The sequence below is a fragment of the Chenopodium album genome, chromosome 22 (assembly GCF_948465745.1).
Source record: "Chenopodium album chromosome 22, dcCheAlbu1.1, whole genome shotgun sequence".
Lineage (NCBI taxonomy): Eukaryota > Viridiplantae > Streptophyta > Magnoliopsida > Caryophyllales > Amaranthaceae > Chenopodium > Chenopodium album.
In genome coordinates this window covers 33816408-33888496 of record NC_137855.1, presented here as the reverse complement: position 1 = coordinate 33888496, position 72089 = coordinate 33816408, and the positions used below count along the sequence as shown (strand labels likewise).

Here is a 72089-nt window from a genome sequence, read left to right as displayed (position 1 = left end):
ATTTGTTATGCCTGAATTGATTGATAAGTTTACTTCACACGGCACAATTGGTATGACTATGAATGCATGACCCACGACTTTGATCTTATGATTGGAATTTTGGCCTGGGTCATCTCGCCTTGTATGATACTTTGAAGTTTACAATGTGCGATAATTTCCTCTTATATTTACAACTAGGGTATCCTACGCGCGCGATGCGCGCGGAGGGTTTAGCTCTTGCGGAGAATTTGCATTGGCATGTATTTATACCGTTGCTTTGGGTGTTAGACATGGTAATTTTAGTACGTACACTATCTGGTTTATGTGTATATGTGGTGAATTTGTAGAATAGCATAAGAAAGCCACCAAAATCTTTTAAGACAATTATTTTTTTAAAACCCTAAACAGTTTAATAGTGTTATTTCAAAATTATTATTAAATAATAATTAATTGATTTGCATCCCTTCATATTTTAAGCGCCGAGTGTTAGTTTAGAATTCTTAATTGATGTGCATGTTTCAATAATACTTAATGTAATATTTTTAGCGTATTTTTCTTCAAATGATTTTTTTGTGAGCTGTGGACCTGTGGTCATATGCATGGACTATGGAGTAATAATATGTAAAATGTTGTAGCTAAAAACTCAATAATGTATATCTTTTCCTCTTAAATACTCTCAATAATTTATACCAGCTAATTTTTTCCTACCATCGATTGATTTCCCTTATTTTAGGATTTTTAAGTTTTTTATACCTCTTGATAACATACGTCTGCTCAAATATCACTGTACTATTTAATATGAATCTCATTCAAATTCTATAACGTTTTTTATATGTACATATCAAAAGCTAATAAACCTTAACGATAGATGTAATTAAAGGACTAAAAGATAGTAAATAAGAAGAGCAATTACAAAAGAGTATAAATAAACAGTATCTTGGTTATAAATCGTCTCTTTGTATATACAATTTTTTTTGCTTTTTAAATAATAATAATATCATATGAAGTGTTAAACACAAGAATTTTTTTATTTAAAAAAAAAAAAAAAAACATTACATGTTTTTTGTTTAAAAAAACTGAATTAATTGATAATTTATGAATAAAGAAAAAATGCATTAAATATATTAATGATAGTAAACATATTAATGAGGGAAAAAAGTAAATACACATTTTGCACACAATTTGGTACACATTTTTGATGGTATAATAATTGGTAGCACACTATTCCTAAGAGTTATTTTCTACTTTTTATAAGGTAGGGATATACTTGGAAATTATCGCCTTGTAAACTTCCAAGTATATTGTAAACTTCCAAGTATGTTGTATGTTATAGAGAGGAAATCTTCGACATCTTATGATTGGAATTTTGGCCTGGGTCCTCTCTATAACATGTAAAAATTATCACATATTGTTAACTTGGTAGGATGAAGAATAACATATACTTGTAAGATCGATGGATAGGACTCTTGTTTTAAGCTTCATAAAATGATCACAAGTTCACTTTGTTGTTTCTTGCTTCATCCAGTGTGCTTTAATTACTCTCATATCATATAAATATGTACGTCTGAATCTAAATTAAGTCCAGCTTTATGGCCTTAATAATCTGCAAAAGTCTATGAAATCACCAAGTTAAGGTCCTATGGTTGTTTACAGACAAATTAAATTAAACGACATATGTAATGCATATGGAATCCAGAGTGCCAATTCCTACAATAGATACAATACAATCACGTCCAAAGAAATGAAGTTGAACTTAGGTTTTTTTTTCCATCAAATCTGTGAGGCTGGCATACAATGTACAGCCATGAGAGCAAATTGGGATTCTTGAGAACAGACTGTTACAGTAATATTCAAGCCATATTCAGTGAATTAGAGTGCAGCGCACTCGGTGAATAAATTTAGAGTACTGCCTTCGACTAATTTTTAATGAAAATTCTAACTAGGTCACACCGTTTGCAGATATAATTCTGTACTGAATTGGAAAAAAAAAAAAAAAAAAAAAAAAAAACTCAGTGTACAAACTGCAATTAATCACACAAGGTCCGGCCTTCAGTAGCCAAGATTGGACAAAAATATCTAAAAGACATTAAAAGGAAATAGGGCGAAATATTATTGAATTAAAACACAATTCCACTATCTGTTTTACAAGATTGCACCAGTAGAGCTTTTGTTTCTGCCAAATTCATATCGCTACCATGCAATTCAGAGAGCTTTCATAACTTCTAGTCTAGACACTAAAGTTAAAGTTACAACATCAGGTAACAACAAGAGAACAAAATCATCAGCAGTTCAAAATGAAGGGAGTGTTGGTAAGACAGGCAAACAGCTAATGACCTTCATCATTCAACATGAAAAGAAAACGAAAAATTTAAAGAGACCATTCAAAGATTTAACCTGTTTCTGTGTATCATCAAATTCTGTTCATGACTTGCCTGCTTAATTCAATATCAGCAAAAGGAACCCAAACTCCAGCGGCACTATGGATATTTGAATTAACGTTTCAGTTGCCTTCTAGCTAATGCGGGGGCTTTCTTTGGAATATAGACCTTGTAGCTTACCTACAAAGATACACGCAAAATACTCAAAGGATCAGATACAATACTCTTACATATAATGACAACATGCAATACAATCGATGTATAATAAGAATAAAACCTACCTGCACCATTTCACCACCCCGCATGACAGACATTGTCTTCTGCTGAAACTGTGCATCCTCATCGGCTTTATTGGTACTATCATTTGTGCATTGTTCATCAGAAACTGAAGCTAAAGCTGAAGCCGAAGCCTCAGAAAGAGCAAAAGCATCAACTTTTACAGTACTATCTTTGGAATCAAATTGATGAGACGCAAAGTCCCTAGTAGAATCCTTACTAATAGTTTCTTGCGGTACAGAAAGTTTAGACGGAGAATTATCTAGTGACATCAGCTTCTCATTAGAATTCCTCACTATAGTTTCTTTAGAGATTGACAAGTTTTTCTGTGAAGATTCATGTGGGATCAACTGTCGCTTCCAGGTATTCTTTGCTCCAAGAAAATCTTTCCTAGACATGGATAAGTCAACATTAGGTCTGCTATATACAAAATCACCGGAGGCCTTACTCTTTTCTTCTGTATGGGCAGTTCCAACCTTTGCCCTCAATAGATCAGCATTATTATCTTTAGACAGACCAGTATCTTCCGAAGGACCAGGTAAATTAGTAGTATTACTAAAATATCTAACATCATTAACATTCTTCCCTACTTTTGGCACAAGTTTAATATTTCCCTCATCACAAGGTGAAGGTTGATCAAAAGGTTGTGCCTTCACAATTGAAGACCTTTTCACTTCAACACCATGGTCATCTTTCTTATCAAAAGTAGTTTTAGTTGATAATTTTCCTTGGCGCTTGAGTAGATTCTCCAAGGCCTTCTGTCTTAAAACTGCTTCAAGATCCACATGATTTGAACCTGCATTCGAAGTTAAATCCGCACTCTTAATTTCCATCAAGGGAACATTGTCCCTGGACCTGACATAACTTGGACTTGATCCACCACTTCCCTCAACAACCTGCCTTTGGATTCCAGGAATATCTGAAGTCCTGACACCAGAAGCAACAGATTCCTGACTTGGCTCATCCAAGGACCTTTTCTTAGAACTAACATCATGCATACATGAAACAGCTTCTCTTCCACTAACACCATCAATACTATCATTGCTCTTGCTAGGATAGTCATCATATTCAAACACAATTTCATCTTCATGCCTATCATCCGTATTCAACTCTTGTTCTTCGGGGACCTCCTCTCTATCTTTTATAACGACTATAACAGATTTCAGTCTCTTAGAATTTCTCTTCTCGAACACCCTCTCCTCGCTATAATGACTACTACTCTCACTATGCACGCTACATGGAGAGCAGCTTCTTGACCTACGCCTACTCCTCTTACTCCCACTCTTTTTCCTATCCTTTTCTCTCCCCTTTCGTTCCTTTGCTTCCACCTTGTCTTCAATCTTCCCAAATTCTCTCTCACTATCACCACTTGGTTCACCCACAGAGCAACTCCTAGACCGGCTACTTGAAGAACTAACACTACGATCCCTCTTTCGTCTCTTCACATGCCGCTTCTTCCTAGAATCAGAACCTCGCTTCCTCTTCGACTTCTTCGATTTCTTAACACAAGGAGAATCATCTCCACTGCTCTCACTCAACAAACTGCTTTTCTTACTCCTCTTCTTATCTTTCCTACGCCTTCTGTCCCTAGACCTACCTCTCTTCTTACTCCTAGAATCATCCCCTGAACTCGAACACGATAGGGACTTATCCGTGATCGAATCCTCATCAGAAAACGAAACCGAATCATCCCGTTGTTTTAATTTCTTGGGTTTCTCCCTACTGCTCTTAGTTCTCTTCTTGCTATGTTTCTGCTCAGATTGCAATCGTTGCACATACATATATAAGCATCAAAATTGAACCACCAACTCAAAACAATATCAGCTAGATTGCAATAAACCAATAAATACCCAATAATCGAATATTAAAATTACCAATCAACAATCAGCCATATATACAGAATATTAATTTATTAATTAATTCAATATATATAACAAGAAAACCTAAATCAAACAAATAAACAGCAGAAATTATAAATTCTGAAAATTAATGTCATAAATCTACAAAATCAATCCAAAAAACGTCAAAATAATCAATAAGATTGAGAACCTGAGATCGCTTCGTCTTGCGTTTGGATGAACGCGAGCTACTTTTCATGGCGAAAAAATTCAGAGAAACAAACAAATTAGAAGAAAAAATACACACACATAAACAAGCAAAAAAACAGCAATAAATTAGGGTTAGTAAATTGGAATTACAATTAAATAGGTTAGATTTAGAGGCGAAGATTGATAAAATTAATTTGCAAAATCAGGGAAAATTTAGGGGAAAATTGTGATTGAGAAGTTGGAATCAAAGTAGGGGAAAATGAGAGCATCGAGTTTGGCTTGCCGTTGGTTAATCCATGATCTAAAATGTTTTTATCCTTTTAAATACTCCATAAAATCTTCGGGTTATTCACTATAGATTTTGTGATAAATCCTTTTTTTTTTTTTTTTTTAATGTGTTTAATTTACTTCATTTTTGCTAATAATCTAAAAAATTTAAGATACAGCAGCCAGTACCTTGCTAGGTACAAACAAAAAAAAAATGCGGAAAGAACATGTAGCTGTTTAATAAAGAACATACAGTTTTTTTTTTTGTAAAGAACATATCGCAGTTTTGTAAAGAACATTCAATTTTATGTTTTTTTTTTATATCTAAAGAACATATGTAATATTAATAAAGAACATGATATTACTATTTAATGAACATTACTTGTATATACCCATCATAATTTTAAGACAAAATTTAAAGAACAATTCACAATAAGTAATGAATAATATATCACAAATAAAAATACATTATACTGATAATTAAAGAACATGGGCATATGTTCTTTTCACTGTTTTTTTGGTGCAAATATGTTCTTTTTATCTTAGGTATATGTTCAGTACATTTTAATACTACCTCCGTTTATTATTAAGTGCAACTTTGAAGCACTTTACGGATACCTAGGCAAAATTTAAAGGGCAAAGATTAAGGAAGTAAGTGGGTAAGTAATTAAAGGGGGAGGAGAGAGAAAGTTGGTCCCCCCCCCCCCCCCCCAACTTGCATTTTGGGTGGGAAATCAGAAAAAGTAAGAGGGAAGTTTTTTCCCTCCTACTTTTTCATCCCAAATTTTTTGAATGAAAATTTTGGGTGATTTTGAATTTCCCTCCAACTGAAATTTTAAAAAAAAACACACAAAAGCATTCAAATTCCAAGCATTTAATTCCATCAGCCATCATTTATGAGGGCTATAAATACCAGCCCTCATTTAAACCCTTACAATCAATGTTCCCAAAAGTTTTCAATGTTTACAACTTAAACATGAAGACATTCAAACCATAACAATTGTTTTTTAAAATCCCAAAAGTTAGCGCTAAGTACAATTAATCCAAAAAAATACCCCTAACTACAATTAGTGCTAATTATCTACCATCTTCATCATCCTTCATCTTCTTTGCTTGGCGTTTATGTACACAAAAACAGCATAGGGCAGCTTCATCTTCTCAAAAACCATCATCAGCCTATCCTATAATCTGTCAACACCAATCTGGAAAAAAAAAAAAAAAAAAAAAAAGACCATGGCAGAGTTTGATGCACATCAGTTTTATGGCATAGAGGCATTACTGACAGAGGAAGAACTAGCTGAACTGTATTTTGAAGAGGAAGAAGCAAGACAAGATGAAGAGGAGTATGAATCAGAGAATGAAACACAGGCAAGAAGAGGATGAAGATGACAGTGACACACATGCAGAAAATGAAGAGCAAGACATTCCTCACCATGGCAATGCAATCATCAACAGAAAACAGCTCACACTTCAACAAAAAAGGGAGATTGTAGATGATATGCTACTGAAAATGCAAGATGGCAATTTACCTAGGGGTTTTAGAATCTAATTATCACATCAATTCAATGTGCACAAGTCTACAATTACAAGAGTGTTCAATGACATAAAAAAACAGATGGCTACTAGGAATTTGATTGATGTCAGGACAAAGAAGATAGGCAGAGTTGGTCCAAAGCCAAGGGTATTCACAGATGAATTCCTACAGTCAGTCCCCTTACATCTAAGGCAAACAGAGAGAAGCTATGCTGCTGCACTCAACATATCACATGTTGCACTGCATAATTTGAAGAAAAAGGGCAGACTCAGGACACATACAGCAAGCAACAAGCCAGCACTCAGCTCAGACAATAAAGCGGCAAGGTTGAAATGGGTTCTATCCCATATCAACCCAGTAGCAGGGAATGAAGACCCTACTTTTACTGACATGCACCAACACATACACATAGATGAGAAGTGGTTCTATTTGAACCCTGATAAGAGAAGGTTTTATCTCCTCCCTAATGAAGAAGACCCAATCAAGGAGGTTCAAGCTAAAAGCAATGTTCATGGCAGTAATTGGGAAGCCACTTTATGACAGCAATTGGGGACTCATTCATGATGGAAAGTATGGAGCTTTTCCTTTCACATACAAGGAAAGAGCTAAGAAGAGCAGCAAGAACAGAGTAGCAGGGACATTGGAAACAAAAGCACATCAGAATGTGAACAGAGAAGTCATCATAGATATGCTACTGAACAAGGTCATACCAGCAATCATAGCAAAGTGGCCAGAATGTCTGCCAAAGAATGTCACCATACAGTGGGACAATGCAAGGCCTCATCAAATTCCTACAGATGAGGAGTTTATTGCTGCCACAACAGCTAATGGGTTCAACATTCAATTTGTATTCCAACCACCACAATCACCAGATCTAAATGTGTTGGATTTAGGGTTGTTTAGGTCAATTCAATCATTACAATACCAGTCATTTCCCAAGAATTTGGATGAGCTTGTTGCAAAAGTCATTGAGTCATTTGACACATTCAAACCAGAGGTTAACAAATGCATCTGGGTTACTTTGCAAAGATGTATGATTAAGATTTTGAGGGATCAAGGAGGGAACAAGTACAAAATACCACACATGAACAAGAAAAAGTTGGAAAACTTAGGCATTCTGCCAAATCAAGTGAAGGTGCATAGAGCAGTTGTTTTAGGGGCTGTGGACTACCTGGACACTATGTTTAGGCCAGCAACTCAGGGCTATCATGAAGCTGCAGAGGAAGGCATGGAAGTAGATGCAGACTAGAACAGAAGCAAGGGTAAAAAGAACAACAACATTGACTGCCACACATAACCAGTATGTCATTATGTATAAGTTGATTTTGGTTAGGTGTATTTTGATTAATAGCATAGGTAAAGCCATTATGGCAATCAAATGTATTTTGAGTAACTTGTTGTTCATTTTGATTGTTTTGGAATGAAATGAAAACAAATTTAATGACTAATATGCTATGTAAATCCATCAGAACAGAACAAGTGTGTTGAATACAACACCTCAACACAAGGTTACCTCAACAACTAGTCCTATGTAGGAATAGTTGGAGCAAAACTCAAGTGTGTAGTGTAATTCAAAGGAGTCCCTTCATCACATGGATTGGGCTAAATTATTCATTTTGGGGACTCGATTAAAGGGAGGACAACATGGAATCATGTAGGGGACTCATTAACTTAGATGTATAGGGGATGACATTGTTCTCTACTAAATTGATCATTGAGAACAACAAATAATGTGGTATATGCAAATCAAAGCCAAGGTCTCATCATTCATCAATCAAATCCCATACTACTGCCATCAACTACCCAATAAGGACAAGGCATCAACAACAAGCAACAAGGCAGAGGCAACAACAATAACCAACAAGGCATCAACATTAACCCATGAAGCAGAGGCAACACCAATAACCAACAACCCACCAACAATATCCAACAACATTAACCAACAACAATAACTAACAACCCGGCAACAATATCCAACAACATTAACCAACAACAATAACCAACAACCCAGCAACAATATCCAACAACATTAACCAACACATCCAGCAACACCATCAAATCCAACAGCAACAACAGATCCAACAACAATTAAGGCAACAATATAGCCAAATACAACAACATAAACAACAAACCCAGCAACACAGCCAACAATAACAACATAACCAGCAACAAATCAGCCAATATCATCAATTAAGCCACCATGAACAAAAATCAAGGGACTAATATCAAATTAAAAAAGATTAGGGTTAGAAAGTGTTACGCAAGCAGTCACTCAGAGGGTGGAACCCCAGGGTTCCTCCGCCTCACATAGTGTTTGATAGAAGAGGATTCAGCCACCGCAGCAGGAGGAGGAGGTGGTGAAACCCCCCTCTCAACCTCGTCATCGGAGGACAGAAGAATGAGCTCCTCATCAGCCAAACCCCTAATTCGACGCAACGCAACCCTAGCAGCCTTCCTTGTGGCCCGGATCTTGACCGGTGGTCTCTCCCTCTTAGATCTTGGCTGCTTGGGTTGCACAGAGCTTCCCTCACCAGTAGAAGGGACTCCTTCAATAGTCAAATCCTTGAAATCAAGGGTTTTCTTTCCCCCTGACTCCCCACACCCCTCACCCCTCGCAGATCGCTCCTCCTCTGCCAGATTTTCAAGCACCTGTCCTAACGCCTTGTAGGTGGTGGAGGTACAGTAGTTGGTAGCCTCTTCAGATTCATAAAAATCTCGTGGAAAAGGGGACTTGGTCTCAATTGCTTGAATGAGAGAGAGGATCAAGTTTTGCTCTCCTGCTTCCTCAGCCAACATGAAAGCATCTTCCAGAGGTTTCAAGCAAACCATATCGAACATTAGGGACTAGATCTGAGAAAGGAAGAGAGAAGATGAACAAGTCTGGAGAGAGAAGATGAAGAAATCTGGGTTTAAAGAGGAGAGAGAATGAAAAACACGAAGAACTAGGGTTCTTCTGGAGAATTCTCCAGAAGAAATAGAGAAGCCCAACCATCTCAATTAATGTTGGGTGGTTGGGATTTTAGGTAAAGGGGAGTAATTGGGGGGAAATGGGATAAAAATGGAGGGAGTAATTAGGTTTAGGTTAGTGTAATTAGATTAGTTTAGGTTAATGTTAGATCTTAGGATAATAAGGGCAAAATTAAAAAAAAAAATCAGATTTCATAAGTAAGGGTAAAATCGTAAAATCATTACATTTTTGATACTAAAAATAGAAATAAAATAGAAAGTTGCACATAATAGCAAACGGACAAAAATAGTAAAAGTTGCACATAATAATAAACGGAGGTAGTAGTATATTCTTTTCACTACAACTATATGTTCTCTACATTTATATAATATATTCTTTCCTTGAAACGTATGTACCATGTAAGGTACCCACGCCTGTAAGAACCACACACTGCTAATAATCTAATACTGAGTATAAATTTATTTTTTTCCTAATATGATACGGAGTATAAACTCTTTATTCTTAAATAGATGGAGTAAAGATCAAATACAATCCCTCAACTCTTATATTTGGTGCACTTTTATCCCCAACTTTTGTTTGTGCACTTTTAGTCCCCCAGCCACCATGCTTGGAGTTTGTCAACCAAAAGTTGAGAGACCTATCCTAGTCAGCAATAGTTTAAGGACCATGACTCATTACCTTTTTTTTTTTTTTTTTTTTTTTTTTTGTCAGAATTTATTTAAAAAAAAGTACCTTGTATTATTTTTTCAATTTTCTTTTTCATTAGCATTAATTAGAAATCTAAAGTTTTTTTTTTTAAATAAACAAGTAATTAAAAATAATAGTTTTCTTCAAAAATAAACTCAATAAAAAACATCAGTTCTTTTAATTGAAAAAAAAAAAAACTATAGTAACCCCCTTCCAATTTTCTCTCTCCTCCCTTCTCCCATAGTCCATCATCAGTTCATCACTCCTATGGCATGATGGCATACAACTTTCAAGCTCCGACAATGGCTCCCTCTTCTCTCACAACCACCACACCACCACCACAACTCAAAAATTAGACCAAGATCAAATCAAATCAAGATTAATTTTGACTAAGAAAACTCACCCCACTATCAAATCCAAGCAAATGAAAAGAGTATATCTTTTTCTTCCAACTTTCCTTCTTGGTTAAAGAATTCTTGTGTTCTTGCCATCAATTGAATTCTCAAAGTGCATGTGCGTTATTTTTCTCCTCTCCTTTTTCGATTGGATTGGCAAGTAATTTAAAGGTTTTACGGGTGGGTCGACGGTGGTTTCAATGGGTAACAGGTAGGGTCGGGGTTTGTGACTGTGGTTTCGGTGGGGCTAGGGGATTGTGGATGGGTAGCACTGGTGTTCGTCGGTGGGGGAGTGGGGTTGGGTTGTGGTGGGGTTGTGAGGTTGCGGTGGTTGCTTCGTTGCTGGGTTTAGGGGTGGTTTTTTTTTTTTTTTGAAAGTTAATTTATAAAATCATACAATATATAGCTATAATTATTATCTTTTTTCGTTGGGTTTTTTTTTATTAAATAAGAAATTAGTATTGTTTTGTAATTACTTTTGTTTTTTAAATTAATGTTGATGAGAAAATCAATGTGTCAAAAAAAAGTAATATGACAAATAATATATCAAGGTTCCTAAACTATTGCTGAATGGGAAAAGTCTCTAAACTATTTGGTCAGAAACACCACTCAAGGTGGTTGAGGGACTAAAAGTGCACATACAAAAGTTGGGGGACTAAAAGTGCACCAAATACAAGAGTTGAGGGACTGTATTTGGTCTTTATGAAGGAATTATGTCTTCGATAAGTGCAATTACTAGATATATCAAGGATCACTATTATGGAGATAATAAGTTCATTCTATAGGGTCGTCAATATCTGGTGCTAGATATGATAATTGATCTTTGGGTTAGTTAAATAGCCCAAAGCCTTATAGAATGGATCCTATGAGGTCACACAACAAGGGTATTGGGTTAAGCAAGTAAAAGGCCCATTAATGGGCCTCATGAGCAATTAACTAATCATGAATTGGAATGGGCTAGCATAGTTAGATTGGAATTAGGTTTTGGGCTTTTGACATGGGCTCTTATTTAGAGATGAGATCTATAAATAAGATCCATACCTAGGGTTGGAGGTATGCAGTCATAATTCACACACTGTGAATTTTGACATCAAGGCAACCAATCCCAAAACCCCAATCCTCTCTCTAACTCACGGCTATCTCTCTCCTCCCCTCGTCCGTACGGCCGGCCACCCTAGGTGGCGCGTGTGGTGTTCGTGGTGGTTCATGGTGGTTCGTTGCTCGCTCTTCTCCATAGAAGGTCAATTAAAGGTTTCAATTGCAACTAACTAGCATTAGTGGAGGTCTTAACTTGTGCCCGTGGACCAAGTAGAGGAATCACGCTTGGGGTTCTTTATCTCCCTTTGTTCTTGCTCGATCGCACGTGGAATCACGCTTCAAAGGTACAATTATTTGTTCTTTATGTGTTATGCATTAGATCCTTGGATTAGGTACTGTATGAATATGATTCATGTTTATTTCCGCTGCGTAGTACCTATAAACTCCTACACTTTTACTCTAAATAGATGTGGTTCACGTTAATTAATCACAGTACAAACTCTTGAATATACTTGGTTCACCCCCGCCTTTGTGGCTCTTTAAACACCAAAAAATAAATAGAGATACTAGAGTCGTTTTATTAATAAAAATAAGGTCACTATGTTGAAATAAAAGTCATTGTGCTATTATAAACGTCATAAGAGGTTAAATATTTATAATGAAATTTTTACAATACCGGTCATAATAAATATCAATATAAATAATAAAAGTTATTATATGTTAAAATTAGAATCGCTATGTATTATATAACGTCATACTTCAGGTTTACAATAATATTAAATTGAAAAGATTGGCAATGAGAATTTACCGTGGAAACCCGAGAATTGGGAGAAAAATCCTCCAATTGACTATAGAGTAATACTTTGATGAAGAACAATGTATTTACAAGCTTTCAAAGCATCATGAAAGCTCTCACCCTAAATATACCCCTTCCCACACTCAAAACCTAAATGTAAGGGTTTTTTATATTTGAAGATCTTTTTTTGACAAAAAAAAAGTTCTTCCTCTCTCTAAATCTTCCGCTTCATCTTATTCTCTCTCTCTTTTTTAAATACAATGACTTAACATAAGTATGTATAGTGTAAGGCATAATAAACAATTTTACGTTTAATAAACCACGTGGCAAGAAGGAGAAACAAGTCGCTCAAAACAGAGCCATCATGGTTTGGCGGAACCTATGTCAGGTTCGGAAGAACCATGGCAGGTTCAGGCGAACTCCGTTGAGGTTCGGCTAAACTTCAAGTCATTGACTTCGACAGATTGACATCTCTTTGTAAGACGGTCATAACTTCCTTGATTCATGGACAAATCGAGCTTATGACTGGTCTTTAAAAAACTCTTGAGATGAGGTATCACCTCCTACTTGAATCATCTCAATATCATTTCTAGATCTTGAGATATGCTTATTTGAATTCAGCCATTGCCTTTCATTCACTACTAGAAAACAGGCAAATAGCGACGGAATGGTTCCGACGGACACTAAAATCCGTCGGAAAACACATATATTCCGACGGATTTTAGTTTCGTCGGAAATCCGTCAGAATATATGTGTTTTCCGACGGATTTTTCCGTCGTAATTATCCATTTCCGACGGATTTTTCCGTCGGAATATATTTAAAAAAAATATATATTTTTGTTAAACCCTAAAGCTTCCTCCGCCTCCTTTTATTCATTCTCCTTCTCTCTCCTCTTCTTCTTCTCCTTCAATCAGCCCCTCTTCTCCTTTTCTCTCCTCTTCTCCTTCTCCTTCTCTCTCTTTATTTCTGCTCCTCTTCTCTTTCTTCATCTCTCTCTTTCCTCTTCTTTCCCCCTTTTCGACAATCACCAACAACACCACAATCACCAACAACACGGTACCACCACAATCACTAACAACACCACCACAATCGCCCTTTCTCTCTCTTCTCATGATGAGTAAAGAAAATTAAAGGTTTTGAGGCCAAATTCGTCCATTTAAAGCCTAGATCTAGACTTTAAATGGCCGAATTTGACCTTGTTAAACCGTTTCCATGGTGAAATTCAAAGCATATTTTAATTTAAGGTATGTTTTATATTTTAAATTTTCGATTTTGTTTCTGTTTTTTTTTTTATTGTTATTAGTTTTTGGATTTCGATGGTGGTGGTGGGTGTGGCTTATGTGCATGCGTGTGGTGGTTGGAAATGGATTTTTGGATTTCGTTGGGGCTTTTTTGGTGCCGCGGTGGGTGGTTTAGGTGGGCGGTGGTGGGTGGTTTAGGTGGACTGTGGTGGGTGGGTCGGGTTTAGGTAGACCATGGTTGGTGGGTTTAGATCTAGGTTTAGGTGGGGCGTTGTTCGGGTTTAGATCTGGGTTTGGTGGGTTGGTGGTGTGTGGTGGGTTGGTGGTGTGTGGTGGGTGGCGCTGGCCGGGTTAGGTTTGTGGGGGGGTGGTTTGGGCTTAGGTGGGTTTAGCCGTTTAGGTGTGTTTAGGGTTTAGGGTGGGTGTGTGGTGGCCGCTGGGTTAGGTGTGTGGTGGGTGAAATGCGATTGGAGGTGGTGATACGCCGTGCCGGTGGTGGCGCGGCGTATTTTTTTTAAATTTCAGAAAAGCAATTTCCGACGAAATTTCCGTCGGAAATTTTCGACGGAATTGAATCCGTCGGAATTTTCCGACGGATTGTTGCAATACCTGAAATTATTTTTTCAGCGGAAAATTCCGTCGGAATAGTGTTTCCGACGGAATTTTCGTCGGAAAAGTTCATTTTTCCTACAACTTCTTTTCCGACAACCTCTTCCGACGGAATTCCGTTGGAAACCCTATTTCCGACAGATTTCATGGTGTTTCTGACGGAATTTTCCGTCAGAATTTAGCCTATTTCTAGTAGTGATTGTTGCTTTGCACCAAGCAATCAATCCATAGCTTAAGTCCAAAGATATGCACCTTTATGCCTTCTTGAACCATTCTTTACACTTCTCAAACCCAACATAAAAAGTCACACATAATTTAATAAAGGTTACTATGTTAAAATTAGGGTCATCACATTCAATAAAAATCATATATTGAAAATAGACATTTATTTAGAAAACAAATTAAACCTCAAAAAAAATTTAACTAACAAGGCTAACGGGAAGGTCAAGTTCACGTTGGAAAGAAGAAGGTAGATCTTGCAAAGGTCGTATCTCATATCATATAACACCGAATTGGGTGATTCTTGAGCCTAATTTTAAGGATTTTTTGAGAGGAACAGTTTTGTCCCAATCAATAGAAGTCTGAAAATGAACAAAAGTGAGTGGTAAATGACTTGAAACATAAAAAAGGGTTGAAATATTACGAAAAAGAGAAGAGAAAGAAGACTTCCGGCAAGGCTATTGTGGCAATGGTGCATCAAGTGCGATAAAGGTGGTCGTGTTGGTGGTGCTCATAGCTAAGGAAAGGGGAAGCAAGAAAATGGAGATTGGAACCAATGGAGGAAGAAAAGACTTTCGAGCTTTTAAGCTTGGATATGGATGAAGTCTTATGTGTTATTTATAGACGTTGAAAACTCCATTAACATCATGTATGAGGAGTTTTGATTTATAGTATCATATAATATGTTGTTAGATTGGTTACAATGTATATTTTCATAAAAAATCAAAGATATTAATGATTAAAATTATTATTCGTTTAAAATGACTCTTACTTTCTCCGTTTCTTTATAGTTACAACACATACTTTATCACGGTATTTAAGAAAAGTGATCTCACATGGTATAATACACTTAAAATGGTGTTAAAAGGTTGTTAGGAACATAATCAAGTGGGCCATGTGCTTTAAATAAAGACAGTAGTACAATTTTCAATATAAAACCTTCCTTTTATAGTGTGTTGTAACTATTATGACATTTCCATTTTTGAAAAGTGTTGTAACTATAAAGAAACGGAGGAAGTATATCATACTCCATAAGAAAAAGAAAATTCCCAATAAGGGTCTGTTCTCATACGTTGAAATTCAGTTCAGTTCAGCTCAATTCAGTTCAGCTCCTAATTTCCTTCTCTTATAAAATATTCATTTCAGTTCAGCTCACTTCAGTTCAGTTCAGTCAATGAGAACATGCCCTAAATCTTCAAAAAAAAAACTAAAAGTTCAATTATAAAAAAAAAATAATGAAATTTGAGTATGTCTAATTCACACCTCTTGTTGTCAAAAAAAAATTCACACCTCTTGCAATTATATAAAAAAATGATGTCTCAATCACAATAATAACAGCTAACCGTACAAAACTCTGCTGAGCTGCTGTCTCATGATTCCTGCAACCTCTTTCTCTCTCATCATACATTCTATATCTTTCTTTCTATCTATCCTTTAGGGTTTTTATCCTTACTAATTCCTGATTAATTTACTTCACTTCAATTTTATAATTATATATTTCTTCACCAATTACATTAAATTAAACAAATCATCAAATAAATGGGAAGAATATTCGTGATTGAGCTTGAAGGCAGAACTTACAAATGCAAATTCTGTAAAACCCATCTTGCTCTTGCCGATGACCTTGTTTCCCGGGTAATTTTTTTCTTCGAGTATTTTTCTCAATTCATCTTTTTATTTTATGTATTTTTAATTTTGATTTTTCATCTCCCCTGTTTTTAATCTTTGTTTGTTTCCTTAGTGATTTAATTTTTCTGGGTTTTAACAATTAGATCAATATTTGAATTTGGGGTGTTTTATTTTTACATTTTCTTTTCTGGGTATGAATCAGTTTTTCCAAATGTTATGTTATTATTGGGTTCTGTGATCCTTCAAATATAATATATAATTGTATATATTTCTGTTCTTGTAGTAGTAATCTGAATCAGGGTAAAACTTGGGGTTGGAGATTTTGTATGTTTCGATATATTATGGACTTTGTTCGGTTTGAACTAGTGATCACTTTGATAGTGTTATTTGAACTAATCCGATGTTGTATGTTACAATTTTTGTTGTGCTACAAGCCTACAACAAAAGGTGTCATGGTACAACCAATGCTATTTTTTTTCGAGTTTGCTCGATTAAATGAAAATAAAGAAATTGAATTTGGTCGTGTCATTCGGTTGTACCATGGACATTCTGGTGAGTATGTTTTAATATGTAAACAACAACTAAATAAGGCAGCTATTCATGCAAATGTGTATATTATTTACTTATTTCTCCATTCAAATTCAATTGCAATGGTGTTATGTTCAATTTCCAGTAAAATAAGAAGTATTGTTTAGTTTTTGACAAGTTATTTATGCACAACTTTATGCATCATCTGTCTCTAAATGTTGTTCTAGCTTTGACGGTGATTGTGTCACAAAAAAAAAAGGTTTAAACCGTCAAAGTAGAACAACAATTAGTGTCAGAGGGAGTAACTGACAAGGAACAAGAGTAGTAATTTATGTTGCTAGTGGTGACTATTCTAACTTACCTTACTCTCATGACTTCTCTAGACTTTTCACTGTCGCAGAGGGAAAGCATATTTGTTCAAAAATACGTGAGTTTCTTTCCTTATCTCACTCATCATGAACTCCCAATTTCAATTTATCTTAATTTGTAGTTGAGAATTCATTTTATTGTTCAATATTTATATGCATAATGGTCGCTCATTCTCTCCAAATTTTGGATATTTTTTTTTTTGTACATTTTGTTTTTGGACTAAAGAGTGTATTGTTGGACAACAATCTTCATCCTTACACAGACACACAGTTACACCTCAATACCATACTACCATGCACCCTAGACTCCTCATGGTACACCCGGAAAGTATTGTGGACATTAGCGAATTTGCACTTGAGTCTTTATGAGGAGCAATATCTTTAGATTGCATTCCAAGTCTAGTTTAAAGCTTATGACTCAGTGTTTTATTGCCATCACTTTCCTAGCCTTGGATATTATCACAGGGAATCAGCTAGGTTTATTATACTTTGATCCAATAAGACATCTTCCACCTATTGTTTTGAAGTTGATGTCTTACCAAATTACATGCTTTATTTTTATTCTTGTTTATATTATCTTAATCAAATTCTGGTCTCTTAAAAACCTTTACCACAGACACGAGCTTTGAATTTGTAGCACTACACTTGCTTGTTAAAATGTCAAATTATTTGTACTAGGAACCAATGATTTGGACTAAAAAGTTGTCTTTTCTTGTTTTATGTAAAAGGAAGAAATGGTAATAATTTTGAAAGATTACAAAATTTTCTTTAGCTATTATAGTCCTCTATTGGCTTAGAGATACAAATGTTAAATATTTTGAGCCATGTAGATTGCTGTTTTAATCCTCATTATTGATATTTTGAACCTTGAAATTTCAATGAGAGGAAAACTAAGGTTTAATTGAAGTTCATTGTGGAAATGTTCAACATTGACATCTGCTATCACTATCAGCGTTTTTATAGTCAAAGAACTGGTAAAGTTTTAATCTTAAAGTTGATGCATGTGCTTATTGGAATTATTTATTATGGAAAGTTGGAAGGGTTATGTCTATTATCAATGAAAGTGACTTTAAGAGTTTCAAATATATTTAGCCAACAATAAGTGAACCATTTGATTCTTTATTGTTTTGAAATGCTCAATGTATGTAATTGTTGTTTATCCTTCTGACCTTGGTTGTGTTGTCTCGATCACTAACATTATGTCTGATTGATTAATGAATACGATCTCATTGAAATTAAAATCAATTGACTTTTATTTCAGGGTAAATATAATCCTAGGAGCTTCAGAGGAAAGGCTGATGCTTTCTGGGATGCATACTGTTGCAGATATATTTTGCTGCTGCTGTGGACAGATCGTTGGATGGAAATATGTACTGTTCTATCCTTTGCTATCCTCTCCCTCTCTTCTACGCTGCTTAAAATTACTGACACTGAAACACTTAGAGCTAGGAAGTTGTCAGGGAAGCATTGTTTAAGCCAGACTAGCCACTATCAAAGATACATGTCTGGTCACCAACAGCCGATATGTTTGTTTACTTTGCTGCCTACCATTGAAACACTACGAACTTGATTATGTCTATGGACTTTAACCTTCCTCTCGTCACATATTCATTAAAGCTAATTATGTGGCTTCAATGATTTTATCTGGGTCTCTGGGAGCATAACACTGATAGTCACCTTTGTTGTTTTCCATTGTCGATGTAGCTCTCAGTTGTCACTGAAAACTTGCAATCTGTTTTCTGTGAAGTTACTGCTGGCTTAGATGGTAAAGTCGTATGGTGTGTACCGGGGATAAGGTTCAAAGCTTGTGTGCATCTATCAGCCTTTTGCTACCTTTTCATCTCTGCAGAAAAAGCAGATAGAACAATAACCTGGTCTGTTGGCTATTGTAAATTGTGTCTTGATGTCGACCTGTTGGCTTGACTTCTTTTTGTCAATGGAATTGAAATTTATTGAAGTTAACACTTTTTGTTGCCATCTTTATACGGTGTCATTTTTTATTTTTTTTTTTCAGTTTATAATATTTTATGACAATTATTTAATGATTAAGGTTATTGGGATTGATTGGTTTTGATCTGTAGCTGTTAATCCGATTGTGACCAGCGACACCTATTTTTTACTTGGTCATACATAAAAAAAAAAAAATAATAATAAAAAAAAAAAACTCTACTATGTACCCGTAGCTAATTTGCTGTATTTGGGTAGTCCAAAGTTGGTTTCTACGTTATTGACCTCGTTGATTCACCTATTTTGACAATTGTGTGCTCTTAATCCAGGAAGCAGCTCGTGAGAAAAGCCAGAAATACAAAGAAGGAAAATTTGTCCTTGAAAGGTAAAGTCATCTCCTTATTCTTTAGATAGAGTACAGAGATATGGGCTCTTTTTGGCCCTCTCAATTACACCAATTTTTTATATTATATTCTACATTAGTCAAGTAAAATGTTCAGCCTACAATGTCAATCATATTTGTAAACAGAGGCAGGATTATTGATGGATTCGACTCTGAGTTCTACATTGATGCTCGTATGATGAGTGATGCTGAGGATGTTTAGATATGTCGCCATATCCCACGTGTAAGATGTGCTCTATGTTGTGACTCACAACTTGTGAGTGGAAAACATGTTTTAGCATCTATGTTTGTATGAATAGATTCGGTAAACCATACCTGTATATATGAGCATGACAATTCCTGCTGGGTGTAATCACTGAGTTCTGTGATTGGCATGAATTTTAATACCCATGTTTTCTGATTGATTTATTTTTTTATTTTAATATAGTCTATACATGAATAATTATAGGAATTGGATCTATTAGAGATGGTGAATTAAATATACTTCGTATTCATTGCACATACAAGTTATTGTAGCCTAGACTTGTGAATAAGATCTTGTAGCTTAAAATTTTCTTAACTAACCAGATTACAGGCAAGTCTTGAAATGCAGATGAAAACACCTAAAATCATATACAAAAATTGGAAAATGGAAATGCACTTGTCTTTTGTATGTACACACATTTTATACGGAGTAGTAAAATTATAGCTCTATTATTTGTCCTTATACTCTTAAAACCGAAAAATATGCCTTGAATGTGGATGGGGAAAGGAGAGGCAGCTGCCAAGAACACAGCTGGTGGAGTGATGGTGGAGTGTTGGGAAAGAGGATTGGCTATTCGACCATCTGGAGGCTGCCTGCTGCTTGCTGCTTGCTGCTAGGTGCGTCAAGGCGAATTTCGAGACTAAAGAAGTTGGCTTGAGTGTGGGTATAACAGTGGCAGTGGGATGGTGTCTTGTGCTACTGTCCAAATCCGTGAGCAGTAGGCCAAGGCGGTTTATTGAGGTTGAAGATGGCAGTGGAGCTGGACTTGCTCAGCTAGTGGTTAAGACTTAAAGAGTGGTTGTCTTGTTGTTACTTGAAGCTTCCTTATACATTGGCCTTTGCCATATGAACACTTCTAGTCTTATCTTGCTTAGTCCTTTCTTCTTCTTTGCACACAATGAAATGTGAACTTAATAAGAGCACATTTCTCTGACTATTATTATAGCCTATGTTATAATTAGCAAGTCATTATATAACTCTGACTTTAGGGCCTTAAGTTTTGAAGTTAGATAAGATATTGTTCAATTACGTAGTTGACCGAGACATCGTGGGCCTAGCCCAAGTGAACATAATTAATCCTAAAACAGGACTGGAAATGGCATTACCGCATTATACTCACGGTAAAAAAGTTAAAAACAATCTGGGTTCCTGAAATTCCGTTTTTCCTCAAAAATAATCTTCTTTATTTAACGAGATCAATACTAATCTTAATTGATACTCCGTAGTTCTTACCAGTTACCACATAATCAATATGGAGTACAACTAAGGGCTAAGTTAACATTTTCCTCTCAAAAGTTGTGCCATTGTGTAACAGAATAGTAGAGATGGCAATAGATCGGATTCGGATCGGGTGGAACTTCACCCGTATTCATCCATCATTCCAATCGCTTTATTCACATTCATCCATCATCCGCTTCACCCGTCATCCATATCCATCCATCCATCATCCGCGGATGAAATTCGTGGATCGGATGAATAATAAATGAACATTTTATGAAAAAAAAAATCATATATATTTAATTTATGGTTATTTCTACCATCTATATCTATCTATATCAATCAATATATATATATATATATATATATATATATATATATATATATATATATATATATACACACACACACTAAAGTAATCTCCAGCCTTATCCCCAAAGTACACGTGTCGCGTTTTTATTAAAAAATTTCCCGCCAAAACCTTTTTATTTATTTATTTTTTTTCTCTTTTTTGTTCATAAAAATTAATAGGTAAATTCTCATTAGTGCTCTTGAGGTTTTTCTTTTTCTCAATGGTAAACAGCAACAAAAAAAAATTATCCTTGGTAATCATGAAATTATTACATAAAGTTATTTTTAACATTAAAGATAGTTTTGTATTAAAAGTTAACTATGGTTAGGTTTATTTTAATTTTTCAATTAAATAAAAAAAAATAAAAAGTCAGTCACCACTAATTGCCAACCTTCCTCACTGCCATGGTGCCACCCTCGCCACCACTGACGCCACATCTGCCGACACCCAGACCTTGACTCCACCCTCGCCGGCGCGCCGGCCTTCCTAGCAGTCGTCCTTCCCCTAAACCACCGCCTCATCCCCCAAACCCCCCCCCCTCTCTCTCACCGAAACCTCATTGAAACCCTTCCCACAATTCATAACCCCAACCGCTCCAACCCGCCGCCTCCACCTATGCCTAGACGGCCAGCCCCGATATAAAACTAACCCTAGTTAAAGATTATATCCTAAAATATATCATTAATGTTATTGTTAATACATATTAAGAATTTATGATTACCAAAGATAACTGAAAATTCTAGTGTTTACGATTAAGAAAAATAAAAAGTTGATGAGCACCATTGAGGATTTCCCAAATTAATGACATGGCTGGTAAAATATAAGTGTGTGTGTGTGTGTGTGTGTGTGTGTGTGTGTGTGTGTGTGTGTGTATAACAACTTAGATAAATAATGTTTTTTTTATATATATTCTCTTGAATCTTTAATATATAATATGTATTGTTTGTTTTAACTCAAGTTTAAATTTATAAGACGTCAGGAAACATAAATTAGAGATATAAGTACTCGACATTATCGTATGCAATATAGCAATTTGATAACATAAATAGATACTTCTCAAACTTATAGTAATTTATAAAAATAATTTTTTCCTTGCAAAGAACTAGTACAATACTAAAGTAATCCCCATAAAAAATCATAGATTACACATGTCAACACCACATAAAAAATTTTCCGCCCAAAACAATGTTTTTTTGTCATTTTTTTCATTAAAAAAGTAAATAAATTCAAGTTAATTTCAAAGTTTGAAATTTAAAAGTAAATAAGTAAAAGTTAATTTTAGCATGGTAAAAGATAAGATAGAAAATTTTAATCTTAACATACATCCTATGCAAAGTTCGTTATATATTGATAATTCCAGTTATTGATCAACTAAGTAAATCAACATACAAAATTAATTTTTTGTATTATGCATAAAAATAAACTAACTATGTAATAATTAAAAAAAAAAACCCGAGCATAGCTCGGGCATTAACTAGTAAGTTACAAGGTTAGTTCCGTGCGATTCACGGTTTTGTCAAAGTATATAACGATGAATATGAATATATCATCTTTAGCTATATTGAGGACAATCAATTTTTTTTTGTTTATTTAGGAAACAAAAAAAAATGCTTGATTTCCTATGATTAGTAGATTTGTACAATTATACAATAGTCTGTAGAAGCATCTACTCCGTGTTGATTTTTTTTTTTTTTTATAAATAGTTGTAGTCATTATTTATAATCCAATTTTCAAAGAAATTTAAGGAAAGTAGCTTAGCTTTAAAATAAAAAAAATAAAATATGATGATGTCATCATTGCATTTAGGCGGGAAAAAATTTTATAAAAAAGTGACATGTATACAGATTTGGAGAAGGATGATGTAAGCAGTTTCTATTTTAGTTATAGTAGACAGATTATAATTTTTTAAATAAAATGGAAGCAATAACTACATATTCTTTGAAAAAAAAATTAATTTGCAACAAGTAAAGTCTTTTTATTGTATATTTTTTAAAAAAAAATTAATTAAAATTTTTAGATTAAAAATCTTTATACATGTTAAACGGGTGGGTGTATGATTAGCGGGTGAAAAAAATCATCATCCACATCCGATCTAATCTATCATCCACTTCATCTGTCATCCGCTCTTCCTCCTTTTATTTCGGGTTTTCGTCTATTTATTTTAAGCGGGTGAATGAAGTTAGCAGATATCCATCTAATATTATCATCCATACAGAATAGAGTTGATAGTCTTGAAACTCTTGATACTGATTGGCATAAAATAAAAATAGATAAAGTACTTACTGGAAGAATCAAAACAAGTAAATAATAAATTTTAAAATGCTTTTTTTTTTGGCACCTCTATTTATAATTTTGTCATGTTATGCAATTACAAACACCCTCGTTGTCCTTCATTTTTTTTTTCATTTGACTTTTTACAATCTCTAAAATATGCTTTAAATCATAAACATCTCCACATTCATACGCGTAATCTCCTTAAATAAGATGTCGTAATAATTCCAACTAGCAGATCTCTCTTGCGTATATTATTTTAAATAGAATATTGATGATTTTGTTTTTTTTTTAAATGGTGATGATTTTGTTTCTTGTACAACACTTATTTTATTTATCAAAATTACCTTGACAACCCCAAAATAAAAATTTTTTAAAAAAAAAAAAAAAAAAAACTTAAAAACTTAAAAACTTTTTAGATTAATCCTATTTACTTCTACCATTTTCTAAGAGTATTTTGTTTTAATCAAAGTAGTTAAAAATTAACCCTAAAGAATATAAAATAGAAACAGAGAGAGTACATTACAACCATGCATTACCGCGTATGCAAATCATATACATCACTAAACTAAAGATACTTAGATACCTCTAAAATATGCACAATACCGACATGATACAATAGAAGATTCGATGAAACTCACAGCAAAGAAAACGGTGAACCAATGATAATAGTCAAAAGAAGAGGGACCCCCTCGCAATTATACAAGGATTGTATGAGGTGAGTATGTCCCCCAACTCCAATGCCGTGGCGTCGCTAGAAGAATACTAGCTCCGTATATCGTAGTCGTCGTAAAGAGTCGAGTGAGTGAACACTAGTGTAGTAATATGGAGTGTGTCATGCGTTCCTTTCAAACTGGACGCGGCGCAAACTGACTCTTACCCTACGCATCACGTGAACCTTTTACACGCGTCTATTTCTTCTTGCGTTAATGTCAATTTCTTCTATTAATCGTCGTATTCTTTATTTACTTTTTGCTTTTATTTTATTTTGTGCTATTTTTGGAGTTTAGTTGGAGTGGTATATAGTTTAATTTTTATTACCTTGGACTTAGATCCACATAATGGGAATTGTTAGACAGTAGACACGCAAGGGCTTAATTGGGTGGAGCCCAGTATGTAATAGAACCGGCCGCCACATCTTTATCTTACTTCCTCACTCTGCCCCCATTTTCCATCCTACCTTTTCACACGTGCTCCCTTCTTTTTTGTCTCCATCCCCTCCCTTTTTTTTTTGTAAGTCTAATTTTCATCATACAAGTATTTTGATTGTATTATCTAGATGTAATCCTTTTATTACTTCCTCTGTCCTCAAATGATAGTCTCTTACTATTCTTATTTGTGCTTTTTAATTACCGTAAAAAATGCACATAAGGGACTATCAAAAGGGGATCGAGGGAGTATTATGTTAAACAGGTCTAAGGGCCTGTTCTGATTGACTGAACTGAACTAAATTGAATTGAACTGATTGGAGTTAAAGTGAATTGAATTGAACTGAATATTTTAAGAGAGAAGAAAATTAAGAATTGAACTTAACTTATCTTATTGGAACTGAATTAAATTGAACCGAAATAAGCTGAAGTCGCACCTAATATTAAAAGAGAAAATCCACTTCATAAGTTTAAGGAGCTATCAATCAAAACATATAGCAATATATTGTTTGCAAATGTTATACTTCAACAACTTATTAGAAATTTAGAAAGATAGTCCTTTGTACTATATTAAATAAGACAACATGATTGAATATTTATTAAGGGGTAAAATTAAAGAATATGAGGCATAATTCTTTTTGTTTTGAATGAGGGTTAATTGCATAAAAATGAAATAATTAAATGGTAGTAATAAATTGAATTGAAATAAGCTAAATTAAACAAAACTAAATTGGATAGAATTAAACTGAGCTAAATTAAAATATAATCAATTGAACTAAATATAACAAAACCATATTCAATGAAATTAAACTAACTACACCAAACTAAACTAAATTGAATAGAAGTAAATGGAATAGAATTAATATAAACCAAGGGCCTGTTCTCTTACGTTGAAATTCAGTTCAGTTCAGTTCAGCTCAATTCAGTTCAGTTCAGTTCAGTTCAGCTCCTAATTTCCTTCTCTTATAAAATATTCATTTCAGTTCAGTTCAGTTTAGTTCAGTTCAGCTGAGTTCAGTTCAGTTCAGTTCAGTTCAGCTGAGTTCAGTTCAGTTCAGTTCAGCTGAGTTCAGTCAATGAGAACAGGCCCCAATTTAAATAGAATTGAACTACTACCTCCGTTTCATACTATTTGTAACGATTATTGTTCTCTACTTTATGTCAAATTGTTGCAAATAATATGAAACAGAGGTAGTATACTAAACCAAATTAAATTACAGTAAACTAAATTAAATTGTATAGTAATAGTAGGGAATTCATCAAAATTGAAAATAAGATTAAAAAAAGGGTTAATGAATAAATGATAAAGTTTAAATAAATTGTACAAATTACAGTACGTAGATTATTTAATTAAAATGGTTAATGAATAAATGATAAAGTTTAAATAAATTGTACAAATTATAGTACGTAGATTATTTAATTAAAATGGTTTATGAATTGTTTGGATCGGGTTTTTATTCTAATTAATCTGATTTGGTCGACTAATTTTGTACATATAATAGTTTTGAGGTCAATTTAATTCAACAATAATCAGCCGATGCCGATATTAGTTTGTACGTCGATTCAATAAGGTCAAATCATGTTCCATAATAGATAATAAATGAAGAAAAAATGTTTTAACTATTTCTGGTTAAGGTTAGTTGTTTCTTGTTAGTTCCCTAATTGGGTACGGCAAAAGGAAAATAGGAAATTCTATTGAGCGGTGTTTATTAAATTTTAAAAAATACTCGTAGAGAATAAATATTTTTGGGACCCAATATTATTTTATTTTTTTTAAAAAAAAAAAACTGAAAAACTGACATAATTCCTTCCTAAGCCGGTCATAGTACGATCAGGAAATGGTGCGCAGCACGACCCAATGAGACCACCGCAGGCATTCGCTATTAAGTTACCCCACCTTTTTTAAATTCAAAATTAAAATATTTTATTATTAAAATAAAAAAAATAATAAGAAGAGTTGAGTTTGAAAATGTTGATTAAATTGGACGGTGAAGAGAACATGTGACAACAAAGTGTTAAATCTAGGCACTATACACACGTCACTGCTTCTATATATGTCAATTTTTGCGCCTCTCTATTTATGTTTCCCTCATTTTTACCGTTTCACCTATCACGATCTTCTCTTCTTCTTAGTCTTTGCATAATTGCATAACAAATTTGTGATATAGGGAGCAATACCTTCGTTTTATATTACTTCCTCCGTTACGAATTACTCGCAATAAAGGGGTATTATTTGTGAGACATAAAATATTCCTTTGTTGCGAGTAATATGTAACGGAGGGAGTATATCCTGTCACGTTTATGGAAAAATGGTTGTTGTAGATTATTTCTCTACCATATTATGCTTAAGAATCATTACAAGTTCATTTGTTGCACATAGTATACAGCGGATGTAATAATTGTAATTTAATTACACTCAACGTCCTACCTTTTTTTTTTTTTAAAACACTCAACGACCTAATTATTTTATGCTCTATCATCATCTTTTTAATGTTCACTTTATTTCACTTTTTTTGAAAATTAATTTTAGATGAATTCATATAAGGGTGCGCTCAATTCACCTGATTTTTACTTATCTGAACTTATTTGAACTTATCTGATCGTGTCTGAACTTATCTGATTTTATCTGAACTTATATGAACTTATTAGCCCTTATTAGAACTTATTTTTGGTATAAATTGAATTTGGGTAGCCCTAATTAACCTTTATCACAGCTTATCTAAGCTTATTTTTCCTAAACTTATCTTATCTGAACTTATTAACCCTGATCTGAACTTATTTTTCCTGAAGTGAAAATAAAGTGAACAGAACATGGCCTAAGAAGTTGTAATAGTAAGTTTTGATAAAGATTGATAAGCTTAATTTATTATTACATTAAGTTCTATGGAGTTCTAATAAGTTCAAATGAGATTAGAGAATTTCAAATGAGTACAACTTGGTGAATTGAATATAACCTAAATTATGTTTTTGCCTCTTTATTCAATAATTTCAATAATTTTATGTACGGGTTAATGGGTTTATATTCAATTTCAGGTAATATTAGTTCATACCATTATTTTGTGTAAGGTTTTGATATGAATAACAAGGGGTTTTCACTTTTATATTAGTCAAAGTTGATTACATGAATGGTACAAAAAATTAAAATGCTACCCTTAAAAAAATAACGAGAGAGTATGGTTTAAAAAAAAGTCTAAATGTTGCCCTTAAAAAATTTACCATAGAATATTGGTAGAATCACAGAGGTTGTGCTTTTAGGAGCAAGGCGGCCAAGGCCACATAACATCACTTTTGACTTTTGTGTTTTGTCTTATGTTATTAAACTAAGACTAATGAACCAAAATTACGCACCACACAAATTCACGCTACTAGTATAAATTTAATTTGCCCCTACTAGTATTGACTACCGAGTACAACTGAAATACACTCTAGAAGACTAGAAGTACCAAATGGCTTGTTTAGCAAAATTTAATGGTGTTTGGTATGACTATGAGCTTGGTTTTTGAACTTTAATAAAACTTGGCGTCTCATCTTTTTGTGGACGTAATTAACTCATCATAAGTGAACTATTGTGTTCTCATTTAATAATTTATTTTATTTTTTGTTATTTTTCTTGTGTCTTTCACAATATGATACAAAGATGTTTGATGTTAACCATACCGACCTCTGATTTGGAATACTAAAGCCCTTACATCATATTGTGGATTTGAAGCATGAATTTTGAATTGAAATATTTCTTTAAACATATACCAAGTAAAAGCATTAAGCCATTTTAAGAGAACTTAGTAAGTTCTTGTTTGTGTAATTCAATTGTGCCCTTTAGAATGATTAATGCTATCCATTCAACCGTATTCAAAATTACGTGATATTTTGAATGCAAAAGAAACTAGTACTTCCTCCGTTTTCTTATACTTGTAACACACCTTTTAGGCACGCAGTTTTAGGAGATGATTAGTGAGGGTAAACGAGCGATTTTATCAATATAATTTTTACACGAAGATTAGAATATGGTTAAGTAGAATTTGTAAAAATTATAATGAATAATTTATCCGTTTACATTACATAAACCCGACCTCAAAACACGTGCCACAAGGCTGTGTTGCAAGTAAAAAGAAACGGAGGAAGTAATATTTTACAATAATATTATCATAATATTGTATGGGAAATATGAAGCCAAAAAGAGGTAAAGATTACTGCTCTGTTCATAATTTAGGGATCATGAAATATAAAATAAGTTCAGTTTAGTGCTGATAAGTACTGTAAAAAAAACATGTTAATAGTATAAAGGATAATCAAACCATTATTAGGGCCTGTTCTCTTACGTTGAAATTCAGTTCAGTTCAGTTCATTTCAGCTGAGTTCAGTTCAGTTCAGTTCAGCTCAGTTCAGTTCAGTTCAGCTCCTAATTTCCTTCTCTTATAAAATATTCATTTCAGTTCAGTTCAGTTCAGTTCAGCTGAGTTCAGTTCAGTTCAGCTGAGTTCAGTCAATGAGAACAGACCCTTAGTTATTATGTTAAATTAATTGTGATCCCTAAATTTACTCATTTAGTTGATAGTCAAAAATATCCCAAATTGTTAGCTAATGTATCTAGACAAATGTATTTAGTCACAATTTATTACTTACTCATTCACTATATATACTTTTGTTATTCAAGCTTTTCAAAATTCACTTTGACATACCTCTATCAAATATAAGACCTTGTTACAAAATAAATATAATTAAAAATCAGTAAAAATAATTTCAGTTTAGAAATCAAAACACCCTTAATTAATGTAACGTATGTTCGGGTCTGACCATATATTCAAATTATCCTTAGAACAATACACTACACCGTAATTTAATTAACTTTTGTAACTTTATCTCAATAGCTTTTTGCAAATTTTTTACCTCAAAGGTTAAATGGTCGTACTTCATCATGATTCATGACCGTCAATCACTACTATTTTTCCCAACAGTGTGACTATTTGGGTATTGTTTTGACTACTCCACGTAATTTGAAAGTCAAAGAAATTTAATTTACTCGTACCATTTAATTTTTTACGAGTAACTTTTTCTTTTCTGAAATAATTTATTTTTATATTTCATCGTTCATTTGATAGTTCATCAGTTCATTCATAACAAATCAAAAAGTAAGAAATATTCCATCTTTCAAAGATAATCAAAAGCATTAAACCAAATGTGATCAAGTTTTGCTGGGTTCATCTTATCTCCAATAGAAAATTAAAATTGTTAAAATTGACATAAAAAAAAAAAAAGATCGAATAAGCTTTATTTCTCCGATCAAAATTTAATGTGCAACTAAAATAAATTTAGATTAAATAAATTCAAAACAATGAATAAAATAAAATAAAATAAAATTGATGACAAGTATTATCTCAATATGTTATTTAACTACCCCATTTTACCAAACTTATCACTTAATTTATTCAAGTAACGTGCCAATAGGATTAATTAACAAACCTTATTTATAATTCTTCAACCAACAAGATCCTTTTTTTTTTAATTTTTTAACAACAAACAAGATCCTTATATGCTTGTTCAAGAATATTTATAATATTATTAAGGGTCTGTTCATATTTACTGAATTGAGCTGAACTGAACTGAACTGATTGAAGCTGAACTGAACTGAGCTGAAATGAATATATTATGTGAGAGGGTAATTAAGAGCTGAACTGAACTAAACTGAACTGATTAGAACTGAACTGAACTGATTGGAGCTGAACTGAACTGAACTGAAATTAAGTAAATGTGAACAGACCCTAAATGCTAATAATAATAAAAAAGAGATTAATAATTTACTAATTAAATAAAAAGGATGTTTGTTACTACTGTATTTACAAAAAAAACCCTCTGACAAGATAAGAGCTGCGCCTTTATCTTCAAAATACAAAATTAAGGCTCGCAATTCAACTCTCTCTCTCTTCCCTAATTCTTCCTGTCTTCTATTCATTTTCTTTTTCTCTTTCTTTTTTTCACCATCATAATCTTAAGATAATTAACCACCAAAAAAAAAAAAAAAAAAAAACACTAATTTAAAGTGGGGCCCATTTCAAAGTACTACTAACTCCGTTTCACATTCTTTGTGACGATTTAACTTAAAATGATGTGAGATAAGTTGTAAATAATCTTACACGGGTAGTACAATGAGATCATCATCACTATACAACTTCTTGAGGTGGGGCCAAATTAAGATCAAGATCAAGAACCATTCTCTGCCGTCCATCACCAGAATCAACGGCTGATATTTCACTCTGATTCTGCGTTCCATCATTACCACCCAACACGCGCCCACACCTGAACGCCTCTCGTATGTCACTCACTCTCTTCGCCAACATTCCGTACATCAAGTACGGCCCACCACTGTCGGCGCCGGAGGAGAGAGAAATCCCGAGTTGCGGCGTCGGCGCGTCGACACACGCGCCGCCGGAGTCGACGGTGGTGAGACTGTTATTATCACCACTGGCGCTGAGACACTGCTGATCAAAGTAAGTAAAATTAGTCCTAGCCTTAGCACCGCGGAACTCTCGGGCGGCGTTGTCGTAAGCACGCGCCGCTTCCTCCGCGGTGTTGAAGGTGCCTAGCCACACGCGCGTCTTCTTCAAGGGGTCGCGGATCTCGGCCGCGTATCGGCCCCATGGCCGCTTCCGGACCCCTCGGTATTTAATCTCAGTTTGTGGTGTTACGGCTACTGCAGAATAGGCGGCGGAGGAGGGAGTAGGATTGTTAAGAGCATTGTTATTGTTAGTGATTTGTTTAGGAGCCATATTTTCAGAGAGAGAAAGTAGGGAGTTTTAGAGAGAGAAAGTAGGGAGTTTTGTTGTGGGATAAAAGAGAGGCAAGGGTAAGAAGGGATATAAATAGCGAAGAAGTGGGGAGGTGTGGTTTTGTCTGGCGGAATGAATACTTGACGCTCCAAAGAGTGAGCGTGAGAGAGCGTGGGTTGTTTGGATTGAGTTGTCTAGTCAAATCTCTTTGTACGGCCATTTAATGGTACAACCCAAATTTTCATTAGAATATCAATGAATGAAATGAATATATCTTTATCCTTTCATTTTTTTTGAAGGGTTCATTCTAAATGCTTAGCTAATGTAATGTGATTAAGTGTTTTTAACCCTCTTATTTTTACCAAGATTAGAATATTGGGTAGAGTGTTGACTTAATACTTCTTATATTCAATGGCTTAAGAAAAAAGTTCATATTTTGGTTAATGTGTTATGCTGGCGTATGTCAGTTATCGCTCTTTAGAGTTTATTATGGATATTGTGGCTGATAATTTAGTTGTTGTTATAGCAGTTAAAAGTGTTTTTAGTTTATTTTGGATAATTGCCATATTTATTGCTGATAGTGTTCTGCATTTTACCGAGTTGCTCTGACTAACGTGTTACGTGGTAATTTGACAATTGATTTGGCTGCTTACATCGCATATAGGTTAGTTTTGTAATATTGATGTACAGTAAATGCTTCTGATATGTACTCTCTCCTGAAAGAGAGTTACGTTTGCCCTTTTTGGCATTCCCCTCTATAATGTCACGCTTCTTTCTTTTTTTTTTTTTACACATTTCTCTTATACATACATATTTTTCATGTCAATTATCCCTAATCATCAAGATATTTACATATTCCCAATGCAACTATTCATATTTACTACTCCCTCCGTCCCCTTTTGATAGTCCCTAATGGATATTTGTCACGGAAATTAATAAACACAGATAAGATTAGTAAAAGTACATTGAAAAAGTAAATTGACATTAGGTATGCAAAAAAGTAGAGAGAGAAAGTAATAAAAGTATATGGGAAAACAAAATTTACATAGGAAATTTAAATTTGCACAAGTACTGTTGCAAATTGAAGGGAATTTTGATAAAAAATTAATATTAATGATTGTTGGAAAAAACAAATGGGGTGAACATTTTGGGACTAAAATTTGCCCATAAATGACTATAAAAAAAGGACGTAGGAAGTAAAATATTCACATACTCCCAATGTAAATATTCCTTTTTTTCAAAATTAATTTAATGTCTTAATATTTGATATAGGTGATATCTACTCATTGTTTTCTATGGACTACTATCTTATTATCCTTATTAATTGTGTAAACCCACCAAACGCAATAATTTTTCGGGAATGGAGGGAGTGACCTGGTTAGATTCATCATTGTGCTTTGCCACAAAACGTACTGCTCTTTAAATCCCTTCTTTGGGATGATAATATGCTAATAGTTAATGAAGTTAAATTGTTTTTAGATATTTTTAGATATCAATCACCTTGGTCATCGGTCATATAAATTACCTTTTACTCCAATCAAATTGTTACAAGTATAACCATGTCATGTTAAGATTGTTAACCTAGCAAATGAATAGGTTGCTAACCAGGCCATTAGCATCTTATTAGTAATGTAGTGTCAATAAGGTTACTAATTAGGGCTTTTAACTAGTCATGTAATGTCCATAGATATTGCTTCTACCTTTGGTTTTGGTCGTCACTATTATATATGATTATAGGGAAAGGGGAGGTTGTGGTGTCCACTTAAAACACCCCTCTTCCTTTAAACATATACCAAGTACTTCGTATATATAAGAAAAACTGAAACATCAATCAATCAACAAATAATGCATAAATAAAATAATAATCAATAATTACTTAAATTACGTTAAATTATAAACAAATTACAAATTTTATTTTTATGTCCATCAATACAATTAATTAACTAATACTCCCTCCGTCTCTTTATTTATGTCCACTTTCTCTCTATTATTATATGAGTAATACATGATAGAAAGTGGACATTAATAAAGAGACGGAGGGAGTACACAAAATACACTATACAAATATTACGATCAATCAAACTCATTCTATCTATGCTCTTCGTTTGACATTTAAAAAATAAATTGAAATCGGATCACTTGCTAGTTGCTACGCTACCTTTGTTAGTGGAGGTACCAAGCTTTACTACTTATCTTCACACTTATAGATCCGCAGATTAATATACGGTTAAATACACAAGCAATGCGTGCATAAACTGCTTAGCGGCTATTCAAGATGGAGAGCACCTAGGGGGTGAATGCGTGCACATTCTCAGTAGTTGTCGTTCTTTAATACAAGTACATTCTTTTGGTTGTAATTTTGACTTTGTGTTTTGTTTTAGGGAGAGTAATAAGGTGGCATAATTGTTTTAGTGTTGTTTATTTCGATACTCCTCCGATCAAAATAAAGAAACAGTTTAAAGGATGCTATGGGAGTTACTACTCTCCGTTTAGTTGTGTAATTTTTTGTTTCCGGGCTTGGCCCTTGTATGCACCAAAAAAACATAAAAATAAAGTGCTAGTTTAACTAATAAATGTAATGTCCATAGATATTACTTCTAAATTTGGTTATAGGAATGACTAGTGGGTATAATTTTGCAGATTCCACGTTGCATCCGTCCCTAATTAGATCGAGTATGGGTTTGACTTAGGTAAGTAATGGGCAGTTATGGATATCAAAATCATATCTACCATGGATAGTGAGTTTTTTAAAATCATATTTGCTACTCCCTCCGTCCTTTTATTACATGTCTATTTCTCATTTTATACGGGAATTAAGAAAGTTAAAGATTCCTTAAAACTAAAAATTAGGAGTACAAATATGTATGTGGGGTTAGAGAGAGATAGAGAGAAAGAAAAAGTGGTTGAGAATTAGGAGAGAGAAAGTATTGGGAATTGAGGTAAAGTACAAAAAAGAAAAAGGAAATTGATGACAAATCATCAAAACAAGAATAATATTGGCAAAAAATACAACCTATAAATAGAAATAGGCACTTAATTTTGGTCACCCCAAAAAGGAATACAGGCATGTAATAAAGGGACGGAGGGAGTATTGTACAACATTAGTCAAAATGGAATATGTAAATAGTGCAAAAAGTCAAAATATTTCGCTTACAAATATACGGAAGGAAGTATAAATTGAAACTCATTTTTATGATTACAGAGTATTTGTCTAATAACAAGTGTAGTGTCAATATTATTCTTGCCAACATGCCAAAATTTCACTGCACAACATTTGAATAGCAAGTCTAATTTTAGGTATAACTGTATAAGGGCCTGTTACCACACTCAAGGCTGATTTCTGCAGAGGTAAAAACATCTTTCAAAATGCAGTCGCTTAAAAATCATATGCAGAACTCATAGGATTCAGATGTTGGGAGAAAATCGTAATCGTAAATAGTTCGTTGGCTACAAAATAACACTTGTAACATAACCAAAAAATAATATTGAGCTACAACATTACATCAAGTGATTCTGAGAGGTCATAATGTCATATAACTCGAATACTAATTACAATTGAAAGGAAGACTAAACAGTAGTTGGTGCTGGGGCAGGTGTGTACCATCCATGGTGGATCTCCACAACCTTTTTGTTCCTAGCCAGTCGAGATTTGCGGCGTGCAGCAGTGTTCCGATGTAGGGTACCCTTTACCACTGCCTTGTCAATGGCAGAATAAGCTTCAGCAATCAGGTTGTCTATTGGTACAAGATCTTCAGGTGCTGCACCGGTCTTCTTCCTCAGTGAATCTAATGCTTCAAAAACCTGAAGTTAACAAACAGGAAAAAGTGGTTATTCACTAAATTTCAGCTAAAAAACCTGTTACTGGTGCATGGAGTTTTATGATTCAGTTTATAAGTCCCAGGAAAACTGTGCACTTAAATATAACTTTGACAAAGATGACAGCGAGATAAATAGCTGCTAACAGATGATTATAAGGCTTCATCTTAGTATATAATTTCAAGGTCACATTCACAGTCACAACCGGCAACAAACTCGAGCACAAAGCATAAACTGAAATCATAGGAAAAGTCCTGTAACACCTAGCCAGTATTTCCACAGACCACAGCCCACAGCCCATTGAGTAAGGTTGTCTTATCTTCCTGACACTTTCATAGTATCTTAAGAAAGGTGACAAAATAAGATGTACAGCTGTGAGGCAACCCCTACTAACTTTTAGTAACAACAATCTTATTATTGAGAAAAAGGAAACTTGATTAGACTTTTATTTTGTTAATTAAGTGAATAACAGGACATAGAGATGGTTGCAATGAATTAGAGTTATTAGACAAATTAATTGTATTTGGAAATAGGAATAAGGAGAGGCCACATGAGATGCCTAGTGGTTGCTGATAACACTCATATCGTGCGACTCATGGATGCTTTTTGGTTCATAAGTTGCTAAGGTAGAGTGTCGATCTACACCAGTGAAGAAAAATCACGATGATTTGATGAGCCAAATCAAAATGCTAATTGAACTGTTGACCACTTCCTATTTACAGTGAAGAAACCCGAATGCTCAGTTTGTTTTCAAAAGAGTTCAAGACAGGCGAATTTGAATCTTCCATTCAAGGGAAAAAATTTAATGAACAAAAAAGCAGGGTAAAATCTGCACTGACATACCAAATTTACTATCTTACAGAAGAATCATGGTCGTTGCATACTTGCATTATTGGATCAGTGGTCTAGCGAAAACAACCTCAGCATGATTACAGGCCTAAGACTACATCCATGCAGCTCACTTGGGAAAATGTAGATGTTGATGTCATGCAATAGCAGTGTGTATATTTTAATTACTTCACATTTAAGTCTATTAGGGATTGGAATGAGGGAGGCAGTATTCTATTCCATGTCCGTACCAATCTCATCTCCCCTCAAGTCACACTCTCCCGTGACATGATAAAGTAAAAGCAATATGATCGCTTACGAATAGGGTATTCAAGCAAAAGTCACTCGGTGATCAAGATTATTGGACAAACAGAGAACTATATCTAGAAGGTAAGGCCATAGTCTTCTGATAAAGCAACAGACTTCTAAGACTGAACGATTCCTTAAAATCTACATCCACATGTCTAAGCTATTAGCCTATTAGAATCCACCTTAAGAAAGTACACTATGGTTGCTCAATACACTTCTCATATGAATGATTAAATGGGACATATAATATTGTTACAGAAAGGAATAGGAATTTTTTCATGCTTGCCATTCAACAAGCCCATAGAGCCACAGAGGTGATATTCTTTTTATGCACAGAATCGTGGTAAACCAGAAACTGCCAAATGTTAAGAAAATCAAACTCAAGTACTTAACAGCCAAATTACTACTGCAGTACTGCTCTATCTTTAAGGTAACACAACAACTGCTCAAGAGAACACAATTCACAACACCAATTGCAGACCACAGTAAACCAAAGGTTCTGAAAATAGATTCAGAGCAATATTCCAAAACTTTATATTAGGTTAATAGGTTCACACCCTAAATATAGACACTAAGCAACAAGACAATTACCTTCCTCATGCGAGTCTTAACCTCAGATTTGCGAGCTTTGTTTCTGAGGCGTCGAGTCTCTGCTTGGCGTGTTCTTTTAGCTGCAGAATCAGCCTTCTTTTCAGTGGCAGCCTCACAGACTACTGAGAAGCCACGTCTCTGGATTGAGCCAAGAGAAGAGCATCCTAGAATACAAAAGCCATAGGAAACCACACAAATTACTCAAATTATGTCACTGAGAGACTTATATCAGGTGTATCTCATGTTGAAAGACAAAGGCAGGTCGAATTTGTAGCTACCAGCTACATTACATAGGCTATGCTACAAGACCTAAAAGTATCTCACTCATTATTAATAAAATTACAACTTCTTCGAAGCTTTTCATTGCAAATCATATATCAAGAATCGCGCTTTTAACCAGCCAAAGTTTCACACCGGGCAATCAAGCAAGAAAAAACAATCTCTCAAAAGAATGCACACACAATTGACTAAAACACCAACAATAAAACCCAAATCAACTGATCCAACTAAACCAGTCTGCCATTAAGTATTCATTAAAATTACCAAACCTTCATTTATGCAATTAAACAGGCCCTAATTATGCAACCCTCCTTCGCCATTATGAACCTCAATCCAATATTTGCAGAACCAAAACTAATAGTTCAATGAAATCATATACAGCTCAATTACAAATTATAAAGAATACACACTACCATTATTTTCTTTTCAATGATTTGGGAAAGCTTAAGCATTACTACCATTAACACATAAAAGAAAAAAATATGTCATTTCATCAATTTCCATTTTTTTGTCTTCAAAATTGATACAGACCAATAAACTAGTTAAACATTAATAACAACGAAATTGGGTAGAAAATCATTCTGCTCAAATTCAAAGAATTGTAACTTCATTAAAAAAACAGAACCAAGTATTATCAATACTCAAAAAGCTAAAATTACAATAAAACTGTAACCCACAAAATCAAAACACCCAAAAACAAAAGCAAGTAATTTGAAACTATAATACCAAAAAATGAAAGAAACATAAAAAAAAAAAAGTAGTAAATGAGGCAAAATCTTACCCTGAGAAAAAAGGGAGTGAGACAAATTAGCGGAGAAAGAGAGAGATTTGAGGGAAGAATTGGGTAATTGGGTTGAAGAAAGAGAGAGATTCTGAAGCTTAGAAGAAAGGGATAAGCATTGTGAAGAAACACAGGCCATGCTTATAGCAGCCATTATCTCTTATTTTTGCACTATCTTTTGGCACTTTTTTTTTTTGGGATTTCAATTGACACAGTTTGAGTTTTGAGTAGGAGGAGTTGGGAGGTTTTCTTATCCGCAACAGATTTTAGTTCCTATTTTACCCTTGTATGCCCACTCCACTGCAACTACTCTAACTAGGGGTGCTAATTGAGTTGAGCAGCTCGCGAGCAACTCGTACTCGACTCGCTCAACGCTCGATCAAAACTCGACTCGAATTAGCTCGACTCGACTCGAGATGTTAACGAGCACGAGTTGAGCAAGCTCTAACTCGACTCGATAAGCTCGTGAGCAACTCGATAATATATTATTAATATAGAATTTAAAAACAAAGTTACTATGTTTAAACAAATTTGACACTTATTAAGTCTTAATTTATATCATAAAAAAAAGAAAGAGTAAATCTTTAGTAATATCTATATATAATAAGGAAAACAATATAAATTGATCAAAAAATAAATAAAGGCATATAATAATAGAAAGACCAAAATTTTAACAAGCAGATCGTGAGCTACTCGACTCGACTCGAAACTTTAACGAGCAAGAGTCGAGCAGGTTTTATTTGCTCGAAACTTTAACGAGCACGAGTTGAGCACATGTAAAAGTTTTCGAGTTGAGTCGAGCACCCCTCAGCTCATGATCGACTCGCTCGATAAGCACCCCTAACTCTAACCATGACATTAGACATTAACTAGACATCAATCAATCAATCAATCAATAACTATATACTAAAAGACATACCAGTAATGACACGTGTCATTTTCCGGTGTGTCCTTAAGTTTTTTTTTTTTTTTTTTTTTTTTTTGAATAAAATTCAATTAAAGAACAAATCTAACTTACAAAAATTCTTTAACCTTATACAATATAACTACTTAAAAAAAAAAAAAAAAGAAAGAAAGAAAGAAAGGTTTGACATATCTTTAACACAATTATTTATATAGCTTAAAAAAAAAAAAAAAACTTAACATAATTTTGCTCATTACTACCTATATCTATGGTATCTTTCGTAATTCTTTATTTTGCTCAAAATTTGTCAACTTTATTTTTAGAATTTTTTTTGTCAATAAAAACTACTTGTAATGATAGTTTAATAATGATTATTGAAGATTACCGTGCATGACACGGTAACTAACCTAGTTTAGACTAAGATAAAGATGTCTTATCTAAATGAACTAAAGTTTAAAGCTATGGCAAAACTTTGCAAAAATCAAAACCAATCTCCGGAAAAAAAAATGGTTTTGTGTTTTTTGGTTTTATGTTTTTCAAAATAATATGATATACTTTCTCGCAAGTTTTATCTACCACTATAATAAGAGATTAAGGGTGTATTCTATTGAATAATTTAGAGTATTGTAGACTATTTCATGTTGTTTAATTAATTAATCAGGACATGGTGTTGTATATTAATTTAAACAAAGAATTTTGAAGCAATTAACACAGCTAATGAAGTGCAAACTCGGTAAAGAGGAGTTAAACTTAACTTAGTAAAAATGGCAGCACTCGGTATAGAGGAAGAAAATGTTATTCGTATTCGCCCGGTCTGCTTCCCAGTTTGGGTTGTGGTGGCCCGACCGGGCGCGAGGGTGGTTTTGGGATTCAGCTCTGTTTTTTGCCCGATATGGCCATCTCCGTCCCATAGGGCGCGAGAGGATGACTGAAATTGACACCCAGAACCGCTCGATCGGGCGCGAGCTCTTCAGTTTTGGGATTGACGGTTTCTTCGTCAGTTATTTGCACGATTTCGATATATATATATATATATATATATATATATATATATATATATATATATATATATATATATGGGGAGGCTCTCGTAAGAATTTATCTTATGTGAGAATTATTCTTATGTGAGAACACTCTTTATGTTCTAAATTTTAAATGTGATGTTCTAAACTTTTCCTTAGGTGTTCTAAATTAAATCAAATGTTCTAATTTAGTACTCACATGTTCTAAACCATAAATTAGTTAAGTTTGATATTATAAATTTTAAAAAACTTGTTCCAAAATTTTAACTTGTATGTTCTAAATTTTAAAACGTGTGTTCTAAGATTTTTAATTATATGGTTCAGATTTTAAAGCGTATGTTCTATTTTTTACTCGTATATTCTAAATTTTTTACTCACATGTTCTATATTCTATATCAATTTATTCTAAATTTTTATTCACATGTTCATAATCTTAAATTAGATGATCTAAATTTTACTCATGTTTAAAATTTCATAAAGCAAATTTACTAAATATTTAGTCACTTGTTCTAATTCTTAAATAAGATGTTATAAACATATTACTCACAGTGATGTTCTAAATTATTACTCATATGTTCTAAATTTTAATTTGAGTCACATGTTCTAAATTTTTACTCTTATGTTCTAAATTTTAATTTGAGTCACATGTTCTAAATTTTTACTCTTATGTTCTCATATATATATGATATTTTCATATGATGAAAGGCATGTTTAAGAAAATAACTAGTACTTTTATTTCTCCTGAAAAGCAATTGCACAGTTTTACTTATCATCATCATAGGAACGAAAAGAAACAATTTACAATTCCACGCTATAATTCGTTGATATATACTTACTTTAATTCAAAAAAAAAAATCACATATTGTGCATGATTGATAGCTTAATTCAAAGAAAAATACAAAAGCCCTATGTTAATCAACCAAAATCATTAACCATTAACCCTAAAATTGGAAAACCCTTGAATTTAAAAACCATAAAGAAGAATTTATTAGAGGTGAATCACATGTTCTCCCAGAGCAGTTGTAGGATAAATGGGAAGAATTAGTGTGAATTTGGAGCAAAAAACTTGGAGGGTGTTTAAAAATGATGAAAGAGGAAGATTAATTAGGTAGAGTAACCATGGTTTAAGAGTTTTTTTTTTTTTTTTTTTTTTTTTTTTTTTTTTTTTTTTCCAGTCGTTTAAATATTTAACCAAAGGTTAAACGTGATTAAAGAGGTAATGTGATGTCATATATGGTTTTAAATTGAGTCTGGTAGTAAAATCAAATTTTTTAAAATTTTTAGGGTATTAATCTACAATTTTTTTAATTCGTGATTGTAATTTTCAAAATGACATTAATACATGGTAGTAATTGGTAAATTTTCCAAGCTTGAATGTAGTGAGTTGATACTTTAAAATTGCTAAATGGGATCCCATATTAATATATATTTCACTCCATATCTACCTTATCCAGTTGAACTCACCCTAAGAATACAAAAATTATATAAACAAAAAGTTGTAAAACAATTTGCAAATTGAGATGTTGATAATCATACTCATGATGGGATCAACTACCGATCGCCGATACTCATCCAAGAAAGGAGCGACCAAGTCTAGGGAATGTCAGGTTGTGGAACACACTTTGACATTGTAATGGAACCGCATACAGATTTCACTAACGGCTTTGAGATATGAAAACGCTCAAATAGCCATCACTTTACACTTTTTTTTTTTTTAATGTATAAGTCATTATGAAAATGTATATATTTTTTTAGTGATAAATCAGTTCGTAAATATGTGAAAAGTTTTATAAAATAATTTATATTTAAATTATTTATCAATTAACAAATTATATGAAATTACATGTATATTATATTACAATAGTTGACACGTATAATTATGTGTATTGCTAAATTTATCTAAATATCATAATATTCAGTTTTTAGAGAACGTAAATTACAAAAATTATTTCTAACAATGAACCTGACAAATTGTGTTAATTTCTTCTAACTTTATCACGGAAGAGCAATAAAGTCAATAGTATACAGAATTGGAATGCAAGAAAGATTCAAACGATTCACTACATTATCAAAAGTTAGAATTTGTTAATGTTTTTGGTTCTAACAAAAAAAACTAGTGATGGTCTGACTGTAATTTTGAGAATTTCTCTGCAGTCGCACCCATTGACAGCCATTCAAGAATTTCGGTCAAACTCTACAGCTCATAGCAAAGAGCATTTGAACCAGAGCATTCATTAAGTCCTATCGCCTGCACCAAAGTGTCAAAACCATCCTATCCCCATCCTCAACCTCAAAATCATCAATATCTTGGTCAAATTTTTTTAACAAATTAATCTCATAATTCAGGGCAACCTACAATAACAATTATGGAAAACATAATAGATTATTATTAAACAATGTATTTATAAGAATTAATGAAAGCATAATAGATAAAGACAAACACACACATACTCTAGCAACATTACAATAAAATTATAACCAAAGTCTGCATAATAGGACTATTAGTCATCTTTTGTGTTTTGACCAATGTTGGCAATAGAGGGAATAAAGAAATTCTTTTAGATATCCAATTGATTAGCCATCTACAATTTTGTATCAAACAGATTTTATTAAAAAATATCAATGAGATTGGTTATGGAGGGCTTTTTCATCTGTAATTCATGAATTTATTAACTAAATTATTGAAAAGTTTTTTGTTACACAATTTTTTTGTATGCGGTCTGCTGTACCGTGTGGCAAGGGTTATCGAGTTACTTGGTCATGGGTTATTAATCTCCCTCTACGGAAATACTAGTATAATACGTATAATTATATAGTAGAGATAGACTTAGGCATAGTACCGCCGCGTGATTACGTAAGACTACTCAAAAATACTTAACTCAATAACAAAACTTGTAGCGGAAACTCAGATTTTTGCCAGCCTCACTCAAAGCAAAAGGTAGATTTTTTTTAAAATGCGTCTTATATTTTTAAATTACATTTTAATGCATCTTAGATTTTTAAATTTAATTTTTTTATATTAACTGTTAGAGCGCACACAGCGACCCAACTAGTATCAATTAATTTTTCTTCGGAAAAAAAAAATAGTATCAATTATATAAATCATTTTTACTAATTATTTTTTATTTATTTATTAGTAACAATTATATAAACTGCTGCTGCTGCTGAACAATGTTCTAGTTGATTGTATATAGGAGAAATAAGATGACCAAATATATCATACAAGATTTTGGCAAAACGATCTTCATGATAGGCTAATGCCCAGCAGTCCAGGTCAAAACCGGCCAGAACCCTTGCCGGATGCTATAATATTGCAAGTTATGGAGTAGGAAGCATTTTACAATCTAATGCTTAAAAAGGTAAAGAATTTGATACGAGCAGGATACAACCACTGCGAAATCAAAATTTCTATGCAGCTTCTCCGCATCAAAGAGAATATAACAGCACATACTAACCTATCTCCAAATATAGAGCAAAATTTCACAAGTTTCGAAAACATTAATTCGCTATTTTTATTACAAACCCTCTCCTAAGACTTCATTTTGTTGCTGCGTAAATGAAGTCATAACAAGCACCTCCAATGTGGTGACAGAAATCTAAAATCTTTGATCAGTAGTAACAGTTGGTTGTGCATCACGGTTCTTTTCTGCCAGGAAAGGACCCCGTTTAACAGCTTCCTGCAACTGGTAAAAAAAAAACGAAAGCAATGCCGGAGTCCACAGGCATGAGTAATTAGTCCAGAATCCAGACATTACCCATTTACATAAAAAAATAATAATAAAAACCTTCGTATATATTTAACTATAATTTACAAGAATTACAGGGGTAAGATTTTCATGCAACTTTATTCTTAACTAAATAGCACAGCCACTGTAGAACTCTGTTCTAAGAGAAGTCCATTTACGAAGTATTAGTTTGGTGTTGGTAGCATTAAGCCAACTTTATAGATTGGCAAATATAAGAGCTACGGAGACAGTAACTGCATTTTTCTAGAGCTGATTTGTAAACCATGAAACATGCAAATGGACAACGGTATAGGTTGACACCCAGCATGATTTTGATGCAGTATCTGTAAGGGGCCATTTAGCTCAACAGGTAAAAAGGAATTAGGAAAGAAGGTAGATGTTAGCCCTGTTAGGTTGTCCTAATAGCCTAATAGTGTTAGGAGACAAAAATTTGGAAAAGAAATAGTTTCATCTAGTTGCATATTACTCTGTACATGATGATACAATATAATTGAAACTATTTATTGATGAGGGTGGTTATGCAAGTGGGAAGATAAAAGATCCTTGAGACACAGAGGGAAGTTCGATTGGAAAGATATGGACACCTTAAAGTGGAGGGTGGAAAATCAGTACATGCATACAAATTAACAAGGTGTCAAATATAATACCTTCCCAGATATCGCAGCAAGTGCAGAATCACTCCTAGGGTTTGTATTAGCAAGAGCCTTCTGAATTGCGAAGCAGCAGTTATATTTAGCCTCCATGCCTGCAAAAAAAAGAGAATAATATGATGTCTAGATGATGACGGTGCTAGTAATGACGATAAATAAGGTGATAATATTGATGGTGAGCTGAATGACGACAATCCCATGGCTGTTAAGCAACAAGGAATCATAAAGGCTTTGTGGTGAGTGTACTGCAAAAGCTTGATGTACTAAGATGCTTCTTAAGAGCATTTCTTGACAACCAATCAGGCAAGGCAAAGGCACAATGCACTGCTTGAAAACCAACCAGGCAAGGCAAAGGCACAATGCACTGATCACTCCACAATACAAAGAGTTTGGATGCATATAATTTCTGGCTTAATGGAACATAGGTGGCATGTGATTTACTCAATTCTGAAATCAAGTATGGGTTAGTAATCAATATATAATACCCTAAAATGCATACCCCAACCCTCCTTAATTCTGTCCTGCTCCCACTCAGAATTCAAACCACATACCTCAAACCTGGGGGAGGTCGGTTTGAGCAAAACCTTACCTATAGAACCAAGATTTAAAATTCACATGCACAGGCCACAACTCTCAATGCCTTCTCTAACCACCACAACTACACTCACCACCACCACCACCACCAGGTTCATCAAACCTTGAATCAGGTATGACTGCAGTGAACATGTATATGACTTTTCATATCCACCAAACACTGGAATCAGGTATGGGCATCCCATAAACTTGATACCCAACCTCAACCCCAGATACCGGGGATTAGCCAAACTGGGTTTTAGAGATTTTCTTATACTAATGTACAACTTCCCATCAATTGATCTCAGTGATTAGGGCTACTCTAAAGAATATACATTAGCTAATTGGAGGCTAACCACCTTCTTAAGTGAAGCATTCCTTTAAAATCACAGGTTCTACTAAGGTGTATTGTTAAGCACCATCATGTCAATGTAGGCACAACCGAGGAGGAAATTATGAAATAAATCATCCAACCATAAAGATAAGAAAAACCATGATAACAGCCCCTGAAGTTGAATTAAGAGCTAGGATGACAAGGGGGATATTACATGAGAGCTCTTTCAGGATAACCAGAGATTTGAGACCCAATTAAACTACAATTAGAGCCAGATCGAATAAGACCAGATGCTTATCTTATTGCAGATCTTGTAGGAGCACAAAAGATGAAAACTTTAATAGGGAGAGAAAAAAAAAAAAAAAAGAAAAGGCTGAATATACTATGAGCTGAACAAACCTATTTTAGTGGTTTCCATGTAAGCATCAGTAACTATACTTATGATCTCTTGCCTTGAGCAAACTTCCATCAAGCACCATTGACGACCCACCAAACTGGATATCAACCTATAACCCTGAAAAGAAGGCAAAACAATCAAATCAAGGGTAAACAGAATCAAAGCAAAATAGGAGTATATTACCACGATATGCAGAAGTTGAGCAGATAAACCATGAAATGAAATTAATTATAGTAATGAGAATGGTCTCCAACCAAAGTGATTACCTTGTAAACTTGAATTCCCCCTTTCCCATTTTAATATCCAACCTTCCTTCAGCACTAGTTATAAGGTCTTTGTCTTTTAAAATAAAAGTGAGCTAAGAAAAAGAGAATGAACGAACTGATTTCCAATAAAATAGTATATTATTTATTCCCTGTTGTAACTAAGTAAGAAAAACAGCAACTTCAAACTATTGTATATCAGGAAGGTGTGTCCTTTTGGTGTCGCTTTAAATTTAAAAGTCATTCATTCATCAGATCAAATAGCACATATTCTCTAAGAGTAAAAGTGCAAATGAATCCCCTTTAACAGGCCTGGTTATTCACAATTTTTTCCTGGTTCTCAACAAGTGGATTCAGTTCTAGCTTTAATTCTAAAATACAAACGATAAACCATCTTCAATGACTAAACAAAACAGGACAAATATAGTAAATCAGAATTTAATGTTAACTAAAATACAAGTGTAGCTGAGGTATTGCATGTGTAGGTTCAGAAGGAATATAATTGTAAAGAACCTAAAAGAAGATTTTTCCACTTACCGCCAAACGCATTTCTGAATCTTGCTGGAGAACTGACAAGAACAACCCCTGCAAGGAGCAAGGAAAAAGAAAATCCTTCAATTAGACAACCATATAAGAACAAGGACACAACTGAATATGGGCATAGAATATTTAGAGCAGAATCGAAATTTTTTCCCATACAACTTTGTTTCATTACCAGCATGGAAGGACCTAGCAGAATATTCTTTTATATAGAAAAGCTCAAGAGATAACTTACTGATGGTGTCAATTTTGAAGTCTTGGACGCGATTTCATAAATCAAGCGACGAAGGATCTCTTCAGCTTCCCCTTTTAGCAATATTCTGTTTTCAGATCTGCTAGCACCAACAATGTCCCCAAAAGCATGAAGTGCAGCCTGTGTTGGACAATATAAAACTATAACTAATAACTCTTACAAAAAGAACTGACAGATCACTCAACAATAAGAGTCTCAAGGCTGAGAGCATCCAAGAAGAAATTAATTAAATGATGAACAATGGTCCAGCACTCCAGCCAATAAGCAAGTAGTGGAATACATTTAGTTTATATCTTTTGACGAATGCTGAAGAGTGATATTTTGACAAGTCAAGCAAGCACCACCCCATATTAATGACAAGAGTCATGAAACTACAGTAAGTAAATAAAGTGTACTCATTTACCAAAAAAAAGAACCTCTCTTATGCTTTTCCATTTTCCTAAACCCACTTTCCTAAATCTCTTTAACTAAATTTTACTTGCCGCACAAATGTAGATTTAAGCATAAAACAAGGGAAAAAGATTCCACTTCAATTTAATCTCTGATGAACTATCCAAAATGAAGAAAAAAAACTTCTAGTAACAAAGCAAAACTCTTGAGGTTTGGAAGTGCTCACCAGCTGCCTACCACCTTTATGCCTGTCAAAAGCAGCTTCACCAAGAAATCTTGCAGCTTCAAGAGATCTTAAGAGTAAAAACTCCGCTCCTGATTTAGCTGAAAACATAAGCCATAAGATGAGGTTAATATCTTAATTTGGTGTAGGGGCCATATCAAACCTTCCAGTTGTGTCATATGAACAGAATATGTGCGTGTATGTGTGTGTGTGTGTGTGAAGGGTTTAGTAATGGGGATCCTTCAAGCTCGGATGGATACCACAGAAAGAACAACAATCAATCATAATATTTTTTCACAGTTTGCTAATCCAGAAAATATATTTCAATGCAATAATTTCAAAGATTAATATTAATAGAAGAGACTATTAGGTTCAACACAGATCCCGCAATTCCACATAATGGCTGTGGCTATTTAAACCAGTTTTGTCACTGATACGCTCTTCAATGGTCTAATCTTAATACGTACATAAACCCAGCTCAGTTCAACAATCCTATTTATTTTGATCAACAATTTTCAGAGCTGTTCATCAAATAAAAATAACAAAGTCAGCATGGAAAGGAATATATCAAGCACAGTATAAAACAGGCCAGGCAATAATTAATTGATTAGTCTGTTTCAAATAAGCCTACAAGTCAATCACGCGCAGCAGAAATATTTATCTGAATGTCTCACCATTCTTTCGAAACCAAAGCACAGTTAAATCCAAATAACTGCTGAATTGCCAAGAATGCGAGCCACATAAAATTGATAAGTTACTTACATGAGCCGATTAGACCAATTGTTTCAATCGCTGATTCACATTCATTGTCATCTATGGTTTCAGGTGAAGTGAGCCTCCCAATAATATCTGACAAATTTGCAAGAGCACCTGAACAAGCAAAAACAAAATCAGTAAGAAGAAGATGCTTGAAGAAAACCAGCCTGCATCTCTCTCCCATCCTCTTTTTACTTCTGGTAGTTATGAATCACGATGCTGGAATTTAAATCACATGGGTTATGTCCTACCAACATATGCCTGAAAGAGTTCTAGACATGTACACAACATGTTGCACTTCTCAACATGCACAGTAAGTAGTCACCAATTAAATAAGCATCACAATTCACAACTGAATAAAAACGCATGAAGGAACAGGAAGAAGCCTTACTGGTTTCATCAATGAACGTAAATATGTTTTCTCTGGAAAGCATTCTTCCACTGATCACCATTGCTCTTGATCTTAACATTGACTCCAAAGAAGCATTTCTGTAAAGTTACACAAGCAAAAAATATATATATAATAAAATTAATACAACTTCAAAAAACAATTATATAAAAAAAGATAAAGCTCTCTCACTGATTACCTTATAATACTGCCAAGAAGTTGAAGAAGACTGGTTTTGGGCAAGAATTCTGATGCATGTTCACTTTCTGCCATCTTCAAACATCAAATTCAAAAAGAACAAATCAATAAAAGAGGGAACCTTTCACTAAGAATTTAAAATAAGTAACAAATGAGAGAGGAAAATTAGAAGCTCCAAGCAGTAATTTACAGGGAAGAAAAGCTGAAGCTTCAAGTGAAGATATAAAATCATTACTTGACCTTAACTACCAGCAGCAAGTTAATTACAGAACTATATGACAAATGATACAAAAATATGATTAAGGGAGTGCTTTTACATCATTAAGATGACACAATACCATCGCACATATACAAAATGAGGGAAGGACATCAAGCTGCCATGAAGCAATTTATCTACAAAATCAAGGAACGCCTAGTGTTTCTCAGTGACTTGAAATTCTCAAGCTATACAAAATTCTCAAAATCAAGGGAAGCATCTCCGTTAGTTTCTTTCTCTCCAGAAGCACCACTGAATTGCCAATGGAGCACATCTTCCACACCTCAACAAGATAAATCTTTCTTCATTCTTTTTCCCAAGCTACTAGAACATCTTTGACAGTACAAGACTGAACCCAAGTACCCAACTCACCAAAACAAGGCTATATATGAAAGCCAAAGAGAAAGGACACAAGGACCAAAGAGAAAGGACCCAATGGTTTGCAATGTAAAAACTTCCATCTTAAAGAACACATTTAGCTGGGATCTTCTCTTTGACTGCCATCCATTGAAAAATAATGCGGAGTTATTGCCTTCTATGGAAGGGAAGAGTAAAGACCATGGACAGATTTCTTTCAAGGAAGCTACAGAACCATTTAATAGAAAAGGATACTCTCAAATAGCATTGTATTGGAAAAATTCATGGGTAGATAAGCGGACTTGAACAGTTGAACCATCTTAAATGCAAAGGATTGATGCTTTCTATGATGTATTTCACATATTAGGGACAGAAACGTGCCAAACACAATTGCAATATGAGAATCTGAAAGGATAAACAGTTTTTATATTTAAGTCAATCGCATAGCCCCTTCCTAAGTATAAATACAATATGTAAAACAAATGCCTATATTGAATACCAAATCAAAGCTGCACATCTTACTAAAGGTTTCTACTTAATAATATCTAATAATAACAGCAGAAACAACCTATGAATCTCTGATAGTTTAAATACAAACACAATTAAATGTCAGAGCTAGATCTAAGAAATCAATAAATTATGTTGCTACGTTAGAAAAACAATGCCATGTTCTAGGGCAGCATGTGCTTAAAATACGCATCATGTACCAATTGGCTACAATCTAAAATTAAGATAAAACTTTTCCATGCAATAGGTCCTGATCCTGTTGGCATGTAGAGGGAAAAGAAAAAAAAGGGTTCAGAACCCTTTTAGGTGTCAAGTGTAAGCAGAAGTTACTACACATAAGTTTGTAATTTTCTCAACCAGTTGTTGTGGCTGCATAAGCACATATGTGATATGTGACATGCATTTTGTAAATCAAGCATATCATGCATACCAACAAATAAACATAAAAGAGTGGGGTAGAATCAGATCATATAAGCACCTCAAATAAGAGCTCCAGAGCATTTAGTGTTGCAAGTGTGTCATCAGTTTTCCTCACTTCCGCCTCTATTAAACCAAGTAAATTCAAGCTAGCAATTACTTTTGCGACAGCACGAGAGACTGAGAACAGCTTCACTATTAAAGAAAGAATTCGTACACGCCCCTGGCACATGAATAGTGTATAAGTTCACGGAAACAAATTCAAAATATTACAGCTCTCTGATTAAGTAGCATTAAAAAATAGATAATTAAATGGACATGGAAATGGGAACAGATAAGTGTCAATTCTCAAATATTAGGATGCATGGAAACATCGATTAAAAATTAAAAAAATTTATATACATTTTCCCTTAGAGAATTTACAGATAAAATTTATCAACAAATAAATAAATACAGTTTGAGATTTATCCTAGGCTAATATCTTAGTTTTGGACTAAATCAGGAAAAGGAAGGAATAATTGCAAATGAGTGCAAATTCTGCAAAGCTGAAAGATTATGTTGGCATATGATACCAACATATAAAGGTTTGTTTCAAATGTAGGCATAAAGTTTATACTAGTGATATCTGGAATGATAAGTCTGTAATTAACTTCAAGCAAATTTACTCTTCATTAGCACATTAAGAAAAAGTTGCTTGAACCTAATGTATTTTTAAAATCTAATAATTACTGAACACCACCAAATAGTAGATAGAACAGCTTACTTGCTGGGATCCACTCCAAAAATATTGACTCATTACTAAACTCCTTCTATACACTCCAAAAATATTCAAAACACTGCTACTACTTTCAGTCACTGCTTCTGATGTTATTCAATTTAAGGATTCTTTAAACCTGTCCTTCACTTAAACAAAGCGAAATTTCCAGAGTTCATTTTCCAATTCAACACATATCCAAGTTCATTTCAGTGAGATATTTCAATGAAAACTGATGCAAGAGCATTAGCTTATGTCATAATATAGTTTCAGTTATTTTTTGTAAGCTTATATATCATATTAGCATTAGGCCATTAGCTTAATTTGACAAGTTGGCATGATCGTGGATGTTAACACACTCACTCGTAAACAAGTCCCCACGGATAGATACATGATTATGTAGTATAACAGACTCATGGTGCAACCATAGATATGAAAAAATAATTCATTTTGGGAATAAACTTTCCAAAAATAAAAGGCAGAATTGGCCGCAACAACACCAAATATAGCCAAGGTGCCACCAGTAGCACAAATTAATAAGGATGCACCCAACAGCACAATCTACATAAATGAGACTGGAGAATCAAGAATCCACCAGAGTACGGGAGTATTTAATACTAGATGCCTTCCAAATCCCACCATTAACGATTTTAAGGTTGAATTTAAATTAAATTTACACCATTGGCTAATAAATTAAAACCTATTGATTAAGAACATTACAGAAACTTTTATTGAAATTGTAACTAAAAAAATTGGTCAAGTGTTTAAAATGAAGAATAGGTTAAGTGAATGAGTTGATAAATATAACATTTAGAAGAAAACATTGATCTTTTCATGGGCAAAATGTTTACTAGACAGAGTTCATTAATGGTAAGGGTTTGGTTGGGTCGTTGACTTTTTGTCATACCTTTGATGGCTGCTCAAAATTCTTTGAGAACAGATAGATAATGTATGGATTTCTTGTCACATGTGTTTCAATCTTCAAATATTAAAGGGGTTTTTGGGTTGCTTTATTTTGTTAGCTGAAAGTGGTGTTTGTGGTTGTCTTCCATGGAGGCTGAATAGAAAATGAACTTAAAGAGACAGAATGATAACTTTCTATTTTAGAAATTCCAAATCTTATGCAGGGAAATGTTTATGAGTTGCAGATTACATTAAGTTTGGCTAATTATCATAATCAACAAGATTGAGAAAAAACATGTGAAAAGCAATTTTTTTTGCTTGACAATGAAGAACAGGGCTGATGAACAATGGTGGAAAGTGGGGAGTTAGAAATGACGAACGGAAGGAGAGGAAAGCAAGAAGAAAGATTGGAGGTCTAGCGGAGTTGAGACAATGGAAAAGTTTTTTAAAAAAATAGTATTAAAGATTCACTAAATTCCAACGAACCATTTTTCTTCAACATCATGTATTTCACTCCTTTCACCCTTGTCCACAGGTTGCGGCTGCACCCTGCTGGTGCACCCGCATCAGGTTGTGCTGTTGCACTCAGCCATAATTAATGTCGTTGCGGCAAGATTTCTGAATGTAAAGTTCAAAGACACTTACATTATTTGTTGTACATCAGAATATCTTCTGAAATGAATCGTGGAAGGAATCCACTATGAAGAAGTTTTAGGAGTTACAAAGACAACTTTGAGCTCATATTGGTCATGGGTTGAGATATAGAATAGAACCCTGTGAGATATATTTCCTTCTTGTTCTTTAATCTTAAAGGTTCATTTCTCATAAACTTATGATCCATATGAGCTCAAAACTTCACAGATAGGAATATCAATGCCTCTTTCAGCAAAGAAATTCAGGGAGACTCTTTTATGTAATTTGCATTAGATAAGATTTATATTTAAATCAGTAGGAAAAATGGTGTATTTGGAATTGGATATAAGAGTTCTCATCAAGTTAGTGGTACTGATAATTAGTGGGGTCATCTTTTTTCAAGTGATAGAATCAAGATCTTGTTTGAAGCCTTAAATTTAATGTGGAATTTTCACGAGATAGAGCATAGGATCCCCAAGAGTTGAACCATCTAACTCTGATTTTTGGCTACTTTTATTTAGTTATTCCTTTCGCATATATTAATTTATATTTAGCGTATAACAATCAAACCCCAAATTACCAGTGAGGTCGTCTTGATAAGTGTACCTTAATGATTCAAGATACTGGAGTAGAACTCCTTGATAGGAACCACACAGCTTTCTCATATATACACTCTAAGTAAGCTTTTAGCATATACGTAATACGATAATAAAGCACCATATTTTAGCACGATCCTTAGAAGTATGAAATTCCCAATATCTCTACCCATGGTGTCCTCAATATGCATAATTTAGCTATGCATGATTGCATGTTCTTTGATTTATGTCTAGGCCATAAATTGAATTCTTTATTTTATTTTTTTCAATCATCAATAGAGCCACTCTTGGTGCCATTGTCTATACTATGAGAAGGTTAGATCCTGCCAATTATAAGGAAGATAATTACTCAATGTGGCAAGCAAGACTGACTGAGGTACTCACCCACAAAGTTGCCTTCTGATAAAAACTCCCTTCACCCCACAACAAAACTTCTCATTTCTCTCTAAATAACTTTCCCACAAAATACTTCCCATTTCTGTTGACTTGGGTGTACATAATATAATGATATGTTACTTTTCCTCTATTTCTTTACATTCATCTTCTCTCTACTTCTTTAAAGCATTACAGCCCCCCCCCCACCCCCCTCTTCTCTCACCACAACTGAATTAAATAGAAAATTTCCACTTTTTTTTTTTTTTTTTTTTTTTTGGTTCACTTATATTTAACAAAACCCCACCACAAACACTCCCCTAAAACAATGTGCCCAAGAGAGTGGAAAGTCTTTTGCTGGATAAGTAATTTATGCGATACAATTTTATATACACACACACACACACACACACACTAACAATAAAAAAAAAAAAAAAAAGAGTACAAGATAAAAGGATATGAATTCACTTATGGGGAAGGAAAGGAGAAAAAAAAATACACTCCATCTAACATTTTTCCGCATAAGGTGGAAAGCATTTGGTTTTACTAAAGGAAAACATTATAATATACACTCTGTCGAATGATCAAAGAGCAAAAAAGTAAAATAATAGTTTTATTACCAGTGAAGAACATTTGGCAGCCAGATGCTTAAGGTCTGTTGCTTCACTGCTCTCAGCTGGAAATATAGTGGCCTATATGGTACTTCTTGGTTAATACAACAGATCATATGATAACTGATAAAACACAATACAATACACCCATACATCATAGATATTATAAGCCAAAATGAACTTATAGTCAATTTCTTACAATTCCTTCTGAAGAAGAAGCAATACTCTTAATAGCATCCATCGAAGCAGCTGTCACACGTTCATCACTGAAGATCACAAAAAGAGAAAGTATGTTGAATAAAACAGTGCAATGTCTTTATATCTGTAAGAGCTTAGTTTCTAAAAAAAGGTAGGGTTAGAGAGAGCTTTCTCACTTCAGATTATCATAACATAGTGGTCTTACAAAGGACTAATCCTTAATTTTTCTTAAAAAATATTACCTCTGTTTTGGAATAGCAACACTATTTCCTTTTGGCTAGGGATGGAAATTAAGTCCGGATCCGACCCTAGTCCAGTTGAAGAGAAAAAAAAAAAAAAAAAACCGAGCCGAATCCAAGAAATTATGATCCGACTCCGACTTTTAATGTGCTTATATATTTTTTATTATTCATCTTATGGATTTATACGTCTTTGACATTGATTGATTATACATTTGGATGCTATTGAATTGGGTCAAAATAAAATTGAAAGTCAGAGTCGGATGGTGGGATTTTTAGTCAGATCGGGGTCAGATTTTGCAGAATCCGATCCGAATCCAACGACCCGTTGTCATTCCTACTTTTGGCACAAAAGAGGGAAATTAAAAGCATGTAAAATGGTGCAACTATTATGATTTTAGTAAAGCACATGGGTGATAGGGTACTTTAATGTTTTGGGGCGGAATAAATAAGGTAAATGTTAACCAAAAAATAAAATGTCTTATGCTTACTCCATTTCTAATTAGATGACACATTTAAGTTAGACACACATATTTAGCGAAGTGATATAAGCATGTGAAAGACAATAATACCCCTATTTAACCTCCCCTTTCCTTCCTCCATCTAATGACGAGCCTTCTGAGCCACCATCAGCCCGTCCCACCTATATCAATGAATTCTACTACCCCACCACCACCTTGATGTACTTTTTCTGCACCACCCTCACATTCGTCACCATCTTCATCACATAAAGCCCACAAAATTACACAACCTTAATAAATAAATAAAGATACAAAAGCGTTCACAACCCCAAGTCCCAACCATCAATTCGTCACTACTACTACCTTAAGATCTCAAATAGAAAACGTAGAAAATGACAGAGGATGAAAAAAGTGATGTTGCAACCAATGTTTCAGTAATATAATTTTTTTTAAAAAAAACAATAATAAAAATAATTTAAAAAAAAAAAACCTATATCTACACTTTGTCATGTGGGGATGAAATTACTAGTCCTACCGACTAGTGGTGATGACAAGGGTTCTACTGTGGTAGTGTTGAGGCAAAAGAGGAGGTTATATCCAGCAGTGATGGTTGTGCTATGATGCGGTGGAGGGAGGTGAGAGAAAGAGGTGACAACTAACGAGTAGTGGTGGTGGTGATGAGGAATGAGGTGCGATATGGGTGGTCTGTTTATGGGTCAGGTGTGAGAGAGATTAGTCTAATATGAGGGAAGAGAGAGACTTAAGAATAAGGGTACAATTGACCATTCACAATAGAAAATATGTCTAAATAGAAACATGTCAACTAACAAAAACTTCAGTAAACGAAACGTGTCAACTAAAAAAAATGAAGGCAGTATTTAACATAATAATATTCCATATTAATATATAGGAACTTGATTAAAAGTTGTAAGAGCTAATTAAAACTTACTGGACTGAATTAAACTAATTGGAAGTTAAATGACTTGATAGGAACTTCTCAAAACTTATAAAACTTATTAGACCTAAAACTTTTTTTTTTTAGGCAAGGAAAATGCACCCTTAATAATACTTGATATTATTTGAGGAGAATATAATACCGTATTATTGTAAACAATAATGCGAAGCTAGAGTCTTCCATGTCTAGGGATTTAAGTTATAGCCACTGGTGCAATGATACCAAGGTAACCAAAAAAAGGCATAGCCACATAGCTCAACAATTACAAATAAAGTTAAGTGACAACAAATAATACCAAGTAATTCCCTTAATGTCCTTAAATTCCCTGCTTAAAGCTGGAGATGATTTCCGATTTATAGGCATGAGGGAGTCGTATCAGAAAAATAGCTACTTGGTTACCCACTATCAACTATATTAAGATGCACAAAATATTTTCAAAACAAGGACTAGCAATCTCCAGGTTAAGCAAACTACTACTAAGCTCAGTGTAAATGGAGAAGGTACCATAATAACATTAAGGGAACACTAATCTCTATGACAAAACATGATAAGATAAGATGTGAACAACTATGCCAAGTGGACTAGCAATTCAGAAAATTAGACTTCCTCAGTGAGCATAGGTTTCTAGGTTGCCCCTTTTAAGTCCATGATTAAACATGTTTTCTGTAACAACTGCTGGAGCACGCAAGCATAAGGAATGGATCACCTACGAGCGTAGAGGGAAAAGGGCCCAACCTCAAGCACCAGCTCAGCAAGGAAGCTTCTAAATCAGAGCACCAATCAGAGAGCAGCAGCTTAGGAATTGTAGCAGCTACATTCTTGCATTTTGTCTCTTCTGTTTTTGGCTTGTTATGTAAATATAAGAAAGGGGAAGGGGGAGTGTGTTGGTAGGCAGTCATTTTGTAATCCCTAGGCTAAGGAGATTTGTACCCTAAAGGTACTCACCTGAGAGTAGTGGCCTCAAGCCACCTTGTTTTCCAAGCTTTCATCTTTCAATCAATAATCAACAGCCCTCTTTTCTAAACATTGCATCTTTATTGCTCATTTTCAATCTTATTGCAAATACAGTGACTTAGTGTGTTACAAGTGGTATCAGAGCGGCGGTCCTGCGACCTCCACCACCGGAAACCACCGCGTATTGCTCTGTTTTTTATTAAAAAAAAAAAAAAATGGTTATTTCTGCAACTCAAAGGTGCGACGACTTGGAAGAGCAGTTGGCTGGAGTGCAAACCCAGCTAGGAACGTTAGAGACGGCGATGAAGACTCAGGAGAAGTCACTCAAGAAGTCGATGGAAGAAGCGGTTCAACGGCTCGACCACCGATTTGAGTTGTTCCGGCAGCAACAGGAAGCTCAAATGACGGTGAACACCACCACCCAAACTCAGTTTTTCGAAGAACTTCGGAACTTGGTGAATCAGAGAAATCACGAGCAAACGGAGGGAGCAAACTTCACAATCCGCAATCGGAATGAACAAAATGGTGGTGGCGACTACCTCTGGAAGCCGAGGAAGCTAGACATGCCGCTCTTCGAAGGATTAGACCCCGATGGATGGATACTCAAGGCGGAGAAGTACTACCAGCACTACCAACTCACGGAGGAACAGAAGCTTCAAGCCGCCGTCTCCGCCATGGAAGGCGATGCTCTGAGATGGTTCCAATGGGAGAATAGGAGGCGACCCATACCTAGTTGGGAGAGCATAAATAACCGCATTTTGCGCCAGTTCCGGCCAACTCACGCCGGAAGTCTTCACGAGCAGTGGTTAGCAGCAACTCAGGAGACTACGTGCTATAGACTACCAGATCACACAATAACACAAACAGAAAAAACAGAGAAACTGAGGAAAATAGGCTAAAGTTGGGATCTTTGATTGATGAAAGTTGTAAATACACTAACAGTGGAGAAAATCTTCTACCTTGGAGGCTACACTACTACTACCCTACGGCTACAAAATTACTTCATTCAACATAAAAACACTGTTACATTGCTCTCCCTATTTATACTCAAATTCTGCCCTGATCCCAATACCCTAGCATTCCTCGACTTTTGTCCTTTTGTGACAGAAGGACAACAGCTCTTTTCACCACACCTCATAGTGGGAAATCACCTTGTTTGTCTTTTTGCTACAGCATTGGCTGCTGGCCTTGCTCTCTGTCTTGTTGCTTGCGCCTCCTTGCATACACTAGTATAGGTGCCTCAACCCGATCCATAGCACTACGGTGACGGAATATCGGAAGAGGTTTATCGAGTTGTCTGCTCCGTTAGAGGACATACCGGAGACGATAATGATGGGGCATTTCATTAATGGATTGAGCGACGACATTAAAGCAGATGTGAGGTTGATGAACCCTTTTAATCTGGAACAAGCTATGGAAATAGCGGGTCGGGTCGAGGAAAGAAACCGGGTTGGTGGGTTAAGAAAAGGACCCGGGTATTTTGGATCGGGTAAATCCATAGCTAGCATGAGGCCGATTAGCACCACCTCAGTCAGAAGCGGCTAACCGACGCCGAACACCAAGATCGGAAGGCAAGGGGCCTTTGTTTCCGCTGTGACGAGCGATGGAGTGCCAGTCATCGGTGTAAAAACCGATGTGCTTCTTCTAGGGAGTACAGACGACGGGGATGAGGGACCTTCAAAGGCCACCGACGACGACACCAGCGAAGAGGAGTTATCACCCAAGGTCACTTTATGCTCGGTGGTGGGTATCTCTAACCCGAAAACGATGAAACTTGAAGGAAAGGTAGGACCAAGGTCGGTGGTGATTCTCGTGGACCCAGGAGCAACCCATAACTTCATCTCCGACGGATTGGTGGCGGAGGTGGGAGTACCCGTGTCAGGTATGCAGGAATTTGGGGTCTCTTTGGGTAATGGGGACATTATTGTGGGTAAGGGAAGATGCAGGGGAGTAAGGGTAGTCATTAATGGTGGATTTGTGATAGTCGAAAATTTTTTGCCATTAAAATTGGGTAATGCTGACTTGATTTTGGGAATTGAATGGTTGGAAAAGCTTGGACCAGTTGTGCATAATTGGAAAACTCACCTCATGAGTTTTATGGTGGGTGAGGAGAAGGTGACTTTGGAAGGGAACCCTGCCTTGACTCGAACTCGAGTCACCCTTAAGGCGATGATCAGGAACTTGTGTCATGAACGGGGAGGATTTTGGGTGGAAGTTAACCATGTTGAGAAGGCGGGGCATATGACAGAAGCTAAAGAAGCTGAGGTGCCGAGGTGGTTAGCTGAAGTTTTAGAGCAGTTTAAGGGAGTGTTTGTTCCTCCAAGTGGGCTGCCCCCAAAGCGTGGGCACGAGCACGCTATAGTGTTGAAGGAAGGAAGTGACCCCGTGAGCGTTAGACCGTATCGGTACCCTCAATTTCAGAAAGATGAGATTGAACGCTTAATAAAGGAAATGCTCGAGGCAGGGATAATTAAACCATCCGTGAGCCCCTTTTCAAGTCCTGTTCTTTTGGTGAAAAAAAAGGATGGTTCGTGGCGATTTTGTGTAGACTACCGGGCCTTGAATCGTGAGACAATTCCCGACAAATACCCTATTCCTATCATCGAAGAGCTCCTTGATGAGTTACATGGGGCGGCGGTGTTCTCAAAGTTAGACCTCAAATCGGGGTATCATCAAATTTTGGTTAGGGAAGGGGATACGCACAAAACAGCCTTCCGATCCATGAAGGGCATTACGAATTTCTCGTGATGCCTTTCGGACTAACTAATGCCCCGGCCACCCTCCAAGCACTCATGAACGATGTGTTTAGACCTTATTTGCGGAAATTTGTGTTAAGTGTTTTTTGATGACATCCTAATTTATAGCCCGGATAAGGAGAGTCACTTGGAACACATGAGGGTGGTCTTGTCCAAGTTAGAGGAGCATAGCTTGGTAGCAAACTTCAAGAAGTGTGAATTTGGTCAAGCCAAGGTCGCCTACTTGGGACATGTAGTGTTCAAAGATGGAGTGGCTGTCGATTTTGAAAAAATACGAGCCATGGTGGATTGGCCAATTCCACAAAATCTGAAAGAATTGCGGGGGTTTCTAGGATTGACCGGGTATTATCGGAAATTCATAAGGGGTTATGCTCAAATTGCAAGGCCCTTAACCGAGCAGTTACGGAAGGATAATTTTGGGTGGTCGGATGGAGCTACAGCAGCCTTTGAAAAGCTGAAATCTGCCATGATTTCGGCCCCTGTTCTGATCATGCCTAATTTCAGCAAGAAGTTCATAATTGAAGCTGATGCTTCAGGGTATGGGCTGGGCGCGATACTAATGCAAGAGGCTAGGCCCGTGGCATTTTACTGGTAAATTATTAGGGCCGAAATCACAAGCTAAAGCCATCTACGAAAAGGAATTAATGGCTATCTGTTTAGCAGTAGTGAAATGGCGACATTATCTTCTCGGGCGCCACTTCATAGTAAGGACTGACCAGCAGAGCTTGAAGTACATTATGGTGCAAAGAGAAATAAGTGGAGAGTATCAAAAATGGGCTCGAAAATTATTGGGGATCGATTTTGAGATCCAATTCAAACCCGGGGCTAGCAATCGAGTGGCGGATGCCTTGTCTAGGAAGGGAGGAACCGAAGGTGAATTAACCACCATGATTTCCACGACTGTAATCAATTGGGATGACTTGGAACAAGAGATCAAAGCTGAACAGATTTGAACAAAATTGCAGCAGCCTTAGAATCGGATGCAAGGGCTCATGTGGGTTTCACACTTGAGGCAGGGAGGTTGTTTTTCAAGGGGAGGGTGGTAATTCCTAAAGGGTCACCTTTGATTACCAAACTTTTAGCAGAGTATCATGATAGTCCGGTTGGAGGGCATCAAGGCGAAACCAAGACATACTTGAGGGTTGCGGCGGAATGGTATTGGTCGGGAATGCGGAAGGAAATTAGTGCTTATGTGAGGCAATGTGGAGTGTGTCAGCAAGCTAAACACTCACAGTTGCAACCATCCGGGTTGCTCCAGCCCTTGCCTATTCCAGAGGCCATATGGGAGGACATCTCGATGGACTTTGTTGAGGGATTAGCCCTTTCGAAGGGTATTGACTCCGTGTTGGTGGTAGTGGACAGGTTGTCCAAATATGTGCATTTTATCGGGCTGAAACACCCTTATAATGCACTGACAGTAGCTGAAATGTTCGCTAAAGAAGTTGTAAGGCTTCATGGAGTGCCAACCTCAATTGTTTCGGATAGGGATCGCATTTTTATGAGTGTGTTTTGGAAGGAGCTATTTAGATTACAAGGGACAGACCTTAGGCGAAGCACCTCATATCACCCGCAAACCGACGGACAAACTGAAATCGTCAACAAAACTCTAGAGACATACTTGCGTTATTTCGTGAATGGCAAGCCCAAATCTTGGGGTAAGTGGTTGCATTGGGCGAAGTACGCTTATAATACATCTTACCATGCTTCCACAGGGTTCACACCTTTTCAAGTGGTATATGGAAGAGAGCCACCAAACCTGATCAGAGTAGGCAGAGGGCAAACTCCGGTGCACAGGTTAGAGGAATGGCTTCAAGAGAGGAATTGGGTGTTGGATGACTTGCACATGAACCTAATCCGAGCTCAGAATAGAATGAAGTTTAATGCGGATAAGCGAAGGAGGGAAGAAGAATTTCAGGTTGATGACTTGATCTTCTTGAAGCTACAGCCCTATAGGCAGAAATCTCTTGCCAAACGACCCAATGAGAAGTTAGCTCCTCGCTTCTATGGTCCTTTCAAAGTGGTTCAGCGCATTGGTAAGGTAGCATATAAGCTGGAGCTACCACCAACCTGCAGAATTCACCCCGTGTTCCATGTTTCACAGCTGAAACGCGCAATAGGAGATAAATTGGCAAGTCCTACAATACCTCAGCAGTTGACAGAGGAGCTGGAACTTAAAGTGGAACCAGAGTGTGTGCTGGGGATCAGGACAGCTAAGAGTAACCCAGAAGCGCCAGAGGTATTAATTAAGTGGCAAGGGCTGCCCTTAATTGAAGCTACTTGGGAGGAAGTATCTACCATTCAGGAGAGGTTTCCAACCTTTCACCTTGAGGACAAGGTGACTCTTGAAGGAGGGGGAGATGTAACAACTGCTGGAGCACGCAAGCATAAGGAATGGATCACCTACGAGCGTAGAGGGAAAAGGGCCCAACCTCAAGCACCAGCTCAGCAAGGAAGCTTCTAAATCAGAGCACCAATCAGAGAGCAGCAGCTTAGGAATTGTAGCAGCTACATTCTTGCATTTTGTCTCTTCTGTTTTTGGCTTGTTATGTAAATATAAGAAAGGGGAAGGGGGAGTGTGTTGGTAGGCAGTCATTTTGTAATCCCTAGGCTAAGGAGATTTGTACCCTAAAGGTACTCACCTGAGAGTAGTGGCCTCAAGCCACCTTGTTTTCCAAGCTTTCATCTTTCAATCAATAATCAACAGCCCTCTTTTCCAAAAATTGCATCTTTATTGCTCATTTTCAATCTTATTGCAAATACAGTGACTTAGTGTGTTACATTTTCTTTCAAATTAAATGAGTTAGAATTACTCAGTCACACCTTACAAAGTCACAAGTCTATGGATTCCTAACTTTGGAAATTAACCAAACCTTTTCTACACATACTAACTTTGCACATATAGCTAGAGCATAAGACTGGTATCATCCATATCATTTTGGCTACATCTCATCTAATCTATAAGTATATTTTCCATGCATCTCAACATAAATGAGTAAATTTCCAGCATAGAAATACAGGTGGCAATAACAATTGCAATATCCATATATAGATAGCTTACCCATTAACAAGGCAATTAAGTAGCAGGGGATATATATTGTATGTACTTATCAACTGAGATGGGTGAAAAGATTTGTCATTTAAATCCTCAAAAAGAAAAGAGACCTGCATCAAAAACGAGGAGCGACATTCATTGATAGAAAAAGTATACTTGAAATCAAACAATTCCTAAGGAAATTTAGACACCACCACAGAGATAAAGATTATAAATAAAAGATTATATATTAGTGCCTAAGTTGTTCCAATTTTTCAAAATTTCATCCAGCAAACACTGAAAACACAAGCTAGTTCCAAATTTTTGTTTTCCACATATACTAACAGACAGCACCCAAACAGAAAAAAAAGTCTACTTTAGAATTGAATAAAAATAGAAGGGAGGGGGAGGGGAAGTGGAGGTTTACATACTATTTTGCAAGTCAAACATCTAACTGCTTCAGAATCTGCTTGTAAACCGACTTGCAAGAAAGACTGCAGTAAAAGGAGTCATATTAAGTGTAAATAAGGATGTCTAAAGAGATATTAAGTACAAAAAATACCAAGCAATGAATCAAGGATAACATAAACAGCTTGAGCTTATCACATGATCAAGTTCTAAGATCAATGATGAAGAACAGACTCATGGATAATTCGCATTGATTTTGTAGTTCCAAACAACAGGTAACAATATTAAGGAAGAACTTTGTTTCTAGAAAAGCCACGGGGTTTTCTTTGACTGCCTAGTTCACATAGTAATTTTCCAAGGGGAATTTGTATCTATCCCGGTATCACCTCAATTTACCATAATTTCTTCAGAGATACAGATTTTTGTAAGGACGGGTAGGGAGCCCCCCTCCCCCCTTTAAGCCTTCATCCCAACTGTATAGTCCTAGTGATGTTAACAGGCCTGAGTTATAAAAAAAATAAAATAAAAAATAAAAAGTGGGCTGGTCCCACCAAGGTTTGGTAACAAGAAAGCTCCCCCCAAAAAAAAAAAAAAAAAAAAAAACAAATTCCAAAAAAAATTGCACTAATACTTGCCAGTTGCCACAATAGATAAACTTGAATTACTCAAGCCTATGCTTAGTTACGAACGTAATCTCTACTTAGGGGGAATATCAAAGTGAATTAAAAACAGTTAAAATGAAACCAAAGTCTGAAAAATGGAAGAAGATGCACAATGCCACTTTTCCAAGGCTTCGATTTATTTTTTGAAGTGCTAACTGCTAAGTTCCCAAATTCTTGTTGCTTACTTCTCACCATTACCAAAATATCTTATTGGTCCATTTTTGCTTTATACAAGGAGTGTGGCTATTCCTGCTAGCGAGGCCTGAAGCCCTAGCTGATCCTCTCAAGGGCTGGCAACAAGAATCAAGTCTAAATTTCTATATTTAACATTTTAACATGTAATTGTAAAAAATTCCCTACAAAGTTGGGAATTCCTGTTGCATGCACATGATGATTTTTATTGCACACGTACCATATATTGCGGGATGAGAGAGGAGCCATATTTTGTTCTAAATATTCTTTCTAGACAATTAACCAAGGCATTTTCCAATCCAGGCACCTCCGCTTTAGTCTGCAAGGCACTGCATTGAGACGGAAATAATATTAATGAACCTACATGGAAAAGCTATTGCCCCCATCAGAAGAATAGATCAATAAGATCATTATATAGAAACATAACATAGACTCCAGTTCATCTAAAGGATCAAGTGTCTTTCATCACCACCATTTTGACAAGTTTCTTTCCTTGCTTATTCTTCCATTTTCAGCTTATTGAATCTTTCTCTATTAAAAACATAACAACAAGTTTCTTTCTCTATTAAGCTTATTGAATCTTTCCTTGCTTCTTTCCAATGTTTCCATGTATGGGCAGCCTATGATGGAGTCCTTTAAACTTTTTAAAAGTGTATTATATCCTTCAAAAGAATTCCCCTCTTGATTCACATTAATTCATAAACAAATTTATCATTCCAAAGTATAAGCTGTAATGGCTGTATAACTTAAACTTAAAAAAATCCAAAGAGCCAATACATAATTATACCCTCTTCTGATTTTTTATATTTTTAAAGCATAATTGCTTGATTGCCAATAATTTCCAATAAACTTATCATAAATAAGTAAATAAACAAATTTTCATATCACTAATAATTAATTATACTCCAAACACATGTATATAACCAAAAAATTAAGAATTAAAAAAACAAAATCATACAAAAATCGATAAATTAAGAAAAGGAAAAAGGAATTTAGTTATTAATTCTTACTTAATGATGAATGGAAGAGGAAAACGATCAAGAAATTCCTTCACTGAAGCTTCATTGAGTATACCTGCATTCAAATTTCGAAATTTTTAATTAGACGCAAAAAATAAACAAAATAATTTAGGAGCAAAATCATAGAAAGCAGAAATTACCAGGATAAAAGGCGAAATCAGTAGCTGCTTCAAGAAGTTGGTTTGTTTCTGCTGCTGAAAGTTCCTTCATTGTTGCACAAGCTAGAGGAGAGCAAAAACTGGGGTTCAAAAGAAAGTGTTAGGAAAAAAAAAACGTTGGATTACGGTGGAAGAAAACGTTAAGGTTGGGGTGACACTTGGGAGTGACTTGACACGTGCTACAGGGAGATGGCTTTGGCCTTCTTTGTAATTTTGTATGGTTTGAGAGTTATTCACTTCGGTTTAGGCCTATTCTGATTTACTGAACTGAATTGAACTGAATTGATTTGAACTGAATTGAACTAAACTGATTGTAGCTGAACTGAAATGAATAGAGTTGAAATGAATTGTTTATGAGAGAAGGTAATTAGGAACTGAGCTGAACTGATTGAAGCAAAACTGAACTGAAGTGAACAGAAATAAAGCTGAAGAGAACAGGCCCTAAGTTAATAAGTTCACCATATCATATCACTGATAAATAACCAATTGGTTGTTGGTGAATTCTTTTTTAATAGCAATTGGTTGTTGGTGACTTCGTGTAGTGGTGAAATGGTGATCGGGACTATACTTGGTAGCAAAAATCGAGTGTTCGATCCCTCACAAAACACATTTGGGATGGGACTGAAACCTAACCACCCAAAATTGACCCTCGAATCCGGATTAGCCTAAAGGGTGAACCTATTGTATAGAGTTTTATTATTGATATAGTTCTAAAATTTCATATATACAACATTAAGCATAACTTTTAATAAACATCATAGAATTCGATTTTATTTCCATCATAAAATTCATCTCAAAATTTTTTTTAAAATTAAGATCTATTTATAACAAATCAATTTATTTTAAAAAATAATAAAGAATCAATAAAAATAAGTTTTAATCCAAGTATCTTGCATTATCAAAAGGGATTATATTACCGTATTAACAATCCCAGCAACTTTTATGTGTGGCTGGCCACGGCATATGGCCAGCTAACACACGAGTAACCCAGGTAACTCCGATCCTAGCCACGACCCTTAGCACCGGCGCTGGTTCCCTTGCCCCCACCACCGTCACCCCAACCCCCTGCTGCCGGCACGTCCAGCTGACCACCCTTGACCGACGAAACCAGCCTAGTCGACCACCTGAACGATGCACCACCCTTACCCAACTCTAAAACATTGTACTCATCCCGCAGCCCCAATTCGATTTGGTTTTTGGGTAGGGATTGGGTTCAGGTGAGGGTGAGAGGAGTAGGACGGTTTTTAATTGGGTTTGAGTCTAGGTTTGGGTTGGGGTTTGATAACTTGTTATTTGATATGATTTTAGGGTGATTTTGAGCCTTGTTTACTCGATATATTGGCATTTTGGTTCACTTCTATTCTATTTTCGTTCAATTTTTGTGTATCCCTTGCTTCACGGGTTGTTAGTGTTTTTGTTGAGATTTTAGGTCCAAAAACGATCATTTGAGGCATATGGATGATAAACCAAGGTTAGAAGCCGTGACAATGGAGCAAAACCGAAGAAAATGTGAAGAGAAGGGCCTAGAAGACCCTGCACGGCCGTGCCATATCCTGCACGGCCGTGCAGGAGTGTCCCAGCCAAACCAAGCTACTGCCCTATTTGGCACGGACGTGCAAGGCTTCAGCACGTCCGTGCCATAAGCTGCACGCCCGTGCAGTGCCATAAGCTGCACTCCCGTGCAGTTCAATTGGCCCAAATTTGAGCTACTGCCCAAATTTGCACGGCCGTGCTTAGGGTGGCACGTCCGTGCCACTTAGGCTGCACATCCGTGCCACCTCTGGCACGTCCGTGCGCACCTGCAGAAATTCCCGACTCTTGTTTTCTCCGTCCTTTTTATTTGAGGGTCATATAAATACCCCCCCCCCTTTGGCTCTATTGTACGGCATCCAAGTTTTTAGTGCTCCCTCTTAGTTTGTAATTGTAGAAACACAAATACTCTCAAATCATTAGTTAGATTTTAATTATTAGCTTGGAATTTTCAATCTCAATCATTGTAGAAGACAAGCTCCACCATTGTTATTCAAGTTCAAGCTTCTAGTAATATTTTTCTTACTCTTTTCCCCTATTTCTTCTTGCTTTGTTGTTAATTATTTGCTTGATTCTTGTATGTTTAGATTGTTAATTAGCTTAATTCTAAGTTTAATTATGCTCATGAGTTGTTTGAAATCATAATTGCTTTAATCTCCATGGGTTGTGAGTAGTCTAATTTTCTAGGGTTTGGGTAAAACCCTCAATGTAGTTACTAATTACTTGTTGCATGTGCTAATTTGGTACTTGTTGGGTGTTAATTAGTTGAGCTTAAGTGGTTTAATTACTTAGTTCTTGTATATGGCCATTGCTAGAACTATTATCCAAGCTTTCTCAACGAAGGATCGAGAGATGAACTTGAGTTAGCTCTCTTATGCTTGATTGACTTAAAATGCCATGAGAATAGGAATTTCTAGTCAAGGGAATATTTATGTCATCGTGATTATGCTTTAACACTTGTTTTATGCTTTGTAACCACGAGAGTAGGTTGTATTCATGATTCAAGTGATCCCTCTAGCTTGAGAGAGTAGTTGGGTGCTTTAGATGATTTCCCCTATTATACCCCTTATTTTACCTTGTTTATGCATGCTAATCATGATTTGTGATGAAGTTGAGTGGTATAACCCGAGCCCTAGAATCCTAATATTGTTAATTTCCCCTAGCTTTAGTTAATTGGAACTAGTACTTGTTACACCAAACCAAACCAACTTCAATTTCACTTAGCTTATTTATGCGGTAGTATTTCGGTGGTTGATTCAACGCCTCTCTTGGGTTCGACCCTTTCTTACCCTTGCTATTAGCTAGTGAGACCAAGATAGGACTTATTCTTTGGTAGGCTTAGCGACGGCCTATTAGGGTTTCAACGATTCGAAGACGGTGGTGGTGATGTTGTTGTGGCGTGAGTAAGAGTTCGGCGACGGTGGTGGTAGGGGCTGGCCGAGCAATGAAGTTCGTCGGTGTAGGACTTTAAATACTCTAAGTGGAATTGCATGAATCATATTCATAAGCATCTAAATACCAAGATCAATGCATAACACATAAAGAGCATATAATTGTACCTTTGAAGCGTGATTCCACGTGCGATCGAGTAAGAACAACAGGAGATAATTTGAAGAACCCCAAGTGTGATTCCTTTGATTAGTTGACGGGTACAGATTAAACCTTCACTCACTACCACAAATAATGGCTAAGAAACCATTGAAAATAGGCCTTAGATACCATAAATTGTATGGTTTCTATCTCAGTGGTCTCTTAGCTTAAGAAACCACAATTTTGGTATGGTTTCTTAGGTTAAACATAGGAACCATACTAGTAAGAAGTCTGGTTTCTTAGGTTACTATTTTTGTATATAAAATAAACGGATAAGTAACTTGCTTTCTCTGAAGTATGGTTTCTTAGATAATTATAAGAGACCATAGTTGTATCAAGTCTGGTTTCTTAGATAGACTTTAGTTATATATATATATATATATATATATATATATATATATATAATATACATTTATATAAATTAAATAATAATAAAATTTGCATCAAAAATATTAGTTTCAAAATTACAATAAGAAAATATGTCCATGCATTTGGAACCCAAATAAACAAAATCATTATTAGTAGTAACTTCCAATGTTAATATACAAAGCACATATCAAGTACTAATAATACAATCTAGCAAGGTTTGTAACCTTTTTAACATATATCATCAAAAATTCTCACAAAACTAATGTTTGGGAGATGTATAGACATATTATATACAGTAGCAAAAGTGCAGTAAGAAAATGGCCGACATTCTTGCTCTTCTAGGTTCCACCATCACAACCAGGGTCCACCACCACCTTCTATAATTTGTAACTTTCTACAACCTTCAACAAGCTCTTTAGGATTTGCCAAATTCTATCATTAATTATCTGAAATTCAAACAAAATTCAATGATTTATAAGATAAACACATAAATTGTCGAACACAAATGATTGTTCAAATTTTTACTAATTAAATCAATTATATAGAATAATAATTACAAATCAAAGTAATAGAAATCTTTGTAATGAGTATCAATCAAATTATAAGATTAAATATAAAGAAATGTTTAATGAAGCCCAATTTTGCAAAGAGCTAAAAATCAATTTAACATACACATCTCTTTTGCTAGCCTCTGTTGTCGTCAAAGGAGTGGAACTTAGAGCTGCTTCAATGGAGGAGAACTCGGAGCTGCTTCAATGGAGTAAACTCGGAGTTTCATTGGTGACGGAGAAGTCGGAGCTTTGTTGATGACAGAGAACTCGAAATTGCGTCAAGGGAGGAGAACTCGGAGCCGCTTCAATGGAGGAGTTAACCGTGAAGAAGATCAGAACATGGAGAAGAAAAATGAAAGAGAATAGAAGGAGTTAGCTGTGAATGACAAAGGAGAGGAGATATCGATAAACAAAAAAAATGGGGGTTTGGTATACTATGGTGAATTGTATGGTTTCTTTACCTAAGAAACCTTTTAAGTGACATATATGGTTTCTTATTGATGGTTCCTCAGCCCTTATTTGTAGTAGTGACTAATGCTAGTTAGTTGTGATTGAACGTTGCAATCAACCTTCAACGGAGAAGAGAAAGACAAACTAACCACGAACCACCACCAATAGACGCAGGCTGTACGAACGTGAGGAGAGGGGAGGGGTCGTGAATGAGGAGAGAGAAAAGGGAGATTAGGGTTTGGGAAAACTAGTTGCCTTGTGTCAAAATTTTACTGATTGTTAACTGTGTCTATGTCAACCATAGGCATGAATCTTATATATAGATCATATCTCTACATAAGAGTCCATGTCAAGCCCAAAGTCCTAATCCTAATCAAACTACTCTAGCGCAACACCTTGCATAGTATGTCATAATCTCATGAGGCCCATTAATGGTCTCTTGATTGTTTAACTCAATACCCTTGTTGTGTGACCTCATAGGATCCATTCTATTGGGCTATGGACTATTTAATTGGCCCAAAGATCATCTACCGTATCTAGCACCAGACAATGATGACCTTGTAGAATGAATTGATTATCTCCATAATAATGAATTTTGATATATCTATTATTTGCATTTATCGAAGACATAATTCCTTCAGGCGGCTTGGTTGGGCTTGCGGCAGTGGGCCCGGGGCTGGTCGGCGGTGGTGTGTAGTGGTGTTGGTGGTGGGGTTAGGGTTTAGGATTTTTAATTTTTTTTTATTAACCAATAAACAACTGACATGTGTAAATGATGGAGTCCACTAACGGTTTCCGTCCAAGGATCCGTTAAGTGGTGATAAAATTCATTTTTGGGTTTTCTTTGGTGTTACAATAAAAGATTTTTTTTCTTTTTTTTTGTGGTGTTATAATTTTTCTATTTTGTGACTTTTGTGGTGTTATTTTGCAAAATGTCGTTTCTCTTTTAAGGATTAGTCAAGTCACAATATAATGACATGCCACGTAGACAACCACTAATCATTATTATGACACGTATGATTTAATTGGATATGGTTTTTTTGGATACATAAGTTGGATTTTTTTAAGGATAAAAAAAGGTGAAAATATTTGGATAGATTTTTTTAAAAGATAAATAGTTAGTATAAAGGTTTATATTCAATTGCTTAAAAAAAAAAAGGTTTATATTCAATAAAAAGTTTGTTTAGAGTTTTATGAATTTTTAGGATAAAATTCTTGGTTTTGGTTAAGTTGTAAGATTAGCTGGCACGCTACAATGATACTTGACACTCAAACTTTTTAATAAACTAGTTTTGTGGATGCCTAGACTGTTGATAAAATTATAAGATAAACTTCTGGCTTAAATGATGAATACAGTGATATAATCTCTTTTGATAATGCAGGATATTTAGATATACAATATCATGTCTCTTATTTACTCGTATATTTTTTTTTGAGGAAATTATTTACTCGTATATAATAGTGTGCTTTTTGTGGGAGAAAATCATATGTCCCATAATTTGTGTTCCACTGGTGTTCCACTAAATATGATTGGTTCTTAAAATATTTATTTGCCTTTTAAAATTTGAGAAGTGGGACCTTATAATTATTACAACCAATGATATTAAGTGGAACACAAATGGAACATGAAAAATGGGACAGAGGATTTAAATCCGCTTTTTGTAGGTTTTTTTTTTTCTTTTTTGTAAATATATATATCTATGTGTCATTGACTTGTGAAGTTATTTTCACCAAACTAAAATTATATTTACTAATTAAAACTAATTTTACTAATTCTCTATTATCTTTTTAAATAAATTAAATATAATGTAAGTGAATCTTATTTTAGAGAACTTTTTAAAATTTCATTATACTATTCTTTTTTTATAAGAAGCAAAGCACCAAAGCACCGTGGTATAAAAAATTTCATTATACTACCTCCGTTTCGTATTAGTTGCAACTTTGGAATATTTTATATCTCACAAATAATACCCCAAAGTTGCAACTAATAAGAAACGGAGGTAGTACTATTCTTAGTTTTGGTTTTGTTGTCAATGGTAGTGATGCATGTGTTTACTCTAAAATGTTTGGTAATCATTGTGTGATCATATGCCTTTGTGTAGATGACATGTTGTTTATTAGTAACTAGATTAGGCTCGTGCGATGCACGATTTTAACAATAATTTACGATTTTAACAATATTTTTTTGCTTATTTGTGTGTAAATAATTTAAGAAAAATCTAATAAATTGATAAATTAATAAAGAATGGACATCCCAATTCATATAATTTGTATAAAATATACGGAGTAGGAGAAAAAATAATGTTTATAAGAACCCGACCTTCCTTTATTTCTCCAATGGAATTTGCATAATTAGTCAACTCAAATATAAAATCTATTAGAAAAATATATAATTAATTTAGCATTTTCAAATTTTTATTTATATTGAAAAAAAATAATGATGTCTTTATTAGTTTTGGAGGGAAATTTTTTTATAAGAAGTTGACATGTGGAAACTAATGACATCAGCGGTAATTACTTTAGTTATATTTATAGATGATTAGGGTGCTATAACCTAAGGGATTACTTTCTTCTTAGTTTGAGATAAAATATTTGGGAAAAGTAGTATATA

The 72089-nt window shown here is 35.0% G+C and overlaps 6 protein-coding genes across 7 annotated transcripts; 2 read left to right on the top strand and 4 right to left on the bottom strand.

Moving 5' to 3' along the window:
* Positions 1–2144: 2144 nt before the first annotated feature.
* LOC145605793 (uncharacterized) lies at positions 2145–4989 on the bottom strand. Its single transcript, XM_081661860.1, has 3 exons — positions 4683–4989; positions 2639–4384; positions 2145–2537 (listed from the first exon to the last, which is right to left on the bottom strand). The coding sequence occupies exons 1-3, from the start codon at positions 4728–4730 to the stop codon at positions 2472–2474; spliced, it is 1860 nt and encodes a 619-aa protein (XP_081517986.1). The 5' UTR covers positions 4731–4989; the 3' UTR covers positions 2145–2471.
* A 1192-nt stretch (positions 4990–6181) lies between these two features.
* LOC145604232 (uncharacterized) lies at positions 6182–7731 on the top strand. The gene is made up of 3 exons (XM_081660168.1): positions 6182–6316; positions 6564–6931; positions 7026–7731. Exons 1-3 carry the CDS (start codon positions 6182–6184, stop codon positions 7729–7731), a joined length of 1209 nt encoding a protein of 402 aa, XP_081516294.1.
* Positions 7732–15800: 8069 nt separating this feature from the next.
* On the top strand, positions 15801–19801 carry LOC145604799 (protein yippee-like At5g53940). The gene is made up of 5 exons (XM_081660755.1): positions 15801–16071; positions 16977–17020; positions 18223–18331; positions 19238–19293; positions 19438–19801. Exons 1-5 carry the CDS (start codon positions 15976–15978, stop codon positions 19511–19513), a joined length of 381 nt encoding a protein of 126 aa, XP_081516881.1. The 5' UTR covers positions 15801–15975; the 3' UTR covers positions 19514–19801.
* Positions 19802–30170: 10369 nt separating this feature from the next.
* On the bottom strand, positions 30171–31361 carry LOC145605561 (ethylene-responsive transcription factor 11-like). Its single transcript, XM_081661629.1, has one exon. It carries the CDS (start codon positions 31306–31308, stop codon positions 30703–30705), a length of 606 nt encoding a protein of 201 aa, XP_081517755.1. The 5' UTR covers positions 31309–31361; the 3' UTR covers positions 30171–30702.
* A 3314-nt stretch (positions 31362–34675) lies between these two features.
* On the bottom strand, positions 34676–38139 carry LOC145605827 (small ribosomal subunit protein bS20c-like). Its single transcript, XM_081661891.1, has 3 exons — positions 37913–38139; positions 36853–37016; positions 34676–35109 (listed from the first exon to the last, which is right to left on the bottom strand). The coding sequence occupies exons 1-3, from the start codon at positions 38064–38066 to the stop codon at positions 34876–34878; spliced, it is 552 nt and encodes a 183-aa protein (XP_081518017.1). The 5' UTR covers positions 38067–38139; the 3' UTR covers positions 34676–34875.
* Positions 38140–43104: 4965 nt separating this feature from the next.
* On the bottom strand, positions 43105–65111 carry LOC145605060 (uncharacterized). 2 transcript variants are annotated; one of them, XM_081661075.1, is made up of 17 exons: positions 64971–65110; positions 64822–64885; positions 64032–64140; positions 62981–63043; positions 62577–62680; positions 54155–54221; positions 53965–54036; positions 50148–50309; positions 48551–48624; positions 48355–48452; positions 47970–48077; positions 47211–47308; positions 46577–46714; positions 46339–46386; positions 45541–45655; positions 44232–44329; positions 43105–43521 (listed from the first exon to the last, which is right to left on the bottom strand). In XM_081661075.1, the coding sequence occupies exons 1-17, from the start codon at positions 65038–65040 to the stop codon at positions 43435–43437; spliced, it is 1575 nt and encodes a 524-aa protein (XP_081517201.1). In that variant the 5' UTR covers positions 65041–65110; the 3' UTR covers positions 43105–43434. The 2 variants fall into 2 exon arrangements, with proteins under 2 accessions (XP_081517201.1, XP_081517202.1); XM_081661076.1 differs by lacking the exon at positions 47970–48077 and having other exon boundaries at positions 64971–65111.
* Between the last annotated feature and the right edge of the window lie 6978 nt (positions 65112–72089).

Excerpts from the sequence above, each read along its gene's own strand:
- LOC145605793 (XM_081661860.1), bottom strand. The coding sequence starts at position 4,730 with ATGAAAAGTAGCTCGCGTTCATCCAAACGCAAGACGAAGCGATCTCAG. Across the intron at positions 4,385-4,682 it reads GCAAGACGAAGCGATCTCAG|AAACATAGCAAGAAGAGAAC; the intron begins GTTCTCAATCTT and ends CAATCTGAGCAG. Across the intron at positions 2,538-2,638 it reads GGGGTGGTGAAATGGTGCAG|GTAAGCTACAAGGTCTATAT; the intron begins GTAGGTTTTATT and ends GTATCTTTGTAG.
- LOC145604232 (XM_081660168.1), top strand. The coding sequence starts at position 6,182 with ATGGCAGAGTTTGATGCACATCAGTTTTATGGCATAGAGGCATTACTG. Across the intron at positions 6,317-6,563 it reads AATCAGAGAATGAAACACAG|ATGGCTACTAGGAATTTGAT; the intron begins GCAAGAAGAGGA and ends ATAAAAAAACAG. Across the intron at positions 6,932-7,025 it reads TTGAACCCTGATAAGAGAAG|CAATTGGGGACTCATTCATG; the intron begins GTTTTATCTCCT and ends ACTTTATGACAG.
- LOC145604799 (XM_081660755.1), top strand. The coding sequence starts at position 15,976 with ATGGGAAGAATATTCGTGATTGAGCTTGAAGGCAGAACTTACAAATGC. Across the intron at positions 16,072-16,976 it reads CCGATGACCTTGTTTCCCGG|ACTTTTCACTGTCGCAGAGG; the intron begins GTAATTTTTTTC and ends TGACTTCTCTAG. Across the intron at positions 19,294-19,437 it reads GGAAAATTTGTCCTTGAAAG|AGGCAGGATTATTGATGGAT; the intron begins GTAAAGTCATCT and ends ATTTGTAAACAG.
- LOC145605561 (XM_081661629.1), bottom strand. The coding sequence starts at position 31,308 with ATGGCTCCTAAACAAATCACTAACAATAACAATGCTCTTAACAATCCT.
- LOC145605827 (XM_081661891.1), bottom strand. The coding sequence starts at position 38,066 with ATGGCTGCTATAAGCATGGCCTGTGTTTCTTCACAATGCTTATCCCTT. Across the intron at positions 37,017-37,912 it reads TCACTCCCTTTTTTCTCAGG|GATGCTCTTCTCTTGGCTCA; the intron begins GTAAGATTTTGC and ends TTTGTATTCTAG. Across the intron at positions 35,110-36,852 it reads TTAAGACTCGCATGAGGAAG|GTTTTTGAAGCATTAGATTC; the intron begins GTAATTGTCTTG and ends TGTTAACTTCAG.
- LOC145605060 (XM_081661075.1), bottom strand. The coding sequence starts at position 65,040 with ATGAAGGAACTTTCAGCAGCAGAAACAAACCAACTTCTTGAAGCAGCT. Across the intron at positions 46,715-47,210 it reads ATAAAGGTGGTAGGCAGCTG|GCTGCACTTCATGCTTTTGG; the intron begins GTGAGCACTTCC and ends TGTCCAACACAG. Across the intron at positions 46,387-46,576 it reads CTTCAAAATTGACACCATCA|GGGTTGTTCTTGTCAGTTCT; the intron begins GTAAGTTATCTC and ends TGCTCCTTGCAG.